This window comes from Cervus canadensis, chromosome 2 (genome assembly GCF_019320065.1).
Source record: "Cervus canadensis isolate Bull #8, Minnesota chromosome 2, ASM1932006v1, whole genome shotgun sequence".
NCBI classification, from domain to species: Eukaryota; Metazoa; Chordata; class Mammalia; order Artiodactyla; family Cervidae; genus Cervus; species Cervus canadensis.
In genome coordinates, this window is record NC_057387.1 from 11,266,406 (window position 1) to 11,338,494 (window position 72,089).

Sequence of the window (72,089 nt, forward strand, 5' to 3'; positions counted from 1 at the left end):
ATCAATGTAAGAATGAGCAAATTTCATAGTTGTTAAAATCATCCAATAAGGATAGTGTCATTTTGAATTTGCTTTTGCCATAAATATACAGTCTAGATTTTATTTTTGCTGGAGGACTGAAAACTGCATATTAATAAATTAAGAATAATCTGGGTTTTGGGTTTTTGTGGTTTTTTTTTTTTTTTTAGATGAATTCTGCCAATAAAGATGTTCGTACTGGACTTTGCTGACCATCTGCCAAATACACTGAATATGTTGAAGATATTTTGAGCATTTTGTTTTCCAATCTCTCAGTCAGGTCCATCTCTTTGTGATCCCATGGGCTGCAGCACATCAGGTGTCCCTGTCCTTCACCATCTCCCAGAGTTTGCTCAAACTCATGTCCATTGAGTCAGTGATATCATCCAACCATCTCACCCTCTGTCATCCCCTTCTCCTGATTTCAATCTTTCCCAGCATCTGGGTCTTTTCCAATGAGTCAGTTCTTTGCATCAGGGGGCCAAAGTATTGGAACTTCAGCTTCAGCATTCGTCCTTCCTGTGAATATTCAGGGTTCCTTTAGAATTGACTGGTTTGATCTCCTTGCAGTCCAAGGGACTCTCAAGAGTCTTCTCCAACATCACAGTTCAAAAGCATCAATTCTTTGGCACTCAGCATTCTTTATGGTCCAACTCTCACATCCATTGGGCTTTCCTTGTGGCTCAGCTGGTAAAGAATCTGCCTGCAATGAGGGAGACCTGGGTTCAATCCCTGGGTTGGGAAGATCCTCTGGAGAAGAGAAAGTCTACCTGTGAGTCTGTCACGGCTAACGCCATGGCAGGCAGCCTAGATTAGGAGTAGGCCTGGTTTCCCAGGGTAACATAATAATCAGGCCTCCTAGAGCCAGCCAATCAACATATGCCTAGCCAGAGAAAAGGGAACCTATCAGGGGAAAGCTGAAAGCCCCACGTTGGGCCAACAAAAATTACCTTGCAACTGTGTAACCAATCTGCTTGCGCCAACTACCCACTGTGTAACCAATCCGATTGCGCCAACTACCTGCTGCTTATTTTGACCTAATAAATACCCGAGAGAACTGGGGCTTGGGGCCTTTCGTCCTCACACACCTGGTGAGGGCGGGAGGCCCTGGCTCGAGTCAGTAATAAATTCCCCTATTGCGAGTTGCATTGTTTCGAGGAGTCTTCTTTCCCGACCGGGGACTCGGACTACGGGCAGAACACTACCCACTCCAGTATTCTGGCCTGGATAATTCCATGGGCTGTATAGTCCATGGGATCGCAAAGAGTCACACAAGACTGAGCAAATTTCACTCACATCCATACAGGACTATTGGAAAAATCATAGCTTTGACTAGGCAGACCTTAGTCAGCAAAGTAATGTCTCTTCTTTTTAATACACTGTCTAGGTTGGTCATAGCTTTTCTTCTAAGGAGCAAGCATCTTTTAATTTCATGGCTGCAGTCACCATCTTCAGTGATTTTGGAGTCCCCCAAAGTAAAGTCTGTTGCTGTTTCCACTGTTTCCCCATCTATTTGCCATGAAGTGATGGGACTGGAGGCTATGACCCTTGTTTTTTGAATGCTGAGTTTTAAGCCAGCTTTTTCACTCTCCTCTTTCACCTTCATCAAGAGGCTCTTTTGTTCCTCTTCTATTTCTGCCATAAGGGTAGTGTCATCTGCATATCTGAGGTTATTGATATTTCTCCTGGCAATCTTGATTCCATCTTGTGCTTCATCCAGCCCAGCATTTCACATGATGTACTCTGAATAGAAGTTAAATAAATAGGGTGACAATATACAGACAGGCTTGAGGTATTTCTTTCTCAATTTGAAATCAGTCCATTGTTCCATGCCCTGTTCTATCTGTTGCTTCTTGACCTGCATACAGGTTTCTCAGGAGGCAGGAAAGGTGGTCTGATATTCCCATCTCTTTAAGAATTTTCCAGTTTGTTTTGATCCACGCAGTCAAAGGACTTGGCATAGTCAATGAATAAGAAGTGTTCATCTGTCCATGGGATTCTCCAGGCAAGAATATTGAAGTGGATAGTCATTTCTTTCTCCAAGAGATCTTCCTGACCTAGGGATTGAACCTGAGTCTCCAGCATTGCTGACAGATTCTTTACTGTCTGAGCCACCGGGGAACACTTTTGTGAGCATGGGGTCTTGTAATTACAAGGTCCTTTGGTTTTGTGACAAAATTCTAATCCTGTGACCTCAATTTTCATTGTCTGTGATTCAATTAGCCTGGATATCTAAGCTTATAGCTTAGACATATTAAGAAGTCATTAACCACCAGTAAAATTGAACAAGGCTCATAGAGTACCAGAAGATATCTTAAAACATACTATTGACCAGAGAGCTATTAATATGTCTTTTGTTACCCAAACGTTATTGACTGGGAGACATACAAACACGTTTTTAGAGAGTGATGCAATTAACATCACCGTGAGAAGTTGTTAGAGCTTAAAATTGATTGAGGGTTCATTAAGAAATTTATGGTTGTCATTATTGCTCATATTTTGTTCCATTAGGCTTTTGTTTCAACCTTGTGCATATTATAAACACAAAATTTTTGAAAATGATGCATCATGAAATTTTGAGTGAAGAAGAATTTTTCAGTGAATATTATGCAGATACTTTCTTTGATCATTCGAGAGATATATACACTAGTGTCCCAGAAGGTGATAGTTCTTCAAAATATAGTTCTGATTCAGACAATATGTTGGTCTGATTCAGACCAACAAAAAGACAAAAAAAGAAAAATCTTAGTGGTAAATTCTGACACAGAAAGTGAAAATGAAATGGTGCTGGAAAATGCTCCTTGCTTTTATAGAAGAGTGGATTGAAGAAAACATTTCACAAAAATTAGATGACTTTACAGTTATGTCAGGTAAAACTATTGAATGTAATAACCTGCAAAGTGCTTTAGGGAAGGTGACATGTCAACCAAGGTTCAAAGCAATGAATGAAATGAATTTAGGGAAGTGAAATAACAGAATTAATTTTTGGCTGGACAATATAAATATCCATAAATTGCAGACATTAGTTTCTGCAACAATCCACTGGTCAACAGTGAGTTAATGGCTGCTTTCTCACAGTTCTGGACTTTGACTTCAAAGGAGCAACTATTCTTTTCTCATGGTTCCTCCCTGACTCACAATTCACAAAGCAGATGCCTTTGAAAAGTAAGCATGATGTAACAGACACATCGCTACAACTGGCATCGGTTATTTCTTTTAATACATGTTGCCAGTATCTCTTGAATCTTCCATTATTCTCATTTCCTTCTCCCCCACCCCATCTTTCTCCTTCCCCCACCTTCCCCCCCCTTCTCTCTTTCTGGCTGCTGTGCATCTTCACCCACACACAGCAGAATCATCTCCTTCCTTTCCTACTTCCTTCTCCCTTCCTCTTTCCTATCCATCATTTCATCCCTCCCTTGCACTTCAGCTCCTGAGACGGTTATTCTCCCACATTCCAAATGTAAATGTGCCTGTAATATTCTAGGGATTCAGAGCACTATCCAGGAGCATTTTTTAAAAAGCTTTTTGTGCTTTTGCCATGACTGCTCTGGCCATAACCCTTTTGGTCAGTTTCTGTTTTATTCAGCGTAGGCGTTAGGGAAGGTGACATGTCAACCAAAGTTCAAAGCAATGAGTGAAACCAGTTTAGGGAAGTGAAGTAGCCTCTTCCTAATGCTTTAACTGCAAATATTTCTTGAGCAGTTTCTACACACCATCACTACAGTAAGCATTTTATGTGTTTTTTTTTTTTTCTCTTTTGAATTTCACAACAGCCTGATAAATTAGTTACTCTTTTTTAATCACCTTGTACAGTTAGAAGTGCAGAGTAACTTGCTAAAAGTTGTACAGTTTGAGATAGCACAGATGGGATTTGAGCCCAGAGTCAGGTTCTTAACTACTCAAGAATTCAGTCTTGACCAGAGGTGGATGAAGTGACTCCTTTGTCTTATCCACTGCTATGCTTGAAGTGGTTTGTGCATTCAGAGCAAGGCCAGATATCCCTGCATTCATTAATGTGCTTTTCAGCCCATGTTGTGTAATGACACTAAGAGAAATTAGGCAGCAAGATCTGATTAGCTTTCCCTATATCACCTTTGGGCTTCCTTGGGAGCTCAACTCGTAAAGAATTCACCTGCAATGCGGGAGACCTGGGTTGCATCCCTGGGTTTGGAAGATTCCCTGGAGGAGGGCATGGTAACTCACTCCAGTGTTCTTGCCTGGAGAATCCTCACTGACCAGGAGCCTGGCTGGCTACAGTCCAGCGGGGTCACAAAGAGTCAGACGCCACTGAGCCACTGAGCACAGCACAGATCACTTTTAAAAACAGAAACACAGAGAACTAAGGAAGTCTAAAGAGTCAAAATCCAACTTCTCCATCTTGTGGGAAAGTCATTTAACATCTCTGAGCCTCAGGTTCCTCATTTGTGAAGGGAGTATCTTATGTGAGTTTATGTTGGAGATTAGATAAAGTGTTTACATTTCTGCACATAGTAGATACTTGGTATCTTTTAGTTGAGTCTTCATCCAATTTCTTGTAGTAACACACTCCCTCCCTCAACATGGGCAGACCCATTCCAGGTAATTCCAAATCATCCACCAATTCTAATGTTTAATTCAGAAATGCCTCTCACCACCACCTCTCACCCCCTCAGTCTCAGCTAACGGACAGTTGCTTTTCCTGTAGACTCGTGTGTGTGCCCCTTTTATAGCTCTCATCACACAAACACTGTCTACCTAGGAGGCTCCCAAACTAGTCTTGTGAATTCAAGTCTTCTCTTTCAAAAATGCCAACTGTGAACCCAACACACTTTTCTTTTTGTGTTATAATACTTTATTCTTTTAGAGTGGTTTTAGGTTTAAAGCAAAACTGAGAGAAAAGTAAAGTGATTTCTGATAACCTACTACCCCCCACACATGCATAGCCATTATCAACATCCCCCATAAGAGTGATAGATTTCTTACAACTGATGAAACTGCTCTGACACATCATTATAGCTCAAAGTCCATAGTTTACCTTGGGGTTACTCCTGTTGTTACACAGTCTACGGATTTGTACAAATGTATAGAGGCATGAATACATCATTATGTTATCATACAGAGTATTTTCTAAAACTCTTTTGTGCTTTGCCTATTCCTCCCTCCCCCCACTTCCAACCCCTAGTAATCACTGATCTTTTTAATGTCTGCTTAATTTTGCCTTTTCAGAATGTCACATAATTGGAATCACACAGCAGGTAACCTTTCCAAATTGGCTTCCTTCACTTAGCAATGTGCATTTAAGCCAAGTCTTTTCATGGCTTGATAACCCATTTCTTTTTCATGCTATATAATATTCCACCATCTGGATGTACCACAGTTTACATATCCATTCACCTACTGAAGGACATCTTTATTGTTTTCAAGCTTTGGCAATTACAAATAAAGCTGCCATAATGATCTGTGTGCAGGGTTTTGTGTGGGCATATGTTTTTAGCTCCTTTGGGTAAATTTCAAGGAGCACAGCTGCTGGATCATAGGGTAAGAGTATGTCTAATTTTGAAAAGAACTGCCAAACTGTCCTCCAAAGTGGCTATGCCATTTTGCATTCCCACCAGCAATGAACGAGGATATCTCCTGTTCCATATACTGGCCAGCACCTGGTGCTATCAGTGTTCCAGATTTTGGCCATTCTACTAGGTATGTAGACATATTTTGTTTTCAGTGGTAATATGAAAGGAGTTGCCTGGATGAGTCAATTGCTATCACATGCTTCTCATCCAGTCTGCAAGAATTCAGAGGGCAAATATTTGTTTGCTCTTCCCAGATTTCCTCTAAAACCATGTTTTGCAAGCTAGAATGAAAAGTTCATTAAAACCTGTGAAATTAATTGAGTCACTACAAGCATTTCTGTTTTAATGAAATAGACTAGAGTGGGGTGTGTGTGTGTATATATATATATATATATATATATATATATATAAATAACAGAAACTATCAGAGTGAATCAAAAATAGCAAAAGTAAATCTTGTCTTATGAAATAATTTGTACTAGGACAAGATGCAAAACTTTTTTTAGTGAGAATCCCAGGCAAAAGTTTGAAAGTCATCTGCAGAAAAGACTAGGTGTCAAGAAAAGGAACCATAATGGAGTAATGGGGCTTTCCTGGTGGGTCAGTGGTAAAGAATCCACTTGCCAGTGCAGGTGGTATGGGTTTGATCCCTGGGTTGGGAAGATCTCCTGGAGAAGGAAATGATGACCCACACTAGTATTCTTGCCTGGGAAATCCCATAGGTAGATCTTATTATATATAAACTACAATTGTTAGTATTTGGGGGCCAGGATTATATTAAATTCTTTACATGCACTTTTCATATGGATCCTTACAACATTCCTATAAATTAAGCATTGTCCCTGTTGCCTAACTGTCCCATTGCTACCAGTTTGCCACATACCTATACTTTGTTATAAAAGAATAAAATAAAAAAGCATAGAAGTCATGACTATAAGATCTTTGTAAGATTCTGGATTCTTCGTAACTTTCCCATAGGTCCTTGTAATGAATAGGAATAAACTCATGGAAATAAAAAACTAGAAGGCTCACTGTTGTCTCTTGGAGTAGAAAGAAACGGAGAAATTGCATTAATCTTACCCATTTGGGAGCCAGACTTCCTGGGAAAAAATGGTCATGGGATATACTAGTATATTTGGTAGTTATATATATATATATAATAGTAATCAGAGACACAGTAATCAGCACAAGAAAAGTAGGCTGGATGGCTGCACCATGGGGCTATTAAAGGAAGGAATACATCAGCCTGTCCCCCATCCTGAGAAAAATCCCTGAGGATTCTAGAAAGTTCCTTGTGACTCTCTATTGACTTATTTAATGACTCATTTCTATTTAAAGTAACACTGCCTCCTTCGGGGTCCTTTTTCTTTCTCAAGTTATTTTAAAAATGCCCCAGACTTACTCTGCTCAATCTTGTGGCAGCCTGGATGGTAGTTTGGAGGAGAACGGATACATGGACATGTATGGCTGAGCCCCTTCCCCGTTCACCTGAAACTATCACAACATTGTTCATAGGCTCTACCCCAATAATAGAGTAGGAAATGACACCCCACTCCAGTATCCTTGCCTAGAAAATTCCATGGGCAGAGGAGCTTGTGGGCTACAGTCCATGGGGCTGCAGAGTCAGACACAACTGAGCAACTGAGCAAACATACCCTAAAACAAAATAAAAACCTTTTTAAAAAATATCTCAAGCTGGGATTCTTCTTGGTCTTAAACTTTAATCACTTGAGTCCCAACTTTTCTTAGTATCCCTCTTCACAGACTGAAAAGTTATAATCTTAAATGCAGATCCTGCTTTCCTTCTCTCCCTGGCTCTGTCATCCCCTGATCTGTTTAAGCAGGGTTTGCCCAAGAATAGAACTATGTTTATTATTTGGCTTTCAAGTTGTGGTATTCCTAATGATTCCTGGCACTGTTTCAGCTGCAGCAACATAAAATCAAGCATTTTCAGAAAGTCAGCTATAATAAATCTGAAATCTATTCATTTCCCTTTTATGTGGCTGGTCATTTTGAATATAACCAGTGAACCTCTGCATTCCTCCAACTCTAAAATTTTATGATTGTATAGATTATGGCTATAATCTTGTCTGTGTATAATTAGCTCTGGGAGAATTTTTCTTTTAATGTAAAGTTTTCTGTTCTTCAATTTTTATTAGTAGAACTTCAAATATCATTTTTAGGATGTCTAGTATTAGCAATAGTTTTCACTATTTTTTCCTAATTTTACCACTTTTATATTTCTCCATTTAAAGGCTTATTGAACACTTTGTAACATACAAATTTTTGCAAGATTTTTCTTCTGTTTTGAACTCCTTACTTCACTTGTGATGAACAGCTGACATGACACCAGTGCCTTCTGTGCCATGACTTCCCCAATGCATCTTTTGCTAGCTCCATCAGAGGAGAAAGATTATATTCTGAAAATCTTGTGTTCTTCTGTCTATGGCCATACCACCCTGAACGTGCCTGATCTTGTCTGAAAATCTTGTGTTCTTCTGACCACTGGGAGAACCCAAAATCTACTTTTCTCCATTCAAAAAAACTGTGCGTTTATCCCCACTCTATATTTGGTGTCTCTAAACAACTCCCTTACTATGATATAACTAGCCATCAATATTTTGGATTCAATCTTTTATTTAGCAGCCTTTGATAGACAATTCTTGTTTAACTTATTTAACCTGATTATTTATCACATGATGAGTACATCTTGTGAAATGCTGAGCTGGATGAAGCGCAAGCTGGAACCAAGATTGCCAGGAGAAATATCAATAACCTCAGATATGCAGATGACACCACGCTTATGGCAGAAAGCAAAGAAGAACTAAAGAGGCTCTTGATGAAAGTGAAAGAGGAGAGTGAAAAAGCTGGCTTAAAACTCAACATTAAGAAAACTAAAATCATGGCATCTGGTCCCATCACTTCATCTCGAATAGATGGGGACACAATGGAAGCAGTGACAGACTTTAAGGGCTCCAAAATCACTGCAGATGGTGACTGCAGCCATGAAATTAAAAGATGCTTGCTCCTTGGAATGAAAGCTATGATCAACCTAGATAGCATATTAAAAAGCAGAGACATTACTTTGCCAACAAAGTTCCATATAGTCAAAGCTATGGTTTTTCCATTAGTCATGTATGGATGTGAGAGTTGGACTATAAAGAAAGTTGAGCACCAAAGAATTGATGCTTTTGAACTGTGGTGTTGGAGAAGACTCTTGAGAGTCCCTTGGACAGCATGGAGATCAAACCAGTAAATCTTAAAGGAAATCAGTCCTGAATATTCATTGGAAGGACTGATGCTGAAGCTGAAACTCCAACACTTTGGCCACCTGATGCAGAGAACTGACTCATTGGAAAAGACCCTGATGCTGGGAAAGATTGAAGGCAGGAGAAGGGGATGACAGAGGATGAGATGGTTGGATGGCATCACCAACTCAATGGACATGAGTTTGAGCAAGCTCTGGGCGTTAGTGATGGACAGGGAGGCCTGGCGTGTGCTGCAGTACTTGGGGTCACAAAGAGTTGGACATGACTGAGTGACTGAACTGAACTGATAGACAATTCTGTTTAAGCCTTTAATGAAACAAAAATCTATATAAAATAAGTTATCTGGACATGGAGAATTGGGTAAATTTTTTTCAATAAATATTTAATGATCACTGGGTAGACCCTTAGTTCCATTTCCCACCAAACAAGGCTCTTAAGTGAGGTTCTTCTCCACCCCTAGATACCGACTCCCCTCCACCTTGACATCCTAAATCACCCTCATAGCTCTCATTTTAACTCCCTCCTGCTCCTCACCATTTTTTTTTTTAACTCTCCACCATAGAATCCCAACAACAGTCAGACAAGCCCTCATCCAACCTAGATAGCCTTGCCTACTCTTGGCGCTATAATTGTTTTCACTGAACACATCTCTCCTCATTAGAAATTAAGGTCCATGAAGGTGTTATTTTTTTTTTATCAGTTTTTTTTTTTTCACTGCTCTATATCCCAGCATTCAAGACAGCATCTGGAATTTTGATTTGAAAAATTAGATGAAGGACTTCCCTAGTGGTCCAGTGGTTATGACTCTGTGCTTCCACTGTAGGGGGCATGGGATATAAACCTTAGTTAGGGAACTAAGATCCCACATGCCACATGGTGTGGCCAAACAAGAAAATTAATTGAATGGAATTACTTGCTGGTATTTAAAAACAAGTGCACCTCATTGACCAAAAGGTATATCCCCAGAAAATTTAGTAAAAAATGACTGAAAGAATATCAAATGTTGTTTCACACTGTCTCATGTTGCTATTATGAATTTCAGATTGATCTTGAGTTGCAAGGTTTCATTTTCTCTTTAGGTTATGCTGCTTTATAGTTTCTCTGCCAAGTTGCTAATGGTCTGGAAGCAAACATTCATATTTAGAGGAAAAAAATGTATAAAAGAACTTAGTGGCTTATTCACTATAGAAAAAGTGGAGAATTATCACCTAATATAATTGTTTGGTAACTACCTGATACTTTAAGCTTTTTAATGTCTGGTTAAACTTATGAGAAGTTAAAATGATCATAACAAAGGAAGTCAACACTCCCATTCAAGGCACAAATTAGTAAAATAGATATATGGGCAAAATATGTATAAAGAATCATCTTTCTGCTTTTTTCAAAGCTACATATAAATATTAAAAACCAGATTTGCATTATACATGTAAACTGTAAAAATGGAGGCACATATTCCATATTAAAAAAAAGCGTTAAGCCTGTGTTTTAAAATTTCTGGTTACCAACCTAAAAGCTGCAGTAGATTCAGAAGAAACACAGTCTATAAGAAGCTATGACAGGGTAAAAAAATTACTGTCTAATTCAGGTCATGAGCCACAGGAGGACATTAGCAGGGTACCTGTTGTCTGGTTGTTTAGCTTTATTGTGCTACAAATGTGAGGAGCTGAGGAAACCGTGATGCTTAAGAGAACCTAGAAGACCACACTGGAAACCCTTGTCTTATTAGTACAAGTTCATGCACCCAATGTACAGTGAGTCCAAAAAAACCTGAACTTTGGAGTTTAGAGAAGAGAAAGGTTTATTTCAGGGCCATGCAAGGAGATGCGTGGCTCACCCACTAAAAGGCCGCAAGCTCCCCTAAGCATTTTGGTAAAGCATATTTAAAATCCAGGTGAGGGAGGGAGGTTGCAGGGTATGCAGTCAGCTCAAACACAATTCTCTGACTGGCTGGAGGTGCGGTAAAAGGATGGTGTCACAGGGGCTAACATCATCAGTCCTTAGGCACCAGGAGGCCTGGGCCTGTGCGCTCATGGTCATCACGTAGTTAACATCTTCCATTTGTTGGGGTGTGGAAGTCACATCTGTAAAGCAATTCAAGAAATGTGCATCAAATAAAGTTTTCTAGGTACTTCAGAGAAGAGCTAAAGCAGAGGCTGTGGGGGGAAGGCCTGTCCTGGGAAGGCCCCACAGGGTCCTGTTGGGTTACAGTTCCAACACCAAGTCTAACTTGTTCCGGCTGTGTCAACTTGGACAAGGCTCTTCACATCCTTGAATCCCAATTTCCTCATCTAAAAAGCAGGGACAATTAATGTCTCCTCACAGAGTTGTGATGCTTCTTTGGTTTCACCATAATGGTGCATGTATTTGGTTTATTATCATCAACTACACAAAAGTACCTAACATGCCCACAGCCAAGTTCCTGCTTCCTGCCCCTCCCCAGACCCACCCTATGCCAGTTTTCTCATCTCAATCAATGTCACTTTGGTTCTTATAAAAACAAAAAACTTTGGAATCACCATTTGACATATTTCTTTTTTCCAGCCCATCAGGAAACCCATCCATTTAACCTTTAAATATATATCCAACATCTTACCACTTCTCACCACCACCAATACAACTACTCTGGTCCATATTACATTTCTCTTTTACACTGGGACTGTTGCAGTAGTCGCTTCACTGGTCTCTCCCTGCCTCAGTTTTGCAACCTATACTTCTTAATTTAGCCAGGAAGAGCCTTTTAAAGAATGTCAGATCACAGTGCCTATCTGCTCAGAACTCTCCAAGGGCTCTGATTTCACTCAGAGTAGAATCCAGAGCCTGAACCCTACAAGAGCCTGAAGGATCTGGTCCCCTGCCATATTTCTCTGGCTCAAATTCTTTTCTTTTCCTTCTTTTTCCCTTAATTTGTGCATTGGGTTTAAAAAAAAAAAAAATTACTTATTTGGCTGCACCAGGTCCTAGTTGTAGCATGTGAGATCAATTCTCTGACTAGGGATCAAACCTGGACTCCCTACATTGGAAGCACAAAGTCTTAGCCACTGGACCACCCTTGCTCAACTTCCTTCCTCTTTTCTCTTCACTCACTTGACAATAGTCACACGTGGGTCTCATTGTTGTTCCACAAAACCACTAATCAAATTCTCACTTCAAGACGTTTGGCACTGTTTCTCACTGCCTGGAATGCTCATCCCCCTGTTAGAAAACCGAATGCAGTAAATATGAAATTTAATTGACTTTATTCAATGGTTCATGAATCATGCAGCATCCAATCTAGAAAACAGAAAGGTACTCCAAGGAGTTGTACAAAATGGAAGGTTTCTACAGACAGAAAAAAGGGAGGATGAGGAAATTATTGGCAAAAGAAAAAACTGCTTCAGTTCAGTTCCCTCCCCTCTTTTGCGGGGAGGGAAGGTCAGTAGTCTTTTTATGCAGATTACTTCATGTCAACTTACAGAAAAATGCACAACATGAGAATTGTGAGTTTCAGTTTTATTCAAGATCTTACTGATGATGATAACCAAAAGCTAGGGAGACAGTATCTCAGTGGCTCTGAAGAAATTGCTCCCAAAAGGGAGGAGAGGAGACAGTATATACATGTATACATGATTTTTGACTGGGCTTCCCAGGTACCTCAAGTGGTAAAGAATCTGCCTGCCAATGAAGGAGACATGAGTTAGATTCCTGGGTTAGGAACACCCTGGAAGTGGAAATGGCAACTCACTCCAGTATTCTTGCCTGGGAAATCCCGTGGACAGAGAAGTCTGACGGGCTACAGTCCACAGGGTTGCAAAAGAGTGGGACACGACTTTGTGCACACACACACATGATTTTTGACTAGAGAATATGTGTAGTCAGTCAGGCATCTTGGTAACAGACAAAATCTAGGCACAAAGACCAGCTATCCAAAATTAGCAATTCTAATATTTTTTCTATGTATATGTCAATGAAAATTCAATTTACCATCAGGTTAAGAAGAAAAGAAGAAATCTTATTCAAGCCAAACTGAGGATCATAGCCTGGAAGACAGATGCTCAGAAGTTCTGAGGAACTGTTCCACCCATTAGAAGTCAAAGGCATGGTCATATACATTTTTGTGCACCAAAATGACATTCAGATATTTACATAATATATACAGTCCAGGTAAGTGCATACAGAGCAAGTAGTAAGTCACTCCAACTCCCTCCAACAAAGTTGGGAAATAATGTTATTCTTTTAAGTGCTTACATCGCTAGCATCAGAGAGGGGAAAAATGATCTTTGCTGTTGAGCAGGCACTCTCATCTTGGAAGAGGCCTGGTTAACGTGTAAGGCAGGTGCTCAGTGCACTTTAGAGAGGAAGGGAGCAGACACAAACACACACAGAGAGGATTTTATGTTCGAATTTTCTTGCCCTGCCTTAAAATACCGATTTTATTTCATCATACTGGAAAATGCAAGAATCTGGGTTCACTAAAATTCTTTCTAGAATATACATCTATCTAAGGAGGCTGCTTGTCCAAAGCACAGAGGACCTCATTCTGTTATTGTCTTAATTTCCTCTCAAAGGAAATCCCAGGGTTTCCTTTGAGAGGAAATTAAGACACTGCACTGTTGGTCAGTGACTTAACAGGGTTACGACTAAATCCTTGTAGAATTGGTGGTGAGCAACATTCTTTGCTATTCTTTGTTCATACTCACCAGTATTGATCAGGAAATTTCAGATTATATTTAAAGGTAGCATACCTGGTAAAGGTTGAAGCTGCAATTAAGTCTTGGTTTGCTGCCATGAGAACAAAGGACTTCGTTTGAGGTCTACTGTTTCTTTAACACCCCAGATATCAGCATTATTAACATCACATTACTTGAAGTGCCATCTCCTTCCTGCCACTCCTCCTCTCTGTAGGTTTTTCTCCCTACACTGCTTTATTTTTCTTCATAATATGTATAATTAGCTGATGCCATGTTATATATTTACTTACTTAGCTGTTCATTGTCTGCCACTCAGCATAAGAATGTAAGCAAGCAACTTGAGTTCATGAAATTTGCTAAGTTCACTCTTGTTCACCTAGCATCCAGAACATTACAAAGCATGTTTCAAGCAGTCAGTAAAATATTTGTTGGAATAACTTATTGAATGAAATGTTAGATTTTTTTTTCCCTTGACCAGTCATAAATAATAGTTAAAGGCTGAAAATAAAGGCTTTCACTTTGTGAAATGTGAAATAAGATAGAGCCACTTATGTCAAGGGATTTTAAAATGCAGCCAAGAGGTCATTAAGGTGGTGAACGTTATGCACATTCTCAGAAGGTAGGAGGAACTATAAACTTTTGAACTGAGCCAAACCACAAATATTCCAAGGACTCTGCAAGAACACCTGCAACTTGTCACACAAATGAAATTTTACCTCCCTATAGTGATAATCTTGGCAAGCAATCATGTTTAAACAAGACTAACTTTGCCTCCAACTCTTGTAAGGCAAATTTTCCTTTTCGGCCTTTAAAATCCTCTGGCTTTTATTCCTCAGCAGGACACTGTTTGGGTTGCTACCTGAATCTATGTGTTCTGAATTGCAATTCTTTGTTCCCAAATACATGTTCTCTGCTTGATTATTGCCTCCCATCTTTATTTGGGTTCACAACTTTAATTAAGTGTGAAAAATTAACAAACAGATTCTTCAATTAAATAGAGTCAGGAGACCAGAAGGGGAAGCTTTCAGGCCCCTCAAGGATAACAAGAGTCCCACAGGAAGAGGAAAGATTCCCTCTTTTTTCCTGGCAAGGACTCAACCAATGAAAAGCCATTGACTCTATTTACTTTGGCTCTCCCAACTTTCTGTTCCCTCTATAAAAGCATTCTCTTTCCCTACCTGCCCATGGGTTACAGACTCCAAACTGCATTTCTCTGCTGATCCCAAATAAACACATTTCACCAGAGAAATATCTGGCAGTCTACTCTTTTACATGTGAGCACATTTAATTGTGTCTAACACTTTGCAGCCCCATGAACTGTACCCTGCCAGGCTCCTCTGTCCACAGGATTTCCAGGTAAGAATATTGGGGTGGATTTCCATTTCCTTCACCAAGGGATCTTCCCAACCCAGGTATTGAATCCATATTTCCTGCATTGGCAAGTAGATTCTTTACCACTGAACCACCTTCAATTCCCTCTGACTCTAGCTCCAGGTAATTAGTAACGGAACTTAACTGAACTGTAGGCCACCTTGCTGGTAACAGAGCTGGAGGTGTTGGAAAGACATCATGTTTTGATCAATATGAGAGAAAAACCACACATATGCATTGTAATATAATGTATTATTGAATGCAAGAAAGGCATGGTCATGAGGGTAAATGCTTACATAAATTTGAGGGATTTGGGTATAGTTTCCAGACCTAGCCAATGATTCTTGGAAGATATCTATGTCCTAACCCTAAGAATGTGTGATTATTTTAGGTTACATGGCAAAGAGGAATTAAAGTTGCAGATAAAATTAAAGTTGCTAATCAGCTCAGTTCAGTTCAGGCTCCTCTGTCCATGCAAGAATACTGGAGTGGGTTGCCGTACCCTGTCCAGGGGATCTTCCCGACCCAAGGATCTAACCTAAAGTCTCATGTCTCCTGCATCGGCAAGTGGATTTTTTACCACTAGTGACACCTGGGAAGCCCTCAGAAGTCTAAAATGTGTCATCTGATGGATGCTGTGGTAGATCTGCTTTAGAGAATGAGTTAATAGTATCTCCTATTAAAGTCTCATTTCAGCCAAGCTTTTAGAAAACTTGCAGTTGGAGAACTTCTAGATCTGCTTATTATGTCCTTCAAAGCATGATGTGGGCTTTATTGTACTTCTCTTAAAAAGAAATGGTTAATGAGAGCTGAAGTTTAGCAGTTGAAAGTGAACAGGATAATTGAAAGTTAACCAGACATCATTTTGGTTTTCTTACTTTGTTCTGAATTCTTCAGAAGAGAAATGCTGGATTTTCCTAATAACCAATATTTGAGACATATTATTCTTTAATTTTTTTCTCAGGTCTAGTTGCAGAATATTTTGTAGCATACTGAAATAGTATGAGAAAGTTCAGTAAATGCTGCACAGCATCCAAACTGAAAAAAAATCAGCAACAGGAAGATAGTGAACAATAGAGAAGGCTTCTCAACAAGAAAATTGTGTCAGTAATTTCCCCTAAGATGTTCTTGTCCAGAAGAAACGTTCTCAGAGGAATAGGTTGTGAATATGCAGTGACTTTGGGCACCCCAGGTGGCACTAGTGGTAAAGAACCTTCCTGCCAAAGTTGGAGATGAAGAAGATGTGGGTTCCATTCCTGGCTCAGAAAGATTCCCTGGAGGAGGGCATGGCAACCCACTCCAGTATTCTTGCCTGGAGAATTCCATGGATGAAGTAGCCTGACTGGCTACAGTCCACGGGGTCACAAAGAGTCGGACACTACTGACACAATGCAGGCTGCATGCATACATGAGGTGAGCTTGGGAAGAACTTCATTGGGCATGCTGTCCTTGGAGAATGTACTAGAAGAGAAATCCCGTGTGTGTGTGTGTGTGTGTGTGTGCAAGCAAGCACACACCCAGTGTGGTAGTGCTTCCTTCAGAGCTTTCATTTCATCCAGCACTAGAGTTCTCATTAGTGGAAAAGCCTTAAGTGTACTGAGTTTGAGAAAAAGTGTTGCCACATTCCACCTTGGTAAGTACTGGAGAGACCTGTACTCTAAAAACAGAGACAGTTTTCATTTGAGTCTCAGATCTCACAATCTCTGATTGTGTATCAGAGAACACTTTTTTTTTTGCCATCTTTCAGGGAGAAGGCAACCTGGCAGAAACACTAAAAAAAAGTACTGAAGAGAAAAAACACTTTCTCAGGCCATTGAGAAGAATAATTGCAAATTCTCTGCTGATATCAGCTAGTTTACAAAAAAAAGGGGGGAGGGATGGGGGTCCGTTTGGCCAGGACTCTAGGTGTTGGTTCTGTTTGAGCTAAAGAAATTGGTCAACCATGGAAATCCCTGTCAGTATCTCCTCCCCACATACCCTTACCACTGTTACTCACTCAGCTTCCACTACTTGGCCAAAACATCAGCCTTGTCACTTTTTCAGAGTTACACTCCCCTTTCCTTCTTTTCTTTCTTTTGGCCATGCCCATAGCATGTGGGACCAGGGGTCGATCCTCCACAGCGGAAGCATGGAGTCTTAAACACCAGACAACCAGGAAAGTCCCCTGCTCTCCTTTCCGAGTTCTCATATCTGCATGGACTATATTTGTGATTGTAATACCATGACCTCCACTTGCTTCAACCTCTAGTTGTTTTACCCAACTCTTTGATGAGCTGGACTTCCCTGGTGAATCAGATGGTAAAGAATCTATATGCAATACAGGAGACCTGGATTCCATCCCTGGGTAGGGAGGATCCCTTGGAGAAGGGAATGGCTACCCACTCCAGTATTCTTGCCTGGAGAATTCCATGGACAGGGGAGCCTGGTTGGCTACAGTCCATGGGGTCACAATCAGACACAACTGAGTGACCAACACATTTGATCAGCTCCTTTGTTCTCTTGTCTTGGGTTCAGGAGCTAGAATTTAGATTCTTTATCACTATGTATAATGTTCCTCACTATGCATTTCATTTTCACTTGAAATCAAATCCTTTATGACTATACAGTGGAAGTGAGAAATAGATTTAAGGGACTAGATCTGACAGACAGAGTGCCTGAGAAACTATGGATGGAGGTCCATGACATTGTACACAAGACAGGAATCAAGACCATCCCCAAGAAAAAGAAATGCAAACAAGCAAAATGGCTGTCTGAGGAGGCCTTGCAAATAGCATGAAAAGAAGGGAAGCAAAAAGCAAAGGAGAAAAGGAAAGATATACCCATTTGAATGCAGAGTTCCAAAGAATAGCAAGAAGAGATAAGAAAGCCTTCCTCAGTGATCAGTACAAAGAAATAGAGGAAAACAATAGAATGGGAAAGACTAGAGATCTCTTCAAGAAAATTCGAGATACAAAGGGAACATTTTATGCAAAGATGGGCTCAATAAAGGACAGAAATGGTAGAAACCTAAGAGAAGCAGAAGATATTAAGAAGAGGTGGCAAGAATACACAGAACTATACAAAAAAGTTTTTCACGACCCAGATAATCATGATGGTATGATCACTCACCTAGAGCCAGACATCCTGGAATGTGAAGTCAAGTGGGCCTTAGGAAGCATCGCTACAAACAAAGCTAGTGGAGGTGATGGAATTCCAGTTGGGCTATTTCAAATCCTGAAAGATGATGCTGTTAAAGTGCTGCACTCAATATGCCAGCAAATTTGGAAAACTCAGCAGTGGCCACAGGACTGGAAAGGTTCAGTTTTCATTCCAACCCCAAAGAAAGGCAATCCCAAAGAATGCTCAAACTACTGCACAATTGCACTCATCTCACACGCTAGTAAAGTAATGCTCAACATTCTCCAAGCCAGGCTTCAGCAATACGTGAACCATGAACTTCCAGATGTTCAAGCTCATTTTAGAAAAGGCAGAGGAAGCAGAGATCAAATTGCCAACATCCATTGGATCATCAAAAAAGCAAGAGAGTTCCAGAAAAACATCTATTTCTGCTTTATTGACTACGCCAAAGCCTTTGAATGTGTGGATCACAATAAACTGTGGAAAATTCTGAAAGAGATGGGAATGCCAGACCACCTGACCTGCCTCTTCAGAAACCTGTATGCAGGTCAGGAAGCAACAGTTAGAACTGGACATGGAACAACAGATTGGTTCCAAATAGGAAAAGGAGTATGTCAAGTCTGTATATTGTCACCCTGATTATTTAACTTATATGCAGAGTACATCACGAGAAATGCTGGGTTGGAGGAAACACAAGCTGGAATCAAGATTGCCGGGAGAAATATCAATAACCTCAGATATGCAGATGACACCACCCTTATGGCAGAAACTGAAGAAGAACTAAAGAGCCTCTTGATGAAAGTGAAAGAGGAGAGTGAAAATGTTGGCTTAAAGTTTAACATTCAGAAAACTAAGATCATGGCATCCGGTCCCATCACTTTGTTAGATAGTTAGAATAGAAAACAGGAGTCCAAAATGGCGATGGCTAAAAGACAAGGAAGGGAAAAGTCCATGAAAATAGAATAAACGAAGGACAAAGGAAGGTCCGAGGACCGGAGTGAAGACCTCAGGCAGAACAAACAGCACTCCTGGCTAGCCCAATTTGCACAGGGCAGGCCCAGGTGGAGGAAAAAAACATAAAAGGAGGAGCCAAAGCACCTCCCCCCGCCTCCCACCCCGCGTGCGTGAGCTCTTTCTCTCTCTCCCGCCCACTGGCGCGCTCCTCCACTCTCTTCTATTCACACCTTTGGGTTGGCATGCCCTCACGCTTCAAGGATGGATCCTCCTGCTATCTTCTAAATAAAATAGAGCTGTAACACTGATTTCTCTAAGAGCTTTAACACAGTTTGTCCAAGACCCAAGAACTGTGACATGCAGAGGGCTTTAATGTCCATCGCTCCAAATCTTTGTTGTGATGAGACAGAACCGAAGAGCATACACTCGCCTGACAACTTCATGGCAAATAGATGAGGAAACAGTTGAAACAGTGAGAGACTTTCTTTTTCTGGGCTCCAAAATCACTGCAGATGGTGATTGCAGCCATGAAATTAAAAGACGCTTACTCCTTGGAAGAAAAGTTACGACCAACCTAGACAGCATATTAGAAAGCAGAGGCATTACTTTGCCAACAAAGGTCCTTCTAGTCAAGGCTATGGTTTTTCCAGTGGTCATGTATGGATGTGAGAGTTGGACTATAAAGAAAGCTGAGCACCAAAGAATTGATGCTTTTGAACTGTGGTGTTGGAGAAGACTCTTGAGAGTCCCTTGGATCTCCTTGCAAGGAGATCGAACCAGTCCATCCTAAAGGAGATCAGTCTTGGGTGTTCACTGGTAGGACTGATTTTGAAGCTGAAACTCCAATACGTTGGCCACCTGATGCAAAGAGCTGACTCGTTAGAAAAGACCCTGATGCTGGGAAAGATTGAAGGCAGGAGGAGAAGGGGATGAAAGAGGATGAGATGGTTGGATGGCATCACCAACTCACTTAAGCCTTGCTGACTCCCTCCTACTGGGAATTCCCTGAGGTTATGCACTATCTTCCCAGGTGACTCATAAATCTAATTGAAGAAAAGTTCCCTGGGAAAAGACACTACAGTAGAAGAGAAAACAAGAACAATTTTACTACAAAGGGGAGATGGTGCTTCTTGAAGTGCTGTTGTTCAGTCTGACTCTTTGGGACCCCATGGACTACAGTATGGCAGGCCTCCCTGTCCTTCACCATCTCCCGAAGCTTGCTCAAACTCATGTCCATTGAGTCAAAGATAAAATCTAATCATCTCATCCTCTGCTGCTCCTTTCTCCTCTTGCCTTCAATCTTCCCTAGCATCAGGGTCTTTTTCCAGTGAGTCAGCTCTTCACATAAAATGGCCAAAGTATCGGAGCCTCAGCTTCAGCATCAGCCCTTCCAATGAATATTCAGGGTTGATTTCCTTGAGGAATGACTGGTTTGATCACCGTGTTTTTGAAAGGTTGTTGCTGACCCACGAGAAGACGCCGGGATTCTTGGCCTCCGGAAGAGAAGAATTCAGTCCGCGGCCAGAGACAAGGCTTGATCGCTCAGAGCTTTTGTGCAATAGAGTTTTATTAAAGTATAAAAGGGATAGAGAAAGCTTCTGACATAAACATCAGAAGGGGGCAGAAAGAGTACCTCCTTGCTAGTGTTAGCAATGGAGTTATATACCTTTTAATTAGTTACTACAATGAATCAAAAGAATGTCTCATTTGTGAAAATTTTACCAGACCTACTCCCACAAATTACATTTTAGGATAACAAGATTAGAATTTAACAATAGAAAGATCCTCCAGACCCACTCCCATAATGTACATTTGAAGATATCAGAATTAGTAAGAAGGTTTTCAGGAAGGGGAAACTGTCCTCCATCTGGATACATTGTTGCTGTATAAACCCTAGTACAGAGTTTAAACTGAGTTGTGTAATTGACTAAGACTCCTGGGTGTTCATTGGAAGGGCTGATGCTGAAGCTGAAACTCCAATACTTTGGCCACCTCATGCGAAGAGTTGACTCATTGGAAAAGACCCTGATGATGGGAGGGATTGGGGGCAGGAGGAGAAGGGGACGACAGAGGATGAGATGGCTGGATGGCATCACCAACTCGATGGACATGAGTTTGAGTAAACTCCAGGAGTTGGTGATGGACAGGGAGGCCTGGCATGCTGCGATTCATGGGGTCGCAGAGTCGGACATGACTGAGTGACTGAACTGACTGAAGGAATGTAGAGGGAAAAAAACGTCTGTCCTTTTCTCCTCCTTGAGAATTCCAGACCCGTATCTCCACTTTGAGAGCCCCAGACCCCTTTCTCCTCCTCAGGTACCCTGAACTTCTTATCAATCTGCCTAGGAATTGAGTCTCTCACTTTCCAAGGGACTCTCAACACTCTTCTCCAGCACCACAATTTGAAAGCATCAATTCAACAGCACTCAGCTTTCTTTATGGTACAACCCTCACATTCATGCGTGACTACTGGAAAAACCATAGCTTTGACTATACGGAACTTTGTTGGCAAAGCACTGTCTCTGCTTTTTAATATGCTATCTAGGTTGATCATAGCTTTCATTCCAAGGAGCAAGCATCTTTTAATTTCATGGCTGCAATCACCATCTGAAGTGATTTTGGAGCCCTTAAACTCTGTCACTATTTCCATTGTTTCCCCGTCTATTTGAGTTGAAGTGATGGGACTGGATGCCAAGATTTTAGTTTTTTGAATGTTGAGTTTTAAGCAGCTTTTTCACACTCCTCTTTCACTTTCATCAAGAGCCTCTTTAGTTCTTCTTTGCTTTCTGCCATAAGGGTGGTGTCATCTGCATATCTGATGTTATTGATATTTATCTGGGCAATCTTGATTCCAGTTTGTGCTTCATCATTTTGCATGATGTACTCTACATATAAGTTAAATAATCACTAACCTTAAAGTAATGAGATTATCCCGGATTATCCAGATGGGCCCAGTGTAATCACAAGAATGCTTAAAAGTAAGAGGAAGGCAGGACGCAGACAGGAGGCTGCACAAGGACTCGGCCCACCACTGCTGGCTCCAGAGCTGGAAGGAGCAGTCATGAGCCAAGACATGAGACAGCCTTTAGATGCTGAAAAGGAAACTCTCCCTCTAGAAGGTACACGACACTGATGACATCTTCCTGGATTTTACCCAGTGAAACTCATTTCAGACTTCTGACCTCTCAATCTACAGGTTGATACAATTTGGTATTTTGAGCCACTCAATCTGTGCCTACCTGCAACACTGCCTCATATTGTCTATTCCTGAAATTTATAGCCCTTTCAAAGTCATGAACCCAACTCAAGCCTCATAGTTTGGTAGTGCATTAAAATAGACCTTCAACACCTTCACCTTTGTTGTTTTTCAGTCGCTCAGTGGTGTCTGGCTCTTTGCAACCTCATGGACTGCAGCATGCCAGACTTTCCTGTCCTTCACCATCTCCTGGAGTTTGCTCAAACTCATGTCCATTGAGTTGGTGATAACATCCAATCATCTCATCCTCTGTCATCCCTTTCTCCTCCTGCCTTCAATCTTTCCCAGCATCAGGGCCTTTTCTAATTAGTCGTCTCTTCACATCAGGTGGCCAAAGTATTGGAGCTTCTGCTTCAGCATCAGTCCTTTCAGTGAATATGCAGGGTTGATTTTCTTTAGGATTGACTGGTTTGATCTCCTTGCTGTTCAAGGGACTCAAAAGAGTCTTCTCCAACATCACAGTTTGAAGGCATCAATTCTGCGGCCCTCAGCCTTTTTTATTGTCCAGCTCTCACATCCGTACATGACCACTGAAAAAACCTAGCTTTGACTATATGGACCTTTGTAAGCAAAGTCCTGAACCACTTACACTGCCTCTTTTCCCACTGCAAGACTCCAACTTTCTCTGGATCTGCATTATTCAATATGGTGGATTATCTCCGTGATATATGACCAGTTGAACTGAGATGTGTTGTAAGTATAAAATATATATGAGACTTCAAAAATTTAAATATACAAAATAAGATAAAAATCTCCCTCCAATTTTTAAAATATTGATAGCACACTGAAAGGTTCATATTTTGGATACATTGATTCAAATATGTTAAAACTAATTGTATCTGGTTCTTTTCACCTTTTAAACATGACTATTAGAAACTGTTCAATTCCATGTGTGGCTTCCTCTTCACTTTCATTAGACAGTGCTGTTCTGGACCCATTCTAACTTGTAAATTTGGGATTAATCACACCATGTGCACCCTCACTTCCCCTCAGGCCTGATGTAATAATGCATTTCTTCCTTCTTTGACTGCTGTTGTCTATTATGGGCCTGATTTTTAGGCTTGGTTGGCCCTCCCATAAACCATGCAATGACGGGCACAGAAAACCTAACTATAGGCAACAATCCTGCTTCAGGGCCATTGTTCTCATCTTACTCAGATTTTCTTACTCATAGTACGGTCTCACAATTCTGGCAACCCTGTTCTACTAGTTTCACTCGGTATTAAGAGAGTCAATTCCTAGGCAGGTTGATAAGAAGTTTGAGGGTCCCCAAGGAGAGAGGAACAATAAAAAAGGCTGAGGGTCATAGAATTGATGCCTTCAAACTGTGATGTTGGAGAAGACTCTTTTGAGTCCCTTGAACAGCAAGGAGATCAAACCAGTCAATCCTAAAGAAAATCAACCCTGCATATTCACTGAAAGGACTGATGCTGAAGCAGAAGCTCCAATACTTTGGCCACCTGATGTGAAGAGACGACTAATTAGAAAAGGCCCTGATGCTGGGAAAGATTGAAGGCAGGAGGAGAAAGGGATGACAGAGGATGAGATGATTGGATGTTATCACCAACTCAATGGACATGAGTTTGAGCAAACTCCAGGAGATGGTGAAGGACAGGAAAGTCTGGCATGCTGCAGTCCATGAGGTTGCAAAGAGCCAGACACCACTGAGCGACTGAAAAACAACAAAGGTGAAGGTGTTGAAGGTCTATTTTAATGCACTACCAAACTATGAGGCTTGAGTTGGGTTCATGACTTTGAAAGGGCTATAAATTTCAGGAATAGACAATATGAGGCAGTGTTGCAGGTAGGCACAGATTGAGTGGCTCAAAATACCAAATTGTATCAACCTGTAGATTGAGAGGTCAGAAGTCTGAAATGAGTTTCACTGGGTAAAATCCAGGAAGGTGTCATCAGGGTCGTGTACCTTCTAGAGGGAGAGTTTCCTTTTCAGCATCTAAAGGCTGTCTCATGTCTTGGCTCATGACTGCTCCTTCCAGCTCTGGAGCCAGCAGTGGTGGGCCGAGTCCTTGTGCAGCCTCCTGTCTGCGTCCTGCCTTCCTCTTACTTTTAAGCATTCTTGTGATTACACTGGGCCCATCTGGATAATCCGGGATAATCTCATTACTTTAAGGTTAGTGATTATTTAACTTATACGTAGAGTACATCATGCAAAATGATGAAGCACAAACTGGAATCAAGATTGCCCAGATAAATATCAATAACATCAGATATGCAGATGACACCACCCTTATGGCAGAAAGTGAAGAGGAACTAAAAAGCCTCTTGATGAAAGTGAAAGAGGAGTGTGAAAAAGCTGCTTAAAACTCAACATTCAAAAAACTAAGATCATGGCATCTGGTCCCATCACTTCATGGCAGGTAGATGGGGAAACAGTGGAAACAGTGACAGACTATAAGGGTTACAAAATCACTGCAGATGGAGATTGCAGCCATGAAATTAAAGATGCTTGCTCCTTAGAAGAAAAGCTATGACAAACCTAGATAGCATATTAAGAAGCAGAGACAGTGCTTTTCCAACAAAGGTCCATCTAGTCAAGGCTATGGTTTTTCCAGTAGTCATGTATGGATATGAGAGTTGGACCATAAAGAAGGTTGAGTGCCAAAGAATTGATGCTTTTGACCTGTGGTGTTAGAGAAGAGTCTTGAGAGTCCCTTGGACAGCAAGGAGATAAAACCAGTCAATCCTAAAGGAAATAACCCTGAATATTCATTGGAAGGACTGATGCTGAAGCTGAACCTCTGATACTTTGGCCACTTGATGTGAAGAGCTGAATCACTGGAAAAAGACCCTGATGCTGGGAAAGATTGAGGGCAGGAGAAGGGGGCAACAGAGGATGAGATGGTTGGATGGCATCACCGACTCAATGGACACAAGTTTGAGCAAGCTCCAGGAGATGGCGAAGGACAGGGAAGCCTGCCACATTGCAGTCCATGGGGTCCCAAAGAGTCAGACATGACTGAGAGACTGAACAACAATCAAGAAGCACCATCTCCCCTTTGTAGTAAAATTGTTCTTGCTTTCTCTTCTACTGTAATGTCTTTTCCCAGGAACTCTTTCTTCAGTTAGATTTATGAGTCACCTGGGAAGATAGTGTGTAACTTCAGGGAATTCCTAGTAGGAGGGAGTCAGCAAGGTTAAACCCCAGTTACAAAAGAGCGAGAGGTGACTTCAACTTTAACTAATCCAATCCTTTCATTTTTAAATGAAAATGAAAGGCATAGAGGGGAACACGATACATAGCAATAAAGAATCTAAATTCTAGTTCCTGAATCCAAGATGAGAGAACAAAGAAGCTGATCAAAAGCGTTAGTCACTAAATTGTGTCCAACTCTTTGTGATAGCACAGACTGTAGCCCACCAGGCTCCTCTGTCCATGGAATTCTCCAGGCAAGAATACTGGAGTGGGTAGTCATTTCCTTCTCCAAGGGATCCTCCCTACCCAGGTCTCCTGCACTGCAGATGGATTCTCTACCATCTGACTCACCAGGGAAGCCCAGTTGATTAAAAGTGAAAGTCGCTCAGTCGTGTCCGACTCTTTGCGACCCCATGGACTATACAGTTCTTGGAATTCTCCAGGCCAGAATACTGGAGTGGTTATCTTTTCCCTTTTCTAGGGATTCTTCCCAAACCAGGGATCGAATCCAGGCCTCCCACATTGCAGGCAGATTCTTTACCAGCAGAGCCACAAAGGAAGCCCAAGAATACTGGAGCATAAAGAGATCAGTAAACAAACTAGAGGTTGAAGCAAGCGGAGGTCATGGTAATGCAATTACAAATATAGTCCACACAGATATAAGAACACAGAAAGGAGAGCATGGGATTTTCCTGGTGGCCCAGTGGTTAAGACTCCTTGCTTCCACTGCAGGGGATGGATCCCTGGTCCCACATGCTATGGGCATGGCCAAAAGAAACAGAGGAGAGTGTAACTGTGAAAAAGTGACAGGCCTGATGTTGGGCCAAGTAACGGAAGCTGAGTAACAGTGGTCACGGTATGTGGGCAGGAGATACTGACTGAGGGATCTCCATGGCTGATCATTTTCTTCAGCTCAGGTAGAACCTAGAGTCCTGGTTCAAACAGATCCCACCCCATTTTTTTGGTAAACTAACCGACATCAGCAGACAATTTGCAATTATCCTTCTCAATGGCCTAAGAAAGTACTTTCTCTCTTCAGTACTTTTTTCAGTGTTTCTGCCATGCTGCCTTCTCCCTGAAAGATGGCAGGGGGAAAAAAAAAAAGGTGTTCTCTGATACACAATGAGATCTGAGACTCAAATGGAAACTGTCCCTGTTTTTACAGGACAGGTCTCTCCAGTACTCACTGAGGGTGTGATGCAGTGAAACATTTTCTCAAACTCAGTACATTTATAGGCTTTTTCACTAATGAGAACTCTAGTGCTGGATGAAATGAAAGCTCTGAAGGAAGCACTGCCACACTGATGCACATACACACACACACACATACACATGGAATTTCTCCTCGAGTACATTCTCTAAGGACAGCATGCCAACTGAAGCTCTTCTCAAACTCACCACCTGTGTGCGTACATGCTAAGTCGCTTCAGTTGTGACCCCATGGACTGTAGCTTGTCAGGCTCCTCTGTCCATGGGATTCTCCAGGCGAGAATACTGGAGTGAGTTGCCATGCCCTCTTCCAGGGGATCTTTCTGACACAAGGATCAAACTCACATCTCTTACATCTCCTGCTTTGGCAGGAGGGTTCTTTACCACTAGAGCCCAAAGTGAAGTGAGTGAAAGTTGCTCAGTCGTGTCCAGCTCTTTGCGACTCCACGGACTGTAGGCCACCAGGCTCCTCTGTCCATGGAATTCTCCAGACCAGAACACTAGAGTAGGTTGTCAGGCCCTCCTCCAGGGAATCTTCTCAACACAGGGATCAAACCCAGGTCTCCTGAACTGCAGTTAGATTCTTTACCATCTGAGCCACCAGGGAAGCCCTGGGAAGCCCAAACTCACTGCATATTCACACCTATTCCCCTGAGAATGTTTCTTCAGGACAAAAATAAATTAGGGGAAATTACTGACACATTTTTGTTGGTGAGAAGACTTCTTTATCGTTCACTATCTTCCTGTTGCTGAATATTTTCCAGTTTGGATGCTGTGCATCATTTATTGACTTTTATTGTACTGTTTCAGTACACTTGGACACCCTGGAAATATTCTACAACTATAAGCCTGAGAAAAAAAATAAAAAATAACATGCCTCAAATATTGGTTATTAGGAGAATGCAACATTTCTCTTCTGAAGAATTCAGAACAAAGGAAGAAAACCAAAATGATGTCTGGTCAACTTTCTTTTATATATATGCAAGAACGTTTTATTTTAATTATAGTAATTCCCCAAGTGAGTGAATTTTTTGGAATCAAATAGTTACATGTCATCTGGTAGATCAAGTTGCAATTATCTACAGACTGTCCAAGATCAACCTTCTCAACCATCTTTAAATGACAGTAAACTGTGTACCAAATTAAAAAGAGTAACACATAAATTTATGCTTACAAACATGTTTGCACATATCCCAGGGTCATATGCATTTACCATGAAGAACTAGATGATGTTCAAAGTCATTCTAATGATTCATTTGTGTATTAGACTGCTAGGGCTGCAATAACAAAATACCACATATTGGGTGGCTTAAACAAATGACATTTATTTTCTTACTATTCTGGAGTCTAGAAGTCAAGCAAGATTAAGGTGCTGGCAGAATGGGTTTCTAGAGAGACCTCTCATCCTGGCTTGCAGATGGCTGCCTTCTTGCTGTATCCTTGAGCAGCCTTTTCTCTGTGTGTGTGCCTCTCTGGTGTCACTTCCTCTTCTAAAGGGAATATCATTCATATTTGATTAAGACCCAACACTTAACAACCTCCCTTAACCAAAATTACCTCTTTAAAAGCCCTGTCTCAAAACAAAGTCCCATTGGGTGAAGGGACTTCAACATATGAATTGGATGTGGGGTGGAGTACAAAAATTCAGTTTCTCTGCTTTGGGGGAGGTAAAAAAAATACAGAGGAATTTAGGCCTCATTTCAAGTCTCACTGTATTTCTGGAGAATATTGCTAAAAAGATGTGAGGGGCCTGCTATTTAATCCCTGAATATAGGAGTGGTGGTGGGTTTAACTGAGTATTGTTTTGGGGAAAAAGAGAACTCACCAAGATACAGGGAAAGTGAAAATCACTCAATCGTGTCTGACACTTTGTGACCCCATGGACTATACAGTTCATGGAATTCTCCAGGCCAGAATACTGGAGTGGGTAACTGTTCCCTTCTCCAGGGGATCTTCCCAACCCAGGCATCAAACCCAGGTCTCCTGCATTACAGGAAGATTCTTTACCAGCTGAGTCACCAGGGAAGCCCAAGAATACTGGAGTGGGTAGCCTATCCCTTCTCCAGTGGATCTTCCCAATCCAGGAATCGAACTGAGGTCTCCTGCATTGCAGGAGGATTCTTTACCAGCTGAGTTACCAGGGAATCCCCTGAGAGTAAATCAGGGTCTGCTCTAGAGATAATATGAAAGATTGCTAAGATTTTTATTTACTTTCTTAGGGCAGCTCTAGGGAACTTTGTATGATATACATGAGAATCTTAATTATTGAATCCTATAGGCTATACAAAGTTTACTAGGAAGACAAGTCATTATAACATGGAAATACCCACTAAAAACTAACCAGTTGAAACATTAGTAAACACTCACGGCTCACTTTCTATTTAATTATTGTTGTTCAGTCGTCAAGTCATGTCCGACTCTTTGCAACCCATAGACTGCAATGCTCCAGGCTTCCCTGTCTTTCACTGTCTCTGGGAGTTTGCTCCTGGGGCTGGCTCATGCAGGCTCTCAGAAATGGTATACATGTGCCTTTCCAACTCCACATTCAGTGACATCACATTTGGTCACTTGGAATAGACCACAGTGGAGAATCTATACGAGGCAATTGGGAAACACTATAAACCAGATCTCTTTGTTTTTCTGAGAACTGGGTGTTCAAGATTTACCAGCAAATCATTGAATTGATTCATGGCCTTTGAATCAATATCACTGCTGAGTCATTTGTTACCTATTGTTCAAAATAAAAATTCAGTGTAAACAAAAGGCAGTATGAAACTCAATATCCTGCAAAGGATGCTAGATTGTATGACATTGTTGAAAGTGGTGCTGTGCTAATATCCATGCCATACACATTTGTTGTTGTTTAGTCACTAAGTTGTGTCTGACTCTTCTGCAACACTGTGGACTGTAGCCTGCCAGACTCCTCCATCCACGGGATTTCCTAGGCAAGAACACTAGAGTGGGTTGCCGTTTCCTTCTCCATGGTCAACATTCAACTATCCATTATCACCGTCTACTTTTAACTGTTAACCTTCAGCTCTCATTAACCATTTCTTTTTAAGAGAAGCACAATAAAGCACACATCATGCTTTGAAGGACATAGTAAGCAGATTCCAGAAATTCTACAAACACAAGTTTTTTAAAAAGCTTGGCTGAAGTGAGACTTTAATATGAAATATTATTAACTCATTCTCTAAAGCAGATCTACCAGAGCATCCATCAAATGACACATTTTAGACTTCTGAGGGCTTCCCTGGTGGCTCAGATAGTAAAGAATCTGTCTGCAATGCAGGAGACCTGGGTTCAATCCCTGGGTTGGATTGAACCCCTGGAGGAGGGCATGTCAACCCCCTCCAATATTCCTGCCTGGACAATTCCATGGACAGAGAAGCCTGGCAGGCTACAGTCATGGAGTCGCAAAGAGTCGGACACCACTGAGTGATTAAGCACAGACTTCTGAAGGGCTTCCCAGGTGGTGCTAGTGGTAAAGAATCCACTTGCCAATGCAGGAGACATAAGAGACATAGGTTCAATCCCTGGATGGGGAAGATCCCCTGGAGAGGGTACGGCAACCCACTCATACTCTTGCCTGGACAGCGGAGCCTGGCGGCCTACGGTTCATAGGATCACAAAGAGTCGGACATGACTGAAGCGACTTGGCACACAGACTTCTCAAATCTTTTTCTCGCATTTTGTTTTCCTTTTGGGGTGTGAGGGGAGGGTAGCATACCAAATTACTTCATTTGAAGGAATGGTATTAAGGAAAGAACTTAAGCAGGTATAACCCAAACACAGACGCACTGCCTTAATGACCAAGGAAGTCATCCCTGTGACCACGGGAAGTCAGCCTAAGGCTTAGCTCTCATCATCACAGTTTCCCAGGATGTGCTTGTCAAAGAGACACTCTGCCATGCCAGACTCGGGGGACCCCCGTCTTGCACAGATAGGTTGCATGGTCACCCAGTTCTTTGAAGGATTTCACCTGCTCATTCAGGTAATGAGTCCCAGTGAAGTCACACAAATGGGGGTCATTTCTGTCAGTGGCCAGTTTGTGCAGTTCCAGTAGTGACCGATTCACAGTTTTTTCCAAATGTAGCACACATTCCATTGCATTCCACCCACTCTCCCAGTCATCAAGGTCTAGTTCCTTAATATCCTAAGGGAAGATTCGGCCACTTTACTGGTTCTGCAGCTTCATTCGTTTCTCAGCAAGTTCCATCTCATCACAGGATTGGTGAAGAAAGTACTTGGCAAAGTTCTTCAAAGCCACATCATCACAGTCAAAATAGTATGACACAGACATAGCAGGCAGACAGCTCCAGATTGATGGGGTAGTTGATGGCATCCTCCGAGTCCTGGCAGTAGTCCAGGCAGCATCTGCAAGAGGATGTGGTCATCCTGACAGGTGGCTGACAGGCTGAGGTGGGGGCCTGGGGTGGGTAGAGGGCTCTGGGTGGGTGGTGGTGAGGGCTGACTCTGAGCAGCTGGCCAAGGCAAAGGACGAGCACCAGGTTCTGTCCAAGCACTGCCGAAGCAGGAAATTGTGGTGATTCTCCAAAAACATTGCCTCTCTCGTGGTTTTTCAAAACAAAAGTAAATGACTAAGTTAAAGGTGCCATGCTCAGTCATTCAGTCATGTCTCACTCTTTGAGGCCGCATGGATTGTAGCCCATCAGGCTCATTTTTCCACGGAGCTTACCAGGCAAGAATACTGGAATGGGTTGCCATTTCCTTCTCTAAAAGTTTCCATCAGTTCAGTTCAGTTCAGTTGCTCAGTTGTATCAGACTCTTTGCAACCCCATGGACTGCAGCACGCCAGGCCTCCCTGTCCATCACCAACTCCCAGAGCTTACTCAAACTCATGCCCATAGAGTCAATGATGCCATGCAATCATCTCATCCTCTGTCTTCCCCTCCTCTGCCCGCCTTCAATCTTTCCCAGCATCAGGATCTTTTCAAATGAGTCAGTTCTTCGAATCAGGTGGCCAAAGTATTGGAGTTTCAGCTTCAGCATCAGTCTTTCCAATGGATATTCAGGACTGATTTTCTTTAGGATGGCCTAGTTGGATCTCCTTGCTGTCCAAGGGACTCTTGAGACCCTTCTCCAACACCACAGTTCAAAAGCATCAGTTCTTTGGTGCTCAGTTTTCTTTATAGTCCAACTTTCATGTCCATACATGACCACTGGAAAAACCATAGTTTTGAGTTGATGGACCTTTGTTGGCAAAGTAATGCCTCTGCTTTTTAATATGTTGTCTAGGTTGGTCATAACTTTTCTTCCAAGGAGTAAGCGTCTTTTAATTTCATGTCTGCAGTCACCATCTGCAGTGATTTTGGAGCCCAAAAAAATAGTCTGTCACTGTTTCCATTGTTTCCCCATCTATTTGCCATGAAGTGATGGGACTAGATGTCATGATCTTAGTTTTCTGAATGTTGAGCTTTAAGCCAACTTTTTCACTCTCTTCTTTCACTTTCATCAAGAGGCTCTTTAGTTCTTCTTCGCTTTCTGCCATAAGTGTGGTATCATCTGCATATCTGAGGTTATTGATATTTCTCCAAGCAATCTTGATTCCAGCTTGTGCTTCATCCAGTCCAGCATTTCTCATGATGTACTCTGCATATAAGTTAAATAAGCAGGGTGACAATATACAGCCTTAACGTACTCCTCTCCCAATTTGGAACCAGTCTGTTGTTCCATGTTCAGTTCTAACTGTTGCTTCTTGACCTGCATACAGATTTCTCAGGAGGCAGGTCAGGTTTCCATACTAAGAATCAAAACAAAAACCACCTTAAAGTTGAAGAGATTAATTTAATTTACCATACTCAAAGTTAGTTTGTTTTGTGGGTTTTAAACTGGAAGTGCATAAAAATCAAGTGTAAGTAGTTTGAAAGTTTAATCTTTCCAGTGTTGTTCTGCTTAACAAATCTATTCTTCTTTCCTACTGTCACCACCTGACCTTAAGTAGATATACACTATCCACTTTTAACTCTTTAACAGAGCAAGACTGAGTGGGCTACAGCCTACTCACACATTAATATTCTCCTTCTTTGTTTCTCCTTGTCTCTCTCAGATACACACAGACACAGTCATTCATCACTCACTCAGGTCAGGTCTACTGTCCTTATAGCCAAGAGTCAGCATCTTAAACCTGTAGAAACAAGAGATGGGCAGAGATGTAAAGAAATCTACAGAGAGATAAACAAGTTGAGTGCATTGAGCATGGTACCAGAGGCTGGGGATACAAAGGCAAGTACAATTAGATTTTACTGAAAAGGAAATGGGCTCAATGAGTCGTATGACTGGACAAAAGACAGTTGGCCAACAAGAAGCAGAGCTGGAATTCAAACTAGACCTGACTGAATCCAAAGCCTGGACTCTTAAAAACCATGCAGACAGCCCTTCAAATGACCACCTTCAAAGGACCTACAATCTAGTAGGTAAAAGAGACTGATTAATACTGAAATGTGTTTTGTTTTGAGGGAAGGAGTGGGGCAGAGGGAAGGAAACTCACCTATTCTGAATAGGAGAGGAGAGTTGCTAAAGCTTCTTGGAAGATGGCTGGTTCCTCTAAGTTGTGGAAGACTAGTGACTATAGTAAGGTAAGATTAAGGAAAAGGGCATTCTGGGCAAAAAGAACAACACAGAGAAAAATCAAATAGGGAACTGCAAATTTCACATTTCTGAGTCATCGTTCAGGAAGACGACTGAGGAAGATAAAGATATTGAGGTAGGGTACTTCCTTGGTGGTCCAGTGGTTAAGATTCTGTGCTCCCAATGCAGGGAGCCCAGCTCCAATCCCTGGTCAAGGAACTAGATCCCATGTGCCACAGCTAAAGATCCTGCATGCTAGGACTAACACCTGGTGCAGCCAAATAAACAAACAAATATAAATAAATAATTTAAAAGAAAAAAATGATGCTGAGGTAAAAAGGAGTCAGCGTAGGGAGAGGGGAGAAGGGGATGCCTGGAATGCCAACTAAGGAGTTGCCAATTGAAGGGTTTTAAGCGGGAGACACTGTGAGATATGTGGTTGATGACAGGCACACTGGTGGAAACGAACTGGATGCCCTGCAAAAGAAGTGAGACTGGCAGCCAGGAGGTCAGATAGAAGTAAAGCAACATCTCCTTTTGTGTGGTCCCTGACTGGTCAGGTTCATCCTACAGAAGGACACAGTGGGGAGCGGTCACAGAATAACAGGGCAGCACGAGGCCAGCTCGAAACTATGAGAAAAGGGACAAATGCTTCTACATACCAAACACCCCACAGATGACCTGGCTCTTCAGACTTCAGACTTTTCTGCTCAGCTACAATTTAATGAAAGATCCGTAGACTATTCTATAGTCTCTACACTGCAGACTATCCAACATTAAGGACTATATCTTATTTGTATCCGTAGATCCGTCAGTATTCACTGTACACACAGTGACTTATACATAAGGGCTCTGCTCATGCTTTTTAAAAAATCCTTTCACTTTACAAATGAGCACTTTCTATACACCATGTTCTAGGGACTGAGGAAACAGATTAGAACCATACTCTCATGGAGCTTTTCTTCTAGTTTGAGAAATGGACAGTAAACAAATACATAATATTTTCAAGAAGTGATACTACTTAACATAGGGACAGAGTGATGAAGGCTCTAATTTTTCTTATAAAGGCTCTAGCTTAGATAAGGTGATCAGAGAAGGTCTCTCTGATAAGATGAATATTTGAGTAAAGCCCATAATAAAGGTACCTGAAACAGTATTCCAGGCAAGAGAGTGCACAGGGTGTTTATGAAACAGCAAGAAAGCCAGGGTAGCTACAGCAGAGGGACCATAAGGACAAGGGTAAGGTGATGAGATTAGAGAGGTGACTGGGGATCCAATCATGTAGAGACTTGGATATGAATTTCTTTAGGTATAATCGAAGACAAAATTTCACTTCTTCATGGTGAGTCCCATTCTCAAGAAACACAAAGGAAGTAGGATTAGTTGTAGAAAATCTTAGAGGTAAATCTACTGCTCAAAGGCATTGCAAAGCATTCTTAAACGAAGTAAGCATGATAATTAGATTATTTATTACTTGGAAACCTATCCACCACCACCCTACACTAAGAATCTTATTGCCTCCAATAAGACAATTTAGAATAGATTGGGCCAGGGCGGGGGCAGGGTGGGGGGGGGTAGATTTCTGAAATAACAATTCAAAAATATCTTTCAAAAAGGTAATATTCCTGTTCTAGCCAAGGTAATATTCCTGTTCTATCCTAGTTAATCCACTAAAGTGTGCTTTTTTAAAAAAAGGCCAAGGCTTATCTTCACCAGTCATGCAGGGTTCTACTTCTCATCACACATCAAGGGTCGTTCCTGACTACTGTTTCCATAACATTAACCTTCCAAACCTCAGATTCCTCCAATCACTCAATAGGCAGCATAAGAATTACATCAATTGTGAATTACATCCCATGATTCTGGCACAAGGGGTATAAGAGATCTGCAATTGATTCTACTACAAGCAGTGTATATAAATACTGAGATTGCCCTGGAATGAGATGACAGTTAATAGATATTTCTCACACAAAGATGAAGGTCAGGCATTCCGTGTTACTAAATACCCTATGAGCATGACTTTCCCTGCAACACTTTCTGCTGTCAAAGTGGCTAAACAGCAAAATACAAAAGAAACAGCTTGGGTCTGAACAAGGGGAGAAGGGAGTTTGAGAATGGAAAGAAGAGCATGGAACAGAAGGAGATGTGAAAAGAGAAGGTACTTTGGAGTGAACTGAAGGAGGGACGAGAATGAAAAGAGAAACACACAGGGAGGTAGGACGCACACTGATACCACCCTGCACTGTTCTTTACCTGTGTGTCTGTGCCCTCCTGGGTTGGATCCCCCAGTATCTAGGTGGTTTCTGGTGGTGCATTCCCAGCACGCAGCCAGCCCACTGAGCCCTGCTCACACTCAGCACTAAACTGTTTGTGGAGGTACGAGAATGAAAGGATTGCTCTCTCTTCCCCCTCTTTCACCATATATCTTCCTGACTTCTATAAAACCTAGTTCTGCTATTTATTCTTTTGTTTCTATTCAGCTTTTTTTTTAATTTTTTCCCATTTCCCTCTCTGTCCTGTAAGTCAACCCACGTGTGCGCCCTCTGTCGTATTACCAAATTGTGGCAGCCAGAGCCAAACTGATGGGACCAAAGGGGAATCGTCTATGACCAAGGCTGCCCGCCAGACTTAGGCAGAGACTACACAGAAATGACATCAGAAAAAAAGGCAATTTCAATGATCATAAGAGAAACACAAAAGAAGTGAGCTGCAAGGCTGCTGAAGGGGAAGGCTCAGATCTTCTCGTGCCTACAAACATTTGCTGTGACAGCCTTTTATTGGAGCCGTTGATATGCCTCATGGGTTAAGGGCAGCGTGTTAACAGAGGCTCTGTCTAGGACAGAAACAAGAAAAGGTACTCACGGGAAAGAGAAGGACAGAGAAGAATTCCAGGGCCTGGATGTGCGGGAGATAGACGAGAGGAGGAACTCAAGACCAGCTTGGAATTGTAGGGATAATCTGTAGGTGACTGGGGCTTATAAAGTAATCTCATGTATGGGATGAAGTGAAAGTCCCTGAAGGGGAGACAGAGTGAGGCCTCACCCGAAGGAGAAATAGCAGAACGAAGACACATCCCTGCAGCTACTCCACACCTGATTCCCCCGTGCGAGGCGCTTCCCTGACCAGCTTGGACCCACTGGCTTCCAAGATTCCTCGCTGCAAGCTGGACCGCGGAGCCCTGAACTACAATACCCATAGTGCCCCACGCGCAGGCTAAGTGAACCGCCCTCTTCTGATCCCCACTAGCCAATAGGTTTCGCCATCTTCCTCTGCCCCTGGAAATACCACGGGAGGAGTCGGTGCTTCCGGCCCCGTGTTCTCTTTGGCCCTCAGGGAATCCTGAGGCTTACGGAGAAGCCGTAATGCAGCGGTCCTAGGTGTAATGACGGGATCGTCCATGGCATGGGTTCGCTAACAGAACGTAGGCTGTTTAGGCTAACGGATAGCACCAAACCTCTGCTTTTAGGCCCCTTCCCCACCTCTTCCGGGGCGGACCTCGGACCTTCAACACTTGCGCACTGCCCTTCCTCCTCCCCTGTGATGGGGTGAGCCTAGGACCTTAGCACATGCGCCCTTCTCCACATTCTCTGGGACTGGCGTCGGACTTGCAACATTGGTACCCCTAGACAACGACCTGACAGGCTGTTTGGGGTCTCTGGTTGTTTCTGTTGCTATGCTCAGAACATTGTATTTTGGGTAATGCTGCCTTTTTTTTTTTTTTTTTTTTAACTTTCTCTTGTTTAACATCGGGACGCAGCAATGAAGTGTTATTGAAAAATCCCTAAAGCTGGATTTGAAATATGCACTTTGTACCACACCAGCTGTGGGGTATTGGGCAGGTCATTTATTCGCGCTGCTGGCAGGGCTGTATGCAAACTACTGGTGCCCACAGCCCTCCAGGTCCCCGTAGGACTGTAGTTTCCAGGCCACTGGAAACTTATAAGGGCAGTGCACCAGAAAACCAAGTGCTGAGCATTGGTGGAGCATCGCCAAATCAGTGAAAGAAAGGAACTGGAAATGGAAGGCATTTGGGGGGGCAGCTGGAAGGAGAAATGGGAAAAGAAAAGTTTTGTTGGGTTTTCTCCTCTACCAGCAATTCCTGATAATTCTCTATTTAAATATCATCCCATCTGACTTTTCTCCATCCCTCCTGTCATTCACAGATCAAGATCATCTCTTGCTTAAATTCTGTCTCCAGTCCCCACCCCACCCCCTGTGGAACTATTCTAAACTGCAAGCATGATCATTAAAATGTGTCATGACGTCTCTTTGCCCCTAAAATTAAGTGCCAACACCTTAAGAAGGCTCTTATTGTCTGGTTTTTTCCTTCTCCACCAGTTTTCTCTCACTCTTTGTTCCAATCACCTTCAAACACTTCTTTTAACACAGGAGGCTGCTTCTTACACCTGGCCTTTTTATGTGTGGAAACAATGTCATAAACATTCTGAACTCTGCTGAACACAGTCCTGGCTTGGTTTCAAGCAGTGCCTTCCACCATACTCTTGTCAATTCTCCCTTCTCCTTTCTGAAAGATTCTGTAGCTTTCTGTTTGTTTAGTTATTAGAAGTCCAGCCTAGTGTAATGAGTCCACTTTAAAGCTTCAGTCTCACATAGCTTTTCATAGCTTCCTTACCCTCAGCACCAGCCAGCCTTCAGCATGGGACGCCATTTGGGGAATTGGTACATCCTGTCGGAGAAGGCAATGGCACCCCACTCCAGTGCTCTTGCCTGGAAAATCCCATGCACGGAGGAGCCTGGTAGGCTGCGGTCCATGGGGTTGCTAAGAGTCAGACACGACTGAGCGACTTCACTTTCACTTTTCACTTCCATGCGTTGGAGCAGGAAATGGCAACCCACTCCAGTATTCTTTCCTGGAGAAGCCCAGGGACAGAGGAGCCTAGTGGACTGCCATCTATGGGGTCGCACAGAGTTGGACACGACTGAAGCGACTTAGCAGCAGCAGCAGTCCTTTGATAGAACTCTCTCTTTTGCTAACTGAAGCTACTTGTTGTGTTGGAACCTGGAGGAAGGACTGGGGAGGGTCTAGGAGGAAGGGCAAAATGTCCTTTTCCCTAAGTGGGCAAGTCATGGTAATCATCTGTTCGTTGTTTGATTCTCAGGCTAAAGCTGACTGATCGTGGATACCTTCCATATAGAAGATGCCCAAATGCTAATGCTTATGGGCACACGAATTAGTTTCCTGGTACCTCTCCCCACTGCACAATCCCCTGAGGGGAAATCTGCTCCAGTCTAACTGCTTCCCACAAGGCCTCAGGTCCTGCCTTTGGCTGTATAACTAAGCTCCCCTGCTACTAGTCTTCTTGGGAGGAGGACCAGCAAGATGGCTCAAGCTCTGTTGACTTTTCACAGTTCTTTTGACTTACAGGAAATTCATACATCCTTCTAAACCACATTACAAGTGACAGCTCTTTTCCAGTCAACCCTCATTCTTTACTCCAGTGATCACAGAGGACAGATCAGCAAGCCCATCAGTAGCTATCCAGCCAGGGACTGAGATGCAGTCTGTCTTTGCCAAGCCACCAATTTCTAAGAGACCCCTCACTCTAAGGAGGTGAGGACAAAATGCACAGCACTTGATCCTCTGACTGGTGATAGACACGTAACTCCATCAATCCCTTTCCCCTTTCCACCTCCACACCATCTTCCATTTATTTCCTGGGGAAGTAGAGGATGGGGTACTGGGGATATAGCAGAACTCACTTGCCACCTCTTGATGGTACCTTTTACTTTTGTGGCAAAACTGACAATTCCAGGGTACCGAATGAGTCCTGCTTAACATCCTGAAACAAAAAAGTTGTCTCCTTTGCCCAGAATACTTGCCACATACTTCAATCCCTTCTCTTTTTTTCCCCTTTATCTGTGATTAGCTCCTTCTCATCTTTTACTATCAATGTATCAATGTAACTATCATCACTGCCAAGAAAAAATCCTAACACTGCAAGCCTAAGGCAGCAGACTAATCTATCATCTCCAAAGGTCCTCTTGCCTCCCTCATCATAACACTTACCACGATATGTTCTAAATGACTCTTGAAGGTACATCTTCCCCATGAGTCCAAGCATCTCAACGGCTGGGACAGTGTCAGTTTTGCTCATCTTCATCTCTTCGCCGCTCACATACAGAAAGCACTAAATACATAAACGAAGGATTCCTAGGCTTTGGGGAAGAGTCTGTGTGGTTTGAAAGAGCCTAAGGTTGTGGGACTTTCCTGGTGGTCTAGTGGTTAAAAAAATGATGTGTGCTCAGTCGTGTCCTACCCTTTGGGAACCCATGGACTGTAGCCTGCCAGGCCTTCTGTCCAAGGAATTTTCCAGGCAAGAATACTGGAGTGGGCTGCCATTTCCTTTTCCATGCCCCATGGTTAAGAAGCCACATTCCGATGTGGGGATGCAGATTCAATCCCTGGTCAGGGAACTAGGATCCCACATGCCAGAGACCAACTGAGCCCTCACCGAGCCCACACTCTCTGGATCTCAAGCTACACAACAAGAGAAGCCACCACAATGAGAAGCCCACACACCACAATGAAGACCCAGTGCACCCAAAGTAATAAGTTTTAAAAATACGGAAGAAAGAGCCCGGGTCCTGCTACAGTGCCTCTGTCCCTGCTGCCTCTACCTCCTTGAGAGCTGCTGTGATCTACGCCTACTCTGTATATCAAGTTGTGTTGCTGGAACATCTCTGAAACATCTGAAGTGCTGTATTAAAATCTGCACTTTTATAAATTAGTTTTATTCGATCGACCAGCCACATAAGCATTGGCAAAGTTTGTAAAAGAGGAAATTGTGAGGCAGTCAAGGGTAGGGTGTTACCCTACACTTTTGACTCCATTCCTTACATGCCCAGAATTCCCTTCCCGGTTGTTCAGAAGTTTGAGTCTGCCCAGTAGGAGCTCCCTTCCCACTATTTGTCTGTGGTGGAAGGAAACGATGGCTTCTCCTATGACTACACTATAGTCTCTGGATGCAACATTCCTTGATGCAAAACATTTTTAACTGACCTAGAAGAGCTGCGGGACTTTACGGTGTGTCCTACCAGGGCCCTTCAGGCTACTGGCAACAGGATGAAGGATAAACAGCTCTCCAAAATAAGCATATACCTATGCTCGGACCCTAGAGTTCTCAAGAGCCCAAGCCATTCCTTCCCTCTCCCTTTTCCCTTCCTATCCGTGCCCCTGCAATGGAGCAGAAAGGAAAAGTTGTGCCACAAGCCTATGGGAAAATGCCCCTTGGCTTTCAGATCCCTGACATGAAATATGATCTCGTTTTTTAGGAAGTCAGTTCCAGACAAAAGATCCTCTTACTGTTCCATGCCCTGAATTGTCTACTCTCTCTTTGAAAATGGAGGCAGCATTTTGTCTGAAGCACCAAGTTCCTGGATTAACTAAAATATGAATTTACCCAGAATATCACATTCACCCATTTATCCAACAAATATATGCAGAGCAGTCTTTATATGCTTGTTTCTGGGTATACTACAGTAAAGACAAAATTCCTGCTCTCAAGTTACAATCTAGTGAGGGGAAAAACAATTTCAGCACTGAGAACTATGATAGAGTTTTGCATCTATGACCTGGAGGTGGTGGAAGTCAGGGAAAGCTTCCCAAGAGAAATAACACTGGTTTAGCCTTAAAGTAGAAATTAACCAAGCAGGAAAATGGAGGGAAGCAATGCAGGATTGCAGGCAATCCAAGTACAGAGGCCAAGAAATAACATAAGAAAACCCGTGCTAAGCACTGTTGGACACCACCCTAAGAGTTCAACAAGTATTACCTCATTAGATTGTCAAACAACCCTTTGAAATAGATAGTAGGCCCACTTGATAGATGAAGGACTTAAAGTATAAGCTATGGATAAGGCATGGAAAGCTGAAGTAAATATATTGAACAAGATCACAGTTTACTTAATAAGTGATGTAACCTCGTGGATGACAGCCTGCCAGGTTCCTCTTGCCCTTTCCAGGAAAGAATACTAGAGTGGGTTGCCATTTCCTCCTCCGGGGGATCTTCCCGACCCAGGGATTTGAACCTACAGGTCTTGCACCTCCTGCATTGGAAGGCAGATTCTTTTCCATTGCATCATCTGGGAAGCCAATAAGTGATGAAGCCAAGGCACAAATCAGGAAGTTTGAGTCCAGAACTGCTACCCTCCACCACCTTCTTACTTGGTACTTGAGGTTGATGAGTTATCTTTCATAAAGGAGCATAGGATTCATGGCAAAGCATACTTGAAAAATAAACTAGGTAGATAGGCAAGAAAGGGACTTTTCAGGTGGCTGTAGTGGTAAAGAATCTGCCTGTGAATGCAGGAGATGCAGGAGACGCAGAAGACATAGGTTCAATCCCTGGGTTGGGAAGACTCCCTAGAGAAAGAAATGGCAACCCACTCCAATATTCTTGCCTGGGAAATCCTATGGACAGAGGAGCCTGGTGAGCTTCAGTCCATAAAGTTACAAAGAGTTTGACATGATTGGGCACACACACCTACACAGGCAGGGAAAGATAACATGAATGAAGAGTTTATATACCACATTGGTGACATTTGGACTTTATCTTAAAGGTAACAGGGATCCAAATGATGGATTTCGAGGAGTAAAGTAGTCTGACTCATTTATATTTATTACTCTGTTAGCATGGAGTAGGATAAATTATAAGGGAATATGAGTACTAGAAGTGAGAAGAACATTGTAAATCATTTCACTTTAAAAAAGAAGAAGCTCTTGCAGTGATGCAGGAAAGAATGAATGAGGACTAGGAAATAAAAATTTGAACTAAGGTAGTAGCAATGACTATAAAGGGGAGGGAATGTGATTCTGAAGTGGAACTGACAGTATATTGATACTAAGTGCAGAAAGTCAGGGAGAAAGAGCATTCTCTCGTGATTCCCAGATTCTTATTTTATTTCAGAGACTAAGTATAGAGGAGAAGCAGGCTTGAAAGGAAAGATATTTGGATGAATGAATTTGGATATGAGGGTTTGAGATGTTTGTGTTACCGTTGAACAGCCAGCTAAGCAAGACGATGAGCAGGTACATTTAGGAGTGTGGAGTAAGGAATGAGATCTGGGTAAAGACACAAATTGGAGAACCACTGGCACACAGGTTGTCACTGAAACTACGAGAATAGAGGAGATCACTCAAAGAGGATTTTGGAAGGTAAGAAAACTGAGGGTGGACCCTGAGGAAATACCAAGCATACACAATGGTAATTGGATGCAAAGAGACTAAGGAGGAGCCAGGTAGGAGGAAGACTGTGTAGGCATCTACCAAAACTGGGGCTTCCATGCTGGCTCATTTGGTAATGAATTTGCCCGCAAGGTGGGAGACTGGTTCACTCCCTGGGTCAGGAAGATCCCCTGGAGAAGAGACTGGCTAGAGGAGTCTAGTCTAGCCAGGCTAGAAGAGACTGGCTGAACCCAGTCTCCTTGCCTGGAGAATTCCATGGACAGAGGGGCCTGACAGGCTACAGTTGATGGGGTCTCAAAGAGTCAGACACAACTGAGCGACTAACAGTGCCAAAACTAAAGGGAGTTGGACTTCCCTGGTGGTCCAGTGGTGCCGGGAGCCAGCACATGAGATCCCACCCATGACAAGGTCATGAGGAGAAGGCCTGACAAGCAAGGCAGATCAGGACTTCAGGAATTTCGGAAAGCTGCCCCGGCACTCACCTTAAAGATGATCTCTGTCTTTCTGATGCTTGCTGTATTAGACTACTCCCTAATTTCTGTGACACAGGTAGAAGGCCTTCCCTGATTTCTCTCCAAACAGAATCAATTTAGAACTTTAATCAACATGTCCCCCAGACGGCGGTATCCTATAAGATTATCCAGGATGAAAGGAGTGTTTCAATTTAGACCCCTTTGCTGGCATTCTAGTCTGCTTGGCAAATGCGTATTAATGTACATGACTGCTCACAACACCTTCCCTAATAGGCACAGAGCCCTTCGGAGGGTGAGGAAGCCCTATTAGAGAACACAAAAATATTATTTCAAAAGTGGTTAGAATTGTTCATTTTAACCAGGAATGCTAAACAGGGGCTGCCTCACCAGAGCTGCAGAGTCTTTGTGTTGTAAACCTTTTAGATAAATTCAACTAATAACTTCTGCAAAAGGACTAACCTTTGTGTTCATTAAAGTATAGATTACAGGAAAACAGCTTTGCATTCACCTAGGTCATAAAATGTCAATAGGCCCTGAGGCCAGAAGATAATGTATAAGACACTCACAAAGAAGTTACTGGAAACACCCTGGTTTCCTGAGGGATAAGATGATGTAATGTTAAACTTTCTTCCCCTAAAAATGTAATAACTTAGAATATAAAAGCTACTGTAAAAAATAAAGATTTGCCAGACTCTACTACACCCCTCCAGTCTGCTCTCTCTCTCTCTTTCCTTTTCTCGCCGACGCCTTTCATCCTGAGGGTACCCCTGTATCCTGCTGAGGCTGGACCCCAGCACAGTGGTTAAGAATCCACCTGTCAATGCAGGGTACATGGAATTGATCCCTGGTCTGTGGTTTGAAAAGAAGAAAAGTAAAAGGCAAAGAAGAAAAGGAAAGATATACCTATCTGAATGCAGAGTTCCAAAGAATACCAAGGAGAGATAAGAAAGTCTGCCTAAGTGATCAAAGCAAAAAATAGATGAAAATAATACAATGGGAAAGACAAGAAATCTCTTCAAGAAACTTAGAGATACCAAGGGAACCTTTCATGCAAAGATAGGCACAATAAAGAACACAAATGGTATTGACCTAACAGAAGCAGAGGATATTAAGAAAAAGTGGCAAGAATACATAGAAGAACTACACAAAAAAAGATCTTCATGACCAAGATAACCACGATGGTGTGATCACTCACCTAGAGCCAGACATCCTGGAGTGTGAAGTTAAGTGGGCCTTAGGAAGCATCATTACGAACAAAGCTAGTGAAGGTGATGGAAATCCAGCTGAGCTATTTCAAATGCTAAAAAAGGATGCTATTAAAGTGCTGCACTCAATATCCCAGCAAATTTGGAAAACTCAGCAGTGGCCACAGGACTAGAAAAGGTCAGTTTTCATTCCAATCCAAAAGAAGGATAATGCCAAAGAATATTCAAACCACTGCACAATTGCACTCATTTCACATGCTAGAAGGTCATTCTCAAAATTATCCAAGTTAGGCTTCAACAGTACATGAACTGAGAGCTTCCAGATGTACAAGCTGGATTTAGAAAAGGCAGAGGAACGAGAGATCAAATTGCCAACATCCATTGGATCATACAAAAAGCTAAAGAATTCCACAAAAACATCGGCTTCTGCTTCATTGACTACACTAAAGCCTTTGACTGTGTGTATCACAACAAACTGTGGAAAATTCTTACTTAAAGAGATGGGAATATCAGACCACTTTACCTGCCTCCTGAGAAACCTGTATGCAAGTCAAGAAGCAACAGTTAGAACCAGCCATGGAACAACGGACTGGAGGACATCAAGGCTGTATATTGTCACCCTGTTTATTTAATTTATATGAAGAATACATCATGCAAAATGCCAGGCTGGGTGAAGCACAACCTGGAATCAAGATTGCCAGGAGAAACATCAATAACCTCAAATATGTAAATGACACCACCCTTATGAAGAAAGTGAAGAGGAATTAAAGAGCCTCTTGATGAAGGTGAAAGAGAAGAGTAAAAAAGCTGGCTTAAAGCTCAACATTCAAAAAACTAAGATCATGGCATCCAGTCCCATCACTTCATGGCAGGTAGATGGGGAAACAATGGAAACAGTGACAGACTTTATTTTCCTGAACTCCAAAATCACTGCAGATGGTGACTGCAGCCATGAAACTAAAAGATGCTCCTTGAAAGAAAAACTATTACAAACCTAGACAGCATATTAAAAAGCAGAGACATTACTTTGCCTACAAAGGTCCACAGAGTCAAAGCTATAGTTTTTCCAGTAATCATGTACAGATGTGAAAACTGGACAATAATATAGGCTGAGCACTGAAGAAATGATGCCTTCAAACTGTGGTGTTGGAGAAGACTCTTGAGAGTCCTTTGGACTGCAAGGAGATCAATCCTGAATATTCATTGGAAGGGCTGATGCTGAAGCAGAAGCTCCAATACTTTGGCCACCTGATGTGAAGAGCTAACTCACTGGAAAAGACCCTGACGCTGGGAAAGATTGAAGGCAGAAGGAGAAGGGGACGACAGAGGATGAGATGGTTGGATGGCATCACTGACTCAATGGACATGAGTTTGAGCAAGCTCCAGGAGATGGTGAAGGACAGAGAAGCCTAGCATGCTACAGTCCATGGAATCACAAAGAGTCAGACACCACTGAGCAACTGAACAACAACAGCAACTGTGTTTGATTCCACATGCTGCAGAGCAACTAAGCCCATGTGCCACAACTACTGAAGCCCAGCACCCCATGCTCTGCAACAGAAGCCACTGCAAATGCCACAACTAGAGTAGTCCCCTTGCAGCTCTTGCTCTCTTGTAGTAAGAAAGACCAAAATAAGTATTTTTTAATTAAAAAAAAAAACTAGGTGGAGCAAAGTGTTTCATGAAAGAATAATTGGTCAATTCTGAAACATCAGGATAGAATTTCAAAAGTGCTTATATATTCAGGACGAAGAGGTTGTTATTGACTCTGGGGAAAAATGATTCAGTAGTAGAGATGGACCCCAGATCAAAGTAGGGTTAGAAGCAAGTGTGGGAAGAAGGAGGTGGAGATAAGCACTTTTCAAGAAACTCTGATGCAAAGGAGAGTGAACACAACATTGTGGAATGGGTTTTTCCTTCCTTTCTTTCTTTTAAAGATAAGAGAGATTTAGCTTGGTATATTAGTTTCCTATTGCTGCTGTAACAAATTACTGCAAACTTCATGCCTTAAAAGTACACAAACTGCAGAGTGCAGTGAGGCAGGGTGTGGGGCGGGGGGAGGTACCCAAATTTAGTATCTTAACTTCTAGAGATCAGCAGTCTTAGAATGTTTGGCAAGACTGTGTTACTTTTGAAGGTTCTAGGAAAGAATTTATTCCTTTGCCTTTTCTAACTTCTAGAGGCTGCCTGTATTCTTTGGTTTGTGGCCCCTTCCTCCATATCCAAAGCCAGCAAAGTAGCATCTTCCAATCTCTGTCTCTGTCTCTTTCTCCCCACCGGCCTCTGCTTCTCTCTCTGCTTCTCTTGTCACATTGCCTTTCTGTCTGAGTCCTAAAAGGATACTGGTGACTACATCTGGCCTGCACAGATAATTCAGGCTAATTTCTCCATTTCGAAATCTTTAACTTAATCCTATCTTCAGAAAGTCCCTTTTACCATGTACGAGAACATATCCACATGTCTCTGAGGATTAGGATGGAACATCTTTGAAGAGACATTTCACAGCTCATCACTTTTGGCATATAGTAATTGCTCAAAATATTATTACTTATAGTAATATTTAAATGTATACACTGAAGAGATAGAGCCATCAGATAGACATTACAAACACAGGAGAGGGAGAGAGACTCTGAGAGAGAGAGAGAGAAAGCAAGAACCCCTAGTCTCAAAGGGTTGTATCCAGAACGCAGATGGAGGAAGGAATGTTGTGGGTCCTAGACATTAAGTGAGATAATGACAAAAAAATTTTAATATATCATTCAATTCATATTTGTTCTTCTCCTTTATTCCTTTAAGTGTGCCTACACCAGTGAAGGACCATTGCTTTGTCACTGCTTCAGCCTGACAAGCCCCCCCCCACATGCAGTCATGTAAGCTCCCCAAAATTTCACTTCTGACTGATCATTGTTTCTCCCAGAGCTTCTGGCTTAGCCTCTTTTGCAAACCAGATGCTCAATAAATATTTGGGAATGAGCAAATAAATGAACTGATGAAAAAAGAAATTAACAAACTTAAAGGACTGGGAGAATATTGATTTAGGGTGATCAAGATGGTTGGTAAGGCTTCACAACTCCCAACAATGAAGACTTCTGCACAAAGGCCTGAAAGGAGTGAGCTTAAAGAACAGAAGGGGAGGGATCCCACACACCACAACTAAGACCCAGTGCAGCCAAATAAATCAAAACAAACATTAAAAAAAAAAAAATGGAACAGAATAGAAGGTGTTGCAGGTGGAAAGGATTCTTCAGAGGTAGAAAAGAATATGGGAGTGCAAGGTGGCATGTTGGGACCAAGTTTCCCTCCTTAAACACTGGCTGAGCTGATTGAGCAGGGAATCAGTAGAGGATATTACAAGCCCCAAGAATGAGTTAGCACCGATACAAGATAAATTAAGAATTGCCCTAAGATTCTGAAAGATGTAATAACAGCACTACAATAGAAAGAGATTGGGAATTAAAAAAAAAAAAACCACTATGTTGGGGTTTTTTGTTTTTTGTTTTTATTTAAATGCCTGGTTCTAGAATTAATTTCTGCATGACCTTGAGCAAATTACACAATCTCTTTGCGCTTCAGTTGCCTGAGAGGATGAAGCCAGCTGATACAGGTAAAGCACTTAGCCCAGAAGCTTCGTAAAGAAATAATACAATAAATTATTGCTATTACTGTCTCTCAGAGTTATTGTTTTAAATAAAATAACATGTCAGAGCACCAAGGATAGTGTCTTAACTGAGGCTCAGTGAACTTTAATTTCCTCTCTTTCATATTAGAAATTTAAATGCTCTGCATAAAAAATTTAAACTAAATGCTCTCTGTAAACAGGGCATGAGAAGCTCTGGAAGCTGGGAAGCTCTTGAGATTCCGTTACCATCATCTAGGTGAGAAGATTCATATAGTAGTCAGGGGTGTCCAGAGTAACAGAACCAACAGGAGTGTGTGTGTCTGTGTGTGTGTGTGAGTGTGTGTGCTATAGGAATCGGTTCACTGGATGACAGAAGCCAAGATGTCTAATGATCTGGCTTCTGCAAGCTGGATGAGTTTAATCCAGGGAAGCTGGCAGTTTAATCCAGCCCAAGTCCAAAGACCCGAGAACTAGAAGCACTGATGTCCACAGACAGGTGAAGATTGATGCCCCAACTTAAACTGAGTAAATTCTCCCTTCCTTCACCTTTTCGCTCTCTCCAGACCTTCAGTGGATTGGATGAGTCCACCTGCATTGGTGAAGGCAATCTTCTTTATTTAGTCTACCCGTTCAAATGCTAATCTTTTCTGGAAACACCCTGGGTTTGATCCCTGAGTTGGGAAGATCCCCCAGAGAAGAGAAATACCCACTTCAGTATTCTGGCCTGGAAAATTCCAGTCCATGGGGTCACAAAGAGTTGGACACAACAGAGCGACTTTCACTTTCACTTTCAGGCATCCTAAAGGATCCTCCTGCCAACTGCAAGAGCCGCAGGGGACATGGTTTGATCCCTGGGTGGGGAAGATCCCTTGGAATAGAAAATGGTGACTCGTTCCAGTATTCTTGTCTGAAAAATTCCATGGACAGAGGCCTGGTGGGCTACAGTCCATGGGGTCGCCAAGAGTTAAACGTGACTGAGCCCCTGAGTATGCACACATACACATACGGGCATCCCTGAGCCTAGTCAAGTTGACACATAAAATTCACCATCACAACTCAGGACCTCCAGAATTCATGGAAGACACATGTATTAGGATCTAAGTGGTCAATGCATAACACCTCCCTTTTCCCCCACCTGTGTACATAACAGGTCTCTCTTCTCCACCCAAGTTCTGAACCAGTGGAGACAGAAAAATGAGGCAGATGGCAACGCCCACCTTTAAAACCGATAAAGACCATATAGGAAGATATGGTTTAGGTGTGCAGCCACCGGCAGCTTCCTAACATGGAGTTGAGGGTTTTTTTGCTTGTGCTTCATGGCTTTTTGGATCTCAGTTTCCTGACGGGAGATTGAACCTGGGCAATGGCATTGAAAACACAGAGTTCTAACCGTCAGGCCTCCAGTAAACTCCCTTTATTAAAAAAGTTTTTTCCTAACAGGAAGTTCAGAATTAGATGACTCACCACCCGATCATAATTATCCATGGAAAACTATAGATTTCTGACTTGTGGGGTGTGCCTGTCTGAAACGTATGGAAAGTAGCAGATCCAGGTGGCTGCTCCCTGTACCCGGGAGAAAGGGAGAGAAAGCTGAGTGGAGAGATGCCAGGAGTGTTAGTAAAAGGCTTCTGTCCTAGGGAAGAAAACATCAGGAATGTGGAGAAAGTGTTTCCCCAATACCACAGTGTTTCTTTTCTCTCCTTAGGCTTCCAGACATCACCATTCAGGTCTTCAGATGGTGGCCCGGCCAGTCTGCCTCAACACTGTGGTGGATGACACAGTGGAATTTCCCCTGGAGATCCTGGAAGGAGCTCAAACTGTCTGGCCTTTGGGACTCATTTCTGGGCCCTATCTCTCCAGAAATACATGAAGGACAATTCAACCTGCTTATCTTTGGCTGTCGGTTCAGAGAATGATGAATTGATCGGTCATTTCCTACAAGTCAGCAACATAACCAGGGAACATAAAAGAAACTGCCAGGTCCAGATCTTCGCCAAACACTCCTCAGCACCTCATCTAAAGTGAGTTAGTGTCAGCAATCAAACCACAACACCAATAAAGCATCAGCCTAGAGAAGGAGAAGAGTATAAAAGACAAGAGATGGAGAAATCAAGTCTGATTGGGAAGATAAGACCAATATACCTGAATCAAGAAAGGATAACAGACACGGGCAAGAATGCTAATGGATACAGAATTTCTTTGGGGAGGGATGACAATATTCTCAAATTAAATTGTGATGATGTTTGAACAATCCCATGAATCTACCAAAAAAAAAAAAAAATTGAACTGTATGTTTATTTTTTTTGGCTGTGCCACATGACTTGTGGGATCTCAGTTCCCCAACCAGGGATTGAACCCAGGCCACAGCAGTGAAATCCCAGAATCCTAACCACTAGGCCACCAGGGAACACCCCTGAACTATATACTTTAAATGGGTAAATTGTATGGTATGTGAATTATGCCTCAATAAAGACGATTAATTTCTTTTTAAAAAGACACAGACCATGAGCTGTAGTGGACTGGGAGAAGAGAGACCAGAATTCCAGTCCTTTACTTATTGTGCCAATAACTGTGTGACCTTGTTTATAGTTGCTCAGTCGCTCGGTCCTGTTGAACTCTTTGCAGCCCCATGGACTATTTCCTCTGGAGTTACTGAAAGGAGCTCAAACTTTCTGGCCTCCAGGCTCCTCTGCCCATGGAATTTTCCAGGCAAGAATACTGGAGTGGGGTGTTATTTTCTACTCCAGGAGATCTTCCCAACCCAGGGATCCAACCCACTGTCTTGCATCTCCTACATTTGCAGGCTGATTCTGTGTGACTTTGGTCACTTTCCTTTCTCATGCCACTTTTTCCTCACCTGTTAGATGAAGGCAGTGGAGTAGATGACCTGTAATGTTCCTGTCTTAGTTTCCTGGAGTTGTTGTAACAAATTACCACAAACTTCAAACAACAGAAAGTTATTCTCTCACAGTTCCGGAGGCTATAAGGCTGAAATCAAGGTATTGTCTATACCATGCTCCCCCGAGAGGACCTAAGTGAGAACGCATTTCTTGTCTTTTCTGGGTTTGCTCCTAGACTTGTGTCTGCATCTTTCTCTTCTCTGTCTTTCCACTTGGATAATCCAGTATAAACTCCTCCTCTCAATATCCTTAATTAAATCACATCTTTTGCCACATACGGTAGCATTCATGTGTTCCAAGTAATTGACATAGATATCTTTGGGGCAGGGGGGTAATTCATATGTAGATCTTTGCAAGTTTATAGGAGAGTTGAGAGAACAAACCTGAGAAAATTTTAACTGCCTTACATTCTCTAAACACCTCCTTCTTCACTTCCCTTCCTTCCTAGTTCATATTTAAAATAACTTCCATCTGTATGGAATTTTATGGTTTGAAAAGTTATTATGCATTTGTCAGCTCATTGCAATCCCATAAAAACCTGTAAATTTCTTATTATCACTATAATTTCATTTCCAATGAGAAAATGGAGGGTGAGAAAGATGAAGTGACCTAACCAAGGTCACCCACCCTGGAAGGTGCCAGCACTGGACTTGGGCCTTTGTCTTTGCCCTCCACATCCTTTGGTACCCATTCTACCATCACCTGCCTGAATCTTGGTATAGCATCAAGAGGTTCTAGACCAGGATAGGGTAAATGCACTTGAAGTAAATTCATTTCTCCCTATTCTTCCTGCTAAGCACAGCTGGAAATCCTGGACACTTTATATAAAACCAACATAGGAAGATCTGAAAGGTGGGAAGAAGGAGGCAGACTGCCGAGGGCTCTTGGAACCCAGAGGTGGACATAACAGGAGTTCCTGGGTTTTCTTGCCTCATATATATCCTTGACTGGATGCTGGAAAACAACCTGGAAATGTCAACAGGCACAGACAAAATGAAGTCCCAAGACAAGCCTGCTTGCCAAAGGACAAGGAAAAAGGCAATTCAGCAAGACAGAAAACCTTTGGACAATCACTGCCTTACTCCAGCCAAACACCATGGAAAAAAATCATGGTCCCACTTCCAACTCTATAGGGAGGTGGAGACCCTAGGCTCCGGCCATAAGGAGGTACCCTTCGCCACACCCCATCCCTCATCAGAGCAGTATCAGAGGAGAGAGAGTGGGGAGCCTGGGCTTTCATTCCTGTCCAGAGGTAGTGAGCTCCCCATCCGGAGGTAGTAAGACATGCCTCCCCCTCTCTGCCAGAGTGTCAGAGGAGGCTGCCTGGTGAGTTTGAAATCCCACATCCACCCTGCAATAAGGAGTCACCTCTCCCCTCTCCCCTGGGTGAACAAACGGGCCTGAGTGGAGAAAGCAGACATTCATTCCTTCCCAGTGTTTGTGAGGTGATGCCCCTTCCCCACAACTAGCATGATGTCAGAGGAACCCTGCTAAAACAGAAGATTTAAATACGATCCGGAGTCTCATTACACCGAAAATGTCCAGCAGGCAATCAAGATCATAAATCACACCAAGAACCAAGAAAACCTCATCTTAAATTTTAAAAGACAATTGGCAGAGGCCCAAACCAAGATGATGCAGATATTGAAATAATCTGACAAGGATTTTGAAGAACCACAAAAATGTCCCAACAAACAACTTTAAAATAGAAAATCTCAGTGAAATAACTGAAGATATAAAGAAAAACCAAATGGAGATTTTAGAACTAGAAAATATAATTACCAAAATTAAAAACTCAATGGATAAGCTCAACAGCAGAATGGAAGGGAAGGAGGAAAAGAATCAATGAACAATGAACTTGAAGATCGAACAATATAAATGACCCAAGTTGAGTCAATTATCCAAAAAGAGTAATTTGGGTAAAAATAATACTTCCCTTCTCCTCTTGTGTTTTCTAAATTACATTTGAAAATTAAAGTGAAAAGTATAACACTGTCTAAATGTTAATTTCAAAGAATATAGAAGAAATATTTAATAAAATTATATTGTAAATGGAGGTGGTAAAGGGACTTATAGGGAGATGAGTTTTCTACACGTGTCTCCAAATGACAGTGTGAACACCAATGGATCTCCATGGTGACGGAATCATTCTGTATCTTAATTTCAGGGTTGAATCTACTTGCATGATAAAATGCCTATACATATACTATATGCACACATACACTATATGCACACATTTGTTTCTAAGTCCACTTACTGGTTTTGATTTTGTACTATAGTTACACAAGATTAGCCACTTGAGGACCCTGTGGAACCCCAGGTGAAGGATATATGGAACCTCTCTGTATTATCTTTGTAAATCCCTACATATCTAAAATGATTTCAAAATGAAAATTTTTTAAATAAAAGAGGATTGAAGGGGCAACTTCACAGGCACTTAGGGAGCTCCCATTTCACTCTGGAGGCCGGATATGAAGGGAGGTGGTGCCCAGAGGACGGAGCGTTCTAGACAGGAACCTTCAGTCAGAGCCTTGCCTTATCCTCAAGTGACATCACAAAGCCTCAGAAGCCCCGCCTGCCACCCAGAAGTCTTGTCAGCTGAACTACACGTCAGGCCTGTGTTTGCTTTGGAAGCAGTTGTTCAACCTTGCTGAGCAAACTGATCTGCCTGTTCAGCTACATCGGAAGGAAAATGGCCCCATGCGAGCCACAAGTTCAACCGTTTGACACTCGTTCCTAAGCTATTACAAAGGGCAAGACCAGCTCTCCTCGTGTTTTCTTGGTCGTGTGGGCAGTCTGCTTCTACCACATCTATCAGCTGTCTTGGAGAAACCTATGTCTTCCCCACAGCTTCCAGCCTTCTTATGGGACAAGCATACACTGACCACTACCATATCTGATCCTGCTTACCTGGTCAAAGCCCTCTTCTTCTTTACACTCCTGATGACTCTGGTCACTCTACTTATCCTAGTCTGGAAGGTAACCAAAGACAAAGGCAACAAGAACAGAGAACCAGACCAGAGAAAGGAGGCGACACTGCTGGCGTGAAGACCTATGGTTCTTGGTGGAGACTCCATTGAGGTGAACACCTGGAGGCCAAGAGGCGGCCCACGTAGGAGCTGTCTTAAAGGTAGAGCATGGGAAAGAAGAAGTGCTTCGGGCACTCCATCCCCCATGCCAGATGCCCCCCTTGGCCTCACTTCCCTCCTCTACGACCACTTCTGCTATAATTCACATTCATTCTGCTGCTCTTTGTCTTCTCCAACTCCTGAGTTTAAATGTCTTCTCTCTGTGAATCTTTCCAGACTGAAATTATAAATGGCTTTTGATTTTTGCATTAACAGATGAAAGGAAAAAACACATGGAGGATTAAAAATCACTTACAAAGCCCAAGTTTTTAAAATTGGATATGTGTTGACTCTGGGATATTGAAATTTTTGGAAACTCATAGCATCTCAAACTCTACAATGAAACCATAGTGGAAGCTCAGTTCCAGAAGATCCTTGAAAGTCTCACCTACCTTGAATTCTAGGTAAAATTCTCCCTCCTCCTCACCTAATTCTGGGAATAAAGAGTATTTCCTCTCAAAAAATAATTGAAGCACCAAGTACTATTTCTCTTTTCTTCCCCATCCTCCAACTTTGTGGGTTGGCAAATTTTTAAAATAGCATATTCTAAAACCATAATTTTGTTTGATTTTTAAGAATCTTTTTTGAATTTGGAACAGATTAACTTCCTTTTCAAATGAAATCTAAATTAAAGCCACAATGTTTTAAAAATCCATACCCTCACAAAACTAGGCTTGAGTACACAACCCCCGCTTTCTGGGTTGTGTACTTTGAATCTCAACCCATGGGTCATTCATTCCCTTTCAGTTTAATCCATAGAAATGAAGGAGCTTGCTCACCGGTTGCTGAGGAGAGGTTACTACCCTACCAGAGCCAAGGGGAGCCCACATGCGCCTCCTTCACACCTGCTTCCTCCAGGGCCTGGCAGTGATGGTGTGTGTCTTGGGGGTTGACCAACTTCAGCAGAGACTGACTACAGGTGGCCAGCAAGAGGACCCAAGGCCTCGTGGCCAAGGAAGCCGTGTCCCTCTCCCCTCTGGTAGAGCGGACCCTGGATAGAGGCAGCTCGCCTTCCCTCCAAGATGACTATCACATTTCTCAGTCCACCTTGCCTGCTCGGGAAGTAGGTGGGGGTGAGGTAGGATGGAGTGGGAAACGCGGTGCGCATCTCTTTGGGGGGAAGGGACGGTCCGGGAAAGGTCGGTCATGCCTCCGAGTTGGCAGAAAGCCCCTCACCACGCCTCACTGCCTCCAGATCTCCCTCTCCTATCCCGCAATGCCTTTATTCGTCCAGCAGAGGGTGACTGAGCTCTTGATGTGTACCAGGCTCCGGACCTGCGAGCTCGGGATAGGAGCGCCTACACAGCAGCGCTAGAAGGATGCTAACCCACTGCTCACAGGGATGCACGCTTCATTATCAACTGAGAACAGCGCTCCGAGGAGAACGTGGCTTTGTGAGAGCGTGTGTCCCAGGAAACTGACGTGGACTGGGGAAGGTCTACCTGAGGAAGTCACGGCTGAGCTAAGAACTGAGGAGCGAGCGGAATCTAGACACTGACGGGTGTGGGTGGAGGGGCATGGCCTTCTAGACAGAGGTCAGCGTGTGCAAAGGCCTGTATCAGCAGGACGGTTGTGATAATGGGCCAGAAAGACGGTGATTCTGGAGCGCGAGAACGGAACCACATGGAGCTGGAGATGTTTGCGGGGCTGGATCTCACCACACCCCAGGGGGCAATGCTAGTCAGGATGATCGTGAGGGGGATGGGTCCGTCCTCTAAAGTTCCTTGAATTAACAGCGCGGTGCCTGATTACGAGACTCCTGGGCCAGGTCACTCCACGCTCCCCGGGGACCCGAAGTCGCCCTCCTCCCCTTTTCTTCTGCCCTCCAGGATCTCGTCCCTCCCCGAACTTCTCACGCACCCAAATCTCTTCCGCGTTATCCGAATTTGGATGCTTGCAGACAAATCAATCGGACTGCATTGTGAGCTTATGGCCACCTGATGGCAGCAGAGAGTCAGCAAGCCTGGCCCCTGCCGCAACCCCTAGGCTGGGCGAGCCTCTCCTTCACCTTATGAGAGTTGGAAAGTTAGTCCCTAAGAGACGATAGTCAGGTTATTTACGATAATAGGAATCTCTTATCCAGATCTCCTGGGCTAGAAATTTCATAAATTTTTTGCATCAATTTGTGCTGGCTCTTAGCAGTATCTCTCTTCTGCTTGATTACACTATGAAAAGGACATTATGCCCACAGGTGGGAAGTTGAGTGAGGCTCAACTCCTAAACAGAGAGGCTGATTCTCTATCCAATGTCTCACAGCAGGGCCAGATTATCTTTCCTCTCCCCGCTGCCTCCTGCATTCATTGAGGAATAAGACATCTCCTGCTCAGAGGCATCTCTTCCTTCCCTGTCAGAAGTCTCTCTGCTCCACATTGCCACTGGCGTGAGTGATATTGTGCCCTGCATCTTCTTCTGTTGTCACCTCCTCTGGCTTCTCCCCAGCACCCTCAGAGAGGTCTGTCTGCAACTCCAGGTCCTGCCCTTGTAGGGATGAAGTCAACGGATAGCAGCCACCACAGTGCGTCTTGTAGGAGGTGGTGGTGGTGTTCTGTCGCTCATGTCCAACTCTTTGCGACCCCATGGACTGCAGCATGCCAGGTTTCCCTGTCATTCAGTATCTCCCAGAATCTGCTCAAACTCATGTCTATTGTCGATGATGCCATCCAACTATCTCATTCTCTGTCACCCCCTTCTCCTCCTGCCCTCAATCTTTCCTTGTGGGTAATGAGAACCAGAGGAGAAAGGTGGTGGAAAAAGATAAGACATTGCTCCCTTTTGCAGGGAGTTTCTGAGCTAGTTGTGACTGAGTGCCAGGCGGTTTCTCAGATCACAGTGCCAGGCAAACTGAGAAAGGCCAGGGATGGGGTACTAATGGAATGCTTTAAGCATTCTGAAGCCTGGGGAACCCCTGTGGGCTAAATCAGTTGGGGGTGAGGGGCTCCCTGAAGCAGGGGAATTGTTAGGAAAATATATGGCTTGGATTTAGGAGTGCGAAGGAGCATGTGATAGACATAATAGACAGTGAGTCAACCAAACAATGTATGAAGGGAAACAATGGGAAATCAGGTCTAGAGTAGAGTACCAGCCAATGGGAAAGGGCCTTGAAGGCCAGACGAGAGAGCTGGATTTCAACTAAGGGGGACCCAGTGAAGGTTTTTGACAAGGGGAGTGACAAGTGAAATAAACATTAAACCAGATTACTCTGACATAGTCATTGCATCAGGCAAATGGGAGGAGAGAGAGACTGAGTAAGAAGACCAGTTAAAATGCCAGCTGAGTAACAGAACTTTACGAAATTTCTGGTACTTTCCTGTTTCTGTGACTTTGCTCATTCTATTCCTTCCACTTGAAATGCCCTTTTGCAAACCTTTCTCTGCTCAATAGTTTTTAAGGAAGAGTGGAATCCAGAGACTTGAACATCCTAGGACTTGGTCTGAAAGCAGGCCATAGAGATGAGGACCTCTGCCTCCTCCCATTCACCTGGCCCTGAGAACCGTCAGAAGGGCCTTAGGCCGTCCAGAGCCCCACTCTGATTTTACAGAAGAGGCCCCAGATGCCCAGAGGGAAGTGAGGGAAACAGTGAGTGTGGAAGAGAGGCCAGAGCAGGTAAGACCAGACAAGCATAGGGTGAAATCTCAGCTCCACCACTTCACACTAGCTATGCATCCACAGGCAAATTCTTTAAGCCAGTGGCTCTCAAAGTATGATCCTGGGATCCCTGGGGCTTCTCCAAGACCCTTTCAGGAAATCGAAAGATTGAACTATTTTCATAGAAACAGTAAATTCTTATTTTCCTTTTTCATTCTCATTCCCTCATGAGCTTTTGAGAGGGCACATGGCATGTCTTCTAGTAAGTCAAGAGTTAAAGAGATTCACAAAACTGTGAAAGAGTACTATTCTTCCTCCTTTCTAAAATTTATCTATGTTAACACATAAATTTGTTGTTGTTATTTTATATGAATCAATAAGTTCTTGCTAAAGTTCAGTGTTAATTTCTAACATTGTAAACATGGATGAATATAACCTACATAAAGAAAAGTTCCTTGGGGTTCTCCATACTTCTTAAAAGTGTTAGAGGATAATGAAACTAAAAAGTTTGACAAGTAGGAATTTAAACTCTCTAGGTCTTCATTTCCTTATCTGCAAAATGGGCATATTACCTCACAGGATAGTTTGAGACTTAAAAAAAAGGTACTCCAGATAAAACACAAAACGTCTGCTCAAGGCCTCCTGATATTGTGTTTCTTGAACAACGGCCTCTCCAACGTCACCTCAGATCTGTTCTTGGCTTTCTCTGGGAAGGTAAAGAATCTGCCTGCAATGTGGGAGACCCACATTCGATCCCTGGGTCAGGAAGATCCCCTGGAGAAGGCAATGGCTACCCACTGCAGTATTCTTGCCTGGAGAATCCCATGGACAGTGGAGCCTGGTGGGCTACAGTCCAGGGGGTCGCAGAGTTGGCCATGACTAACACTTCCACACTTTCACTTCAGAGACCCTAGAGTCTGGGGGATGAAGCATAGTGGAGTATGAAGATGCTATGCTACTGGAGCCAGTTCTGCAGGCACAAAGTCCCCTTGCGTGCCTGAGGCAGATCCCCATACCAAGGTCAGCAAACAGTGACAAATTCTACTAGATTGCCTCTGCCACGGAGAGAGCCCAGAAACCTTTGTGCAGCTGTAGTTCTCCCCTGTCGCCACCTGAGGGCAGCACGCCCCCACAAGTAGAACAGCAGAGCCCTCTCAGGACAAAAAAGAAGCTTGGCCCTTTCAGAACAGAAAAAGTTACTTCAGAGAATGCCTACTTCAGAGAGTGTCTCCCTGAAACCTCTGTGACATTCTTCCAACAACTAGTAAGGGGAGCTGACCTGCCAGAAAAGTGAAAGTCATAAGTTGCTCAGTCATGTCCGACTCTGGGACCCCATAGACTGTATAGAATTCTCCAGGCCAGAATACTGGAGTGGGTAGCCTTTCCCTTCTCCAGTGGATCTTCCCAACTCAGCGGTCAAACACAGGTTTCCCGCATTGCAGGTGGATTCTCTACCAGCTGAGCCACAAGGGAAGCCCCTGAAACCTCTGTGACATTCTTCAACAACCAGTAAGGGCAGCCGACCTGGCAGCAGGGATGATAAACCAAGAATATGAGAACAACCCTGAAGAGTCCCAGTGGTCTGTTTTCAAGTAAAGATTTCAAAAGTTGTATTACCTCCCCAAACCCCACCCTCTTTTTTTTTTTTTTTTTAGCATTTTATTCATTTATTTAACACCCAAAACATTTTTGGGGGGTATACCCGATTAACAATGTTGTGGTAGATTCAGGTGAACAGTGAAGGGACTCAGCCACACATATGTATGTATCCACTCTCCCCCAAGTTCCCCTCCCATCCAGGCTGGCACATAACATTGAGCAGAGTTCCATGTTCTATACAGTAGCTCTTTGTTGGTTATCGATTTTAAATATAGCAGTGTGTACATGACCTTCCCAAAGTCCCCAACTTGTCACTGCTGGCATGATAAGCCTGTCTTAATTTCAATGAAAGCAAATGCTAGGAGTCATAAGATGGACTGCTGGACCCACTTGGCCACTAATTCCCTGTATAAGTGAGCCCCAGTTTCCTCATCAGTAAAGAAGAAAAAAGCATACCCATCTCACAGGATTATGAGGCTCGAAGGAGAATGATGTAAAGAATCTTTGTGAAACCTGAGATGCTATAAGCTCTTTAATAATTTATTCTCTTAGGAAAAGCCAAATAGGTAAATCCAGGTGGTGCTAGTGGTAAATAACCCCCCTGCCAATGCAGGTGGCATAAGAGGCATGGGTTCCATCCCTGGGTTGGGAATATACCCTGGAGAAGGGCATGGCCACCCACTCCAGTATTCTTTCCTGGAGAATCCCATGGACAGAGAAGCCAGATGGGCTGTAGTCGATCAGGTTGTAAAGAGTAGAACACAACTGAAGTGACTTAACACAGATGCATGATATATATATAGATATGTAAGTCTTTTTTAATGTGTGCCAAAAATATATATATGCCTGACTTGGATCAGAAAGGCCCGGTGACAGAGCAAGATCAAGTTCCTTAGAGTTTTCTGGGTCTCCTGATTTAATTAAGCTCAGTCCAAATAAGATGGCTCTAGAAGACAACCATACAAATGTGACCTGAGAAGAACCGTACTTTCCTGTTAATAAGAATTAACACCAAAACAAAAAAAAAAAAGAATTAATACCTATGTAACACTTTATAGCTTACAAAGTGGTTTTGCTCACGTTCCCCCAACTCCTCCTGAGAACAGAGAGGAAGACATTCTCATTCATCTTCTTTCATAGTTAGAAAACAGGCCCAAAGAAGTGAAATCACTTGCTCAAGACCTCAAAGCAAGTCAGGGGTACAGCCGGACCCTCTGGGTCCAAGGTTTGCATTCTCTCCGCTGTGCAGCCTCAGAAGACTGGGGTGGTGAAGGAATCACCACCTCCATCTCACATCTCAGACATGACATGGGGGCAGCTCTGTCACCAACCACTCTGCGAGGCTGACTTCATCCAGCCTGAGGGCTCCTGGCCCCCACTTCCTCCACCTCCAGTAAATGCAGGCAACTTTTTCTTAAAATGCAAAATGGCTTTACTCTTCAGTTTTAAGGACCTGCCACCACAGTTCTGAGCCCAACTCCCTCCTACCACCCAGCCCAAACCCTCCCAGGCAGTTTCCTCAGAGCCCACAGCTGTGCAGCCCCGAGCCACGTGGAGCCGCGGGAGCCAAGTGGCCGCTGGGGGCACAGGGCAGTGTGGAGATGGGCAACAGCAGGCAGAGGGAAAGGGGCCACAGTGAGGTGGAGGTCACCTAGGGTCAGAGTCTGGGGCACTGAAGGCTTTGAGCTAACTTCCACTTATTCCTCAGGGCACTCAAGCAGATCCCTGAACCACCCTGCTCCTTGGTTGCTTCATTCATAGATACACCTTGTATATTCCCAAATATACCTTTATTCCGTGTATAAACACAAGCCAAAGGAAGGCCCAAGTACTGTCAGACCTCTCTGTCTGAAGGAAGGCTTCATTTGATCTTCCCCATTGTAAAGTGAAAGTCACTCAGTCGTGTCCAACTCTTTGAGACCCCAAGGACTGTAACCTGCCAAGTTCCTCTGTCCACGGAATTCTCCAGGCCAGAATACTGGAGTGAGTAACCATTCCCTTCTCCAGGGCGTCTTCCCAACCCAGGGATTGAACCCAGGTCTCCCACATTGCAGGCAGATTCTTTACCGTCTGAGCCACCAGGGAAGGCCTGTCTCCCCAATTGTCTACCCCTAAATTGTACTTTGTAATTCATACTAACATGTATTTCAGCCAGTCACTTCTACTCTTAACCTGGGGTCCATGGATAGATTTTAGGGGGTGATGGGTTCTGGGAACAAACTGGAGAGGGGGATACATCTCACTAACCTCTAAGTGAATTTAGCATTTCTCCACTATGAGCCCCAGTAGGATTAGCAGTGCCTGTGCTCCTGTCACTAACTGAAGTCAAGATGCTTCCACATTCTCTCAGTTGCTGCAGGTCTCGAACTATTATTTGCATTCATCACAACTTGGAAATTACAGCAGTTATTAGATCTACGGCTAGATCTGGTTATTGAATGCATTGTTAAAGAAAGTGGTAGATTACTCTGTCAGAAATTTGGTGTGTGTGTTTTTTTTTTTTTTAACTTTCAATAACAGTATTTCAGTACAGTTGGCTTCCTTCGTAATCTTAGGTATTTCAGTGTATGCATTTGGGAACATCAGCTTCACCAGACAGCCAGTGGAATCCTGCATACAAAAAGGATCAGGCCCCCTGACCCCAAGTGCTCCTCTGAGTCCTCAAGGACTGTGTCCAGCCAGGCTCATAGCACCAAGCTCGCTGCATGAGAGAGGCAGTGGAGAGAGGGCGAGAGAGTGAGGTACCTCCTTTCTCCAGCCCCTACAAACACTAAGACTTGCTATCTCGTTTAACTGTTACAAGAATTCAGAGAGGATGGCCGTATTGTGCATATTTTAAAGAGGAAGAAACAGAAGCTCACACAAGAAGTGAGCAACAGCCCATCTCCTGCCCTCTGCCTGCAAGGGCCAAAGCTCCGCGGAGCCCCACCCCATAATAGTGAAGAGCTTGGCCTCAAGTCAGCCACAACCACCTGTGTGGCTGAGGGCTGGTCACTCAACTTCTCTGAGTCTCCTAGTCCTCATCTCCGCAGGGGGACAAAAAACACCCATTCCACAGGGTTTCCTGGCGGAGCTCCATGAAACAACGTGTGTAAAGAGCTCAGCATGGTGCCCGGATCCGCTGACTGTACGCTGGCCGCCAGCACCGTCACATGAAAAGAGACTCATCGTGGTTGCCTTACAGTCTATTTTAGAAATTATAGGCAACTTTCAGGCCATTCTCCCATCTGCAACTCCTCTTATCAGAAACGGCTAAGAATTTGTTATCCTTCTCTCTCAGTATCCATGACTTCTTAGCGGCCAAATGGATCTTCCCCTTCTCTCCAGGGGAGGCACTCGGGCTGAAAAAGATGAAAGCAAACGTGTCAGGGCCGGGAGGAGGGAGGATGGGTGTCCGGCGGCCGCAGTGCAGGTATCAGCAGTCCAGAGCTCGCCTGAGCAGCGCGTTCCTGCCAGAGATGAGTCCGCTGCAGGGTGGAGGGCAACGTCGTGCCATCCGTGTCTCCAAGTGCCTGTGTGTAATTTATTTTCTTGCAGGGTTGGGGGGAGGTGGCCGAGGCTTCACAAGCTGTACCTGACAGATAATTACACAAAGACAAATTGTGCTCGGCCTTACCCTTCTCCGAGTATGGCAACCTCCAGACGCTGCGTGTGGTGGAGGGGAGGCGGGGGCGGGACGCGGGCAGGGGGCGTGGAAGAGCGGGAGGGGGCGGCTGAGCCCGGCTGACCCATTACTCATCCACAGCTGGGCGGACAGTGGAGTCGGGAGGGACTGCGGCGGGCCCTGGCTGAAGCGCACAGGCTTCTCTGGACTGTGTCGTGGCTCTCTTAGGCGATGACAGACGCAGGGACAGTCCGTGCGCTCCCCGCGCCTCGTCCAAAGCTAGTGCTCTATGAGAGGCCACATGCCAGACCCCCAGGGGCCGTGCGGACCCCACACAAGGTGCTCTGCTGCGCCCCCTAGAGGAGAAGCCGCCCAGAGCTTGGCGGGGTCCCGACTGGCGCCCCTGGCTCTGCTCTGGGAGCTGGTGGGAATTGCAGTTTCTCACGGATAGGGGGAGGGTCTCCCCATCTCCCAGACTCCAGCCTGCATTCTCCCCACACCCACTATCTTCCCCCTTTTTCTTCCCCTATCTTCCCCCTTTTCCTTCCTCTTTCGATTAAAACTTTTTCTGTTGCATGACAGGATTTTATTTTTTAATGTTCCCAGGAGAAAACGTTAAAGATAATGTATATAGCCTACGATCTTTCTACACTTAAATAAATAAATAAAACGGTGGTGATTTTCACTGTGTTGTTATAATTATTTTATGTTGACCAGCATGAAAGCTAATAAAAACAAATCAAACCTGTGAACATATTTTTTTTTCTTTTTTAAGAAAGAGAAAAACGGACTGTTTAAGCCCAGGGAATCTACAAAGAATTTAGTTTTCAGTTCTTCCAAAGCTGAGGGACAGCTTCGACTCCCTCATCAATAAAACTAAAAACAAAATATTGTCCTTGTTCAGTCATTTATGGGTGGGGCATCTATTGAGCATCAGTGGAATGTCTGGCGCTGAGTGTGACATAGACTGGTCTGTATCACCAGTCTGTATATGTGCGGCATATTGGGCAGCCCACCAAGACAGAGTGATTGATGTCCTCTATGGAGGGGCAGGGAGAGCTCCAGTGAGGAGGCTTCTGTGATCGATAGTTCTCTCCTGGGCCACATTCTTTAGCACAGAGCCTGCCACAATCTTCTTCTTTCTGTATCTATATAGTATATCTCAGTATGTGGCTCGTTTTTCCCTAGAGCCTCCTCTGAAATCCCAGGTAAGGTTAGCAGCTTCCCCCACCCCATCTCATAGTGGAATTACCTGTGGTTGCATCTTCCACAACCGGAAAGGCTGGAACCACCTTTTCCCTCCCCAGCCTCATAGCGCCCAGGGCAGGTACACGACTATTACTGAGCTGAATGGGCCTCGCCTTCTCGATCAGTCTCCGACAAGCTCTGTCATTCTCCTCTTGCCCTCTCTCTTCCATCCTCCTCCTCCATTTGGCTCCTGTCTCCCTCTGTGCTGTGCCTCTTCCTGGCTCCTTTGTTCTCTTTCATAAGATCTGTAACTGAGGAAAGGTTCCTCCTCCTTGTCAGGCCCATTCATTCTCCTTCCGCCATGCAGCCTGGGCCTGCTCGATTTATATCACTCCTCTCCCGGTTCTCAACCTTCCTTTGGCTCCTCCCTCTTTTCCCAGAGCTGTGGCTGGGCTGTGGCAGGTGCTCTTAAGCCCCACACAGCCCCAGCAGCATCCCCATTCCTCTGGGCCCATATGCACACACACACATACACACCCTGGTTCAGGCACACCCCAGTCCATCCATGCATCCCCATTCCCTACACAGACCTCCCGGTACATACACGTGCCCCCACCCAAACACCCACACCCCCGGTCTTCCTGCCTTTCCACAAGAAACCACTTATCCTTTCCACAAGGGGGAAGGAGGAGACCCCTTGGGCATAAATCCACAAGTTCTTTGGAATAAGAAAGTCCAGTAAATCTCAGGGGACAGGGACCTCAGATGACAGCAGGCTTGGAAGGGATTCAGCAGGAAGGTTCAGGTCCCCACAACACAGCTGCTCCTCACTCTCCAAGTCACATGTCCTTGAGGCTCTTAGACCACTGTCCCTGCTCAACCCCTGGCCTGGGCCCTCTCTTGATCTCTTCCTCCAGGCCTGCTGGGGCCCTTCTGGCTCCTCCTGCCACTCCCTCCTTGCTCCCTGAGAGCCTTTCAACTTCCTCCACACTGAAGACATCACCTGAGGTTTCCTCAAGCTCTGGGCTTCAACCTCCAGCCCTTCACTTTCCAACCTTCCCTGTCCCCGCACTCTCTTCCTGAGGCTACACTTGCATCCCAGCCCAGCTCCTCATCCCCTGCCTCTTTCAGACACATCTGCCCCAAATGACTCCTGCTCCTTCTTCCCTGCCCCTGCCTACCCTGACACTCCCTTCCATTCACAGGCTCCCCTTGTACAGAGAACCTTCCTGAATCTATGACCATAGAAGACAGTCTCCTGCCTGGGATATTAGGGACAGTCTCTACCTCTAACATAGAGTCGTGGATTAGCACAGTTTGTGGATTTCTGAGCCCATCCAATGCAACCTTTTTATTTTTACAGATGAGAGAACTGAGGCTCAGAGGGGAGGAAAGCCATCAGGAGCACACAGCTCATCCACTGAAGCACTCGCTGCTCACTCAGTGCGCATACCCTGCTAGGCAGAGGCCTGCATGGACACAAGTTCCATTGCCTGAACTGTTTTGGTGTTGATGGCGCAGTAAAGAGGTTGTGGGGTGATGAAATCTCAGGGAATAATTCTGAAAGAGACAACTTCCAGCTTCTTTCTGAGACTTGTGAATGAAACTTAGAGTTGACAAGATGGTCAAGTGGCTGATTTAGTCAACCCTCACTGGAAGAAGATGATCCCAAGAGATGCCAGCCTGGCAGTCTGGATTTCAATCTCTCTTCACTCTCTCTCTTTCTCTTTGTCCTAGAAGACTTTTGGCTTCAGGAAGGAAACACTTCAGGTGAATGAGGAGGAAATGCTCATTCTTAGAATCTTTTATTTGGCTGCATGTGATCTTATTTGGGGCATTCGGATCTTTGCTTTGGCATTCGGAATCTTTAGTTGCAGCACACAAATTTAGTTGCACCAGGAGGGATCTAGTTCTCTGACCAGGGGATGAACCTGGGACTCCTGCGTTAGGAGTTCCACTCTTAGCCACTGGAATACCAGGGAAGTTCCTTGGGATCAATCTTGATTTTTCAGCCCCTGGAAATGACAGGCAGGGTACTGAGTGTGTTTTCCTGTGGGCATAGGGACAGAGATTAGAATTGGCTAAGAAACTGATAAGGAATATGCCAAAGGGGAAAAGCGAGGCAGAGGTGGCCGAGACCAGGAAAGGAGTGAGCCAAATTTCCCTGCGAGGCTGAATTCCACGCGGGGAGAGATGACTGTTTTAATCATCCCTGTATCCCCGCTACCCCTCTCATCTCCGGTCCCAGCACAAAGAAGAGAGTGATAGGGAGGAATCGAGGGAAGGAAACACTAAGTGAGGCTCAAAGAATATGAAGCCGAAAGACAGAGGGAAATGGGTGAAACAAAGGAAACCGCTTAAGAAGCAAAAAAGGCAGCAGAAAGAAGGGTAGAGAAAACGAGTTGGCTTCCCCCGCGCTGGCTTCGGGCTCCGAGTGGCCGCTGGGAGGCGCCCTGCGCACCGCGCTCTCTCCCCGCTCCCTGCTCCCTGCTCCCGGCTCCCCGCCCGCCCGAACTCCCTGCTCCCGCCGCCACACTCCAGCAGAAGCCATTACAGAGAACAAACTACCTTCTTGTCTCCGAGATGGGTCCCCGGGGCGGAAGGCAAATTGCCTGCCTCGTGCATAATAAACCAGGCGTGGAGAGGCGCACGGAGGAGGCCCCGGCTGCCGGCGGGCAGAGGCAGCCCCGCGGTGCCCACCGGGTCCGCTGCGCCGCCCGCCCCCACCGCCCCCGGAGCCTGCAGTCCCTATCCCAGCGTGGCTGGCTGCACCGGGTGCCCGAGAGGTCAAGGGCGCATGGGGATAGGTCTGGGAGAACCTCCAAACTCTGAACACCGATTTGCACCCGTATGCCCATCTGCATCCAGTACACAGACAAGTTTTTGAATGTTGGCTGATCCCAGGAAAACGACACCAAGAGCTTCTGTCTTTGTCGGGTCACTTGCTTCTGCCTGGAATGCCTTTCTGCTTTTGAAAAAGCAGGCTTTCTCATCCTCCCAGTCCCTGTCAGAGGGCAGCAGTTCTCACTCTGAACCCCCCACAGTTACTAGCAATGGCTTTCTTCTTTGTGCTAAGGTGGCACTGTGTTCAGATTCCTGGTATTTGGCAGTTACATCACATACTACATTTACGTGCATACAGGTCTCTGTTATTTGACTGCACATTTCTGAAGAGCAGAAAGCTTTATTCACTAATCTGTATACCCCAGAGACTTAGCCCTGAATCACTGAATGAAACAATGAATGAGTGTAAAAAATGAAACTAGAGATCCAAATCAATTTATCACAGGTTCTTTTCCACCACTTACTATTGGCTTCCTGCAATTCCTGTTCTGCCTTGAGATTCTATATAGGGCAGAGGAACTATACATAGATGTTACATAGTGGGTGAACTTGAAACAGGAGGGAAGGGGGCAGGGCACCATCTTTGGGAGAATGACATAGCCACAGAACATGACAAAAACTGGTTGGAACCAAGTAGGTCCAAGATGGTTGAAGATTTGACTTCCAGTGGACCTTGAGCCTCATCACATGCTCATTGTAATACATTAGCATGCTAAGTGATATACCCACCAGCACCATGACAGTTACCAGGAGGGCCATCAAAGATCAAAATAGGAGCAGTGGCCCAATTCCTGGAAATCTCTGCCCCTTCCTTGAAATAGTTGGAATAACCCTCCCACCTATTATTAGCCTATGAAATTATGTGCGTGCTATGTCGTTTCAGTCATGTCTGACTCTTTGCGACCCTATGGACCATAAGCCACCAGGCTCTTCTGTCCATGGGATTCTCCAGGCAAGAATATTAGAGTGAGTTGCCATGCCCTCCTCCAGGGGATCTTTCCAACACAGGGATCGAACCCGTAGCTCTTATGTCTCCTGCATTAGCAGGCAGGTTCTTTACCACTAGTGCCACCTGGGAAGCCCAGCCTATGAAATTACCTAGCCCATAAAAACTAACCACCCCATATGTGGGGGCCTCTCACCTCCTGAAATGACACACACTCTATAGATCTCTCTAAACAGATTGACTTCTTACCTATCACTTGTCTTTCACTGAATTCTTTCTGGGATGAGACATCAAGAACCTGAGTTTCAATAGGTCCTGAGATGAGGTGTGTGATCTCAGTTAAAAGACTGTGGATTCAAGTCCCAGTCTGAGTTACATGATCTCAAAACCTCCCCAGGGGAGATTAGCCAGTCTCAGAAAGTGTGTAGGAAGAAGACATTGAGAAGAGAAAGGGGTACATATGGAGCCTAGGCCTTGCCTGCAAGGAGCTCCCAGTCTCACGATGAAGCCACTCAAATAAACAGTGACAAGCCAATGTGCCAAGTGCATGAAAGAAAAAAGCAGGGGAGCCAGAATTTTTCCTGAGATAGGCCAACAGTCACAAACCTGCCTGTGACTCTGGCTCCAGAGATGGGGGCACAGGAAAAGAGCACCTATGAGGAACCTATAACAAGACAGTGCAGGAGGAGAGAAAATCTCCAGGCAGGGGGCAAAGCCCAGGGGTGAGCTTAGAAAAGGTCAAGGGGGATAAACAAGAACAAGAGAGTTCTCTCTCTTTTCCAAGGAGAGAGCCATTTGAAGGAGGCAGGAAATGGCATGGCCCACGTGATGGGGAACTTTAAGTAGTCTCACAAGTGTTCTCCTAAAACCCTAGAAACAGACTGAACCAGACATGGGGCTCGACAGAGAGGGCCAGTTCATGGAGCCCTCGACTGACTTGTTAATGGGCTTAATTTTGTTCTGACCTTGACAGAGAGCCATTGTCAATGCAATGGGCTGGGGTTTGATCCCTGGTCAGGGAACTAGATCCCAAATGCTGCAAATAAGACCCAGTGCTGCCAAATAAATGAAACTTTTAAAGTGACACTATAACAGAAGAAAATAACTGAAAAGTGACCATTGGATCTGATAACTAGAGCAAGATCCATTTGGAAGGTTTGGCAGGATCAGAAGATAGACTGTCGTGTGTTCAGGTGGTGAAGTGATAAAAGCGGGAAACCACAGGTCTTAGATTTCCCGAAACTTAGCTGGGAATGGAAGAAAAGAGTTTGGCTATTAGCTGGAGGGCACCATATTATGGAAAGGAAGAAGTATTTTTTTGTTTGTTTGTTTGTTTGCAGCTGGCAACACAATTCCTTTTTAAAGTGTCAATACTTTGGTAAGCTGTGCTGGGTATAATAACAATGACAGAGGGGAGTGTATTGGGGGGTGCTTCGGGATGACAAGCAAGGATGACTGATTTGTCATAGGAGTGGAGGTCTTCCCAGAAGAGATAACTCCCGATTTGAGTCTTTAAATATGAGTGAGTTGTCTTTTTTTTTTTTTTCTTTTTCTTTCCTGTGATTATGGAGGCCCAAGAGTCAGAGATGTTGCACTAAGTCCATGCCAAGTATGAAGGAAACAAGTTCTGGTGGGAATTCTTTTTTTTCTTTTTCTTTCCTGTGATTATGGAGGCCCAGGAGTCAGAGATGTTGCACTAAGTCCATGCCAAGTATGAAGGAAACAAGTTCTGGCGGGAAAGACTTAGGGTCAAAAAGCTTCCATTCTTCCTCTTGCTACCGCTGTGCCATAAATATTACACAGAAGCCAACGGTTCTGAACGGAAAACTGGAGAGGAGCATTTGAAAATCAGGTTGCTTCATTGCCACTAAGTTGGTATCCCTAGAAGATATCAGAATCATGGAATCCTAGTTGTTAGTGCTTAGAAGCAAACTCACAATTCAGTGGTCCAAATTCCCCCTGATTTTTCACAGATAAAAAGTGTGAAGATGTCAATGTCATCATCATCGACGGATCCCAGTTCCCTGATTCAGAGCACAACCAGCCCACATGCCTGAACTCAAATATTAGACTTTTTGTCCACAACCTACCAGAATTCCCAAAGTATCTACATCTGCCCTAAGGTTTATCTACCTCCATGGAATTTTCTTTTTTCTTTCTCTCTCTCTCTTTTTTTTTTTTTTTTTGCCACATGGCTTGTGGGATTTTAGTTTCCTGACCAGGGATTGAACCCTGGACCCTTGGCAGTGACAGTGAAGAGTCCTAACCACTGGACAACCAGGGAATTCTCTTCCTCCCCATGGAGTTTCTAATCCAAGACAAACCTCTGCCCAGCAATGGGGGAGGCCATGCCCTCCCATAAGAAAGGGACAATTCTTGGGACTTCCCTGGTGGTCCAGTGGCCAAGACTCTGCAGTCCTAATGCAGGGGGCACAGGTTTGCTCCCTGGTCAGGGAATGATACCCTACACATTGCAACTAGGAGTTCAATTGCTTCAACTAAAGATTCAGCAAGCAACAGTGAAGATCAAAGATCCCTCATGCTGCAGCTAAGACCTGGTAAAGTCAAATAAATAAATATTTTTTTAAAAGAGAAAGAAAGGGGTGGTTTTGAACAATGAGGTCTGTCTCTCTTTTCCTACCCTAGAGAGGGGCTGCCCTTTTAAAGGATGATCTGGCATTCCAGCTTCATTCCGTGACATGTGGTCAGACCAAAGGGACAGGCATGCAAAAAAAAAATATTGCTTTAATAAGTGAAGAGACTGTTAATAGCCCTTTAGGTTATTAGAAGGAGAGAGCTGGAGGCCTGGGGGCTCTGAGGCTGGAAGTTTCTTGGGTTTATTTGCTGAGCTTTTCTGAGCTGGCCCCGTGGGACCTGGGATGGAGAATGGGGAATTCCCTTTAAGGCTTGACTTCCAAGGCCCATTCTTCTGAACGTTGCATGTAATCACATTTATGAAAGTGCTTGGCACATTTACTTAATAAATGTTAGCTTCTTCCCTACCCTGGTGGCTGAGACAATGAAGAATCTACCTGCAATACAGGAGACCAGGGTTCGATCCCTTGGTCAGGAAGATCCCTTGGAGAAGGGAATGACTACCTGCTCCAGTATTCTTGCCTGGAGAAAGCCATGGAATCCCTGATGAGCTACAGTCCATGGGGTCACAAAAAGTCGTATACAGTTGAGCAACTAACACTTAGACTTTCCCTATCCTAAGCATACCCCAGGTAGTTTCTGGTACCCCAGGAGTACCCCAGCGTACTTCAGGTAGTTTCACTGAGAAAGGGATCCAGGGATCAAGAGAGCAAGGCTGGTGGAACTAGAGTGGTAAGCAATCAATTGAGGATGGAGGTCGGCAGGAGCCAGGTAAGGCAGGGCCTGTTGGAAATGAGAGTGGATCTATTCTAAGTGGAATAAGAAGCCACAAGGCCCAGAGCAAAGCAGTGAAGTGATGTGATTTACATTTTAAAATGATTACTCAGGTTGCATAATTTCAGTTAAAGTCTAATTTTTTAGTACTGATGGTGAAACTAAGAAGAGATTCTTTTTCTCCCCAAGTAGGGTAACAATGGCTTCCCTGGTAGTAGAGAATCCACCTGCAATGCAGGAGACCTGGGTTTGATCCCTGGGTCGGGAAGATATCCTAGAGAAGGAAATGGCAACCCACTCCAGTATTCTTCCCTGGGAAATCCCATGGGCAGAGGAGACTGGCAGGCTACACTCCATGGGGTTGCAGAGAGTAGGACATGACTGAGCACGCATGCACGCAGGGTAATAGTTCCCTAGGGAATCACTATCAATGCCCTGCTGCGGAGAACGGAATCTAGGGACACAAAGAATGGAAACAGAGAAAACATTTAGGCACTGCAGGGGTCTGGGCAGTGCTGAAGGACCAACTAGGGGATAGCAGTGAAGGCCAGGCCTCATGGTGGGTTTGGGGAAACATGCTTATTTAATATCCCATTGTGCTAGCTCTTCCCTCAGCTGATGACATAGGATCATTATTCCCATTTTATGGATAAGAAAATTGAGGCTCAGAAAGCTGCCATAACTAGACTTGAACCCATATCTCCTGATTGTCAAACTGAACACAGAAAGGAAGGGGACAGGGCACAATCTTTAAAAAAAGAGAAAATGACATAGCCCAAGGACATGACATGAAGTGATTAGAGCCAACTAGGTCTAAGATGGCAGATGAGTCAATTTCCACTAGACCTTAAGCCTCAGTGCATACTCATTTTAACACATCAGCAAGCTGACGCACCGCAGGTGCCAGGACAGTTCCAAGACGGACCATAAAGGTCAAAAAGTGGGTGGTGGCCCAGTTCCTGGAAATCCCCACCCCTTCCCCCAAATAGCTAGAACACTCCTCCCACTCATTAGCCTATGAAATTACCCGCCCCTATAAAAACACAACCCCATGCCCTGGTGCTGCTCTCACCGTCTGGTCTGGCCCACACTCTGTCTGTGAGTGTTTCTAACCCACTTCTTACCTATCACTTTGCCTCTGAATTCTTCCTGTAAGGAGACATCAAGAATCCGCGCTTCATTCATTCCTGAGACCAGGTGTGTGATCTCAGTTAAGAGGCCATGGATTCAAGTCCCAATCTGAGTTGCATGGTTTCGAAACCAGACA

At 43.9% G+C, this 72,089-nt stretch overlaps 1 protein-coding gene, 1 long non-coding RNA gene and 1 pseudogene across 2 annotated transcripts; 1 reads left to right on the top strand and 2 right to left on the bottom strand.

Moving 5' to 3' along the window:
* Positions 1-10,619: 10,619 nt before the first annotated feature.
* LOC122431431 lies at positions 10,620-36,436 on the bottom strand. Its single transcript, XR_006266501.1, has 2 exons — positions 36,201-36,436; positions 10,620-10,920 (listed from the first exon to the last, which is right to left on the bottom strand). It is a non-coding gene; the product is annotated as an uncharacterized LOC122431431 (long non-coding RNA).
* LOC122431421 lies at positions 30,107-31,267 on the bottom strand (annotated as a pseudogene).
* A 16,958-nt stretch (positions 36,437-53,394) lies between the features above and the next one.
* Positions 53,395-53,607, top strand: LOC122426718 (small integral membrane protein 42-like). Its single transcript, XM_043445846.1, has one exon. The coding sequence runs from the start codon at positions 53,395-53,397 to the stop codon at positions 53,605-53,607; it is 213 nt and encodes a 70-aa protein (XP_043301781.1).
* Positions 53,608-72,089: the final 18,482 nt, after the last annotated feature.

Bases quoted from the DNA above. Each gene is read 5' to 3' on its own strand.
- LOC122426718 (XM_043445846.1), top strand. From the start codon at position 53,395: ATGTCTTCCCCACAGCTTCCAGCCTTCTTATGGGACAAGCATACACTG.